This window comes from Periplaneta americana, chromosome 7, assembly GCF_040183065.1.
Source record: "Periplaneta americana isolate PAMFEO1 chromosome 7, P.americana_PAMFEO1_priV1, whole genome shotgun sequence".
Taxonomy (NCBI): Eukaryota; Metazoa; Arthropoda; class Insecta; order Blattodea; family Blattidae; genus Periplaneta; species Periplaneta americana.
The window spans coordinates 129,545,089-129,617,177 of record NC_091123.1 but is presented as its reverse complement, the minus strand read 5'-3'; positions in this window follow the sequence as shown (position 1 = coordinate 129,617,177).

The window sequence follows — 72,089 nt, the reverse complement described above, 5'->3', positions numbered from 1 at the left end:
TAATAATAATAATAATAATAATAATAATAATAATAATAACGTTGGTACATGAAAATAGGCTATATTAGAGAAAACAGCTTCTCTGTCACTTCGGCATGTTCTGGGTAGCAGAGCCTATAATGTAGTTTTATGTTGCTCAGTAGTATTCCTGACAGTACCTTACAATATAGTAATCACTTTCCATTTTCACCGAACGTACAACAAAAATAGTCTTCCTCCCACACTGTACGGAATGATCGTTTGCCTACAGAAGGTTTTGACTGTATCATTGTCCCGCACTGTTCGTACGTTTACTAAGTACTTTAACTGCCTTCTGCAGCCATCCATCGAGCTTCGAACGGGGAACAGCACGCTCTACATTGGAAGGTTGTGATTACAGAACGTAATCGGGAGTGAGAGAATGAGCATACCTGCAATACATTAAGCCCTGATCCCACGGCGCGTGGCTTGTCGAACCTGGTCTGAAGTTTGTCAATCCTCGCGCCGTGTTAACGTAAAGACTCGTTATTGCGCGAGGTGGCTCGACCTTTCCTGAAATGCCGGGTAAATGTTCGGACATCAAAGGCTTGTGGATCGACGGACGACAAGCCTGAGTGCGGCTCGTGCACCCGTTCCGACGACCTGTTGTGGATTGTTAAGCGAATATGGAATCCATAAAATCAACACCATAAAGATAGGAAGCAGGTTTATGATGCTTGGAAACGAATTCAAATTTGAGCAAGCATTGAGTGTTCTTTGAAAGAACTAAAAAAAGAAGGAACATCTGATGGCGATGAAACTCAAAAACAATACAAGAAGTGGGGCTGGAACTATCGAATTATACAAGCCAGAATGGTTCGCGTACGACGAAATGGCATTATTTTTGCACACTGTTTACCAGTGGCGTAGCGTCAATGTAAGCTAAAAAGCTCAGCTTCCCCAGTTAATAATAATTTCATAATAAACCTGCAGTTTATGAACAAAATTATTTATTAATTTTAATAGAGTTTATATTTATGCGTTAAATAATGTGATGCGGCAGCTCAGGATGATTTGTGATGCAGCAGTAAACAAGAAGCTTGCACACACCAGCTTCCAAGCAGACTGGTTTCTTTCACTCATTCTTCTGTTTAACCCACCCCGCAGATTTTCCATCCCTTTCTAACTACCCTGGTCGCAAGGCACGGAAGAAGCTAGCTTTTACATTGAAAGTTTCCGAGTTATCCCTTTTCGTCAGTTGTGTTCAGTTGAAAGTTAGTGTGCATTACGGCTGATATAATAAATCATGAGTGAAATAAAAGTTCCTGACACCAATTTACTTGAATTTTTAGGACAATTCTATTATCAAGACTGACTTACGAAGAAAAATGCGATTTAAAAAATAAATGACCGTGTCTATTTGTGTAAACCATGAAATCATATTTTACCATTTGAGGTCATGCCTTATTGGTGTTACTTACGAGGTTCCAAACAATCTTCGGACTGCTGACTTGACATTGACTACTATTTATTTTAATACTATATTTTTAATACGTTTTCTCATATGTACATGAAAGACAACTTGAGTTAGCTTCCCCTGCTCAAAACTTCATGCTACGCCACTGCTGTTTACATACCTATGGGTAAGAAGCGCTTATGATCATTTCTTATTAAATACTCGTTATAGTTCTTATTCATGATGTGGAAAGACGAAACATAGGTTTTTATATATCGATGGCTATTTGTTAAAACATCTTATCCGCAAAAAATTCAAATCATTTGACTGAACTCTGGTGTAGCGAAGAATCATCTGGGAAATGTTTAGTGTGGCCAGCAAAAATTTCTGACAAAACTTTAATTTCCACATCTTTGAAGATTATTATCACATATTCAAATGACTGATCGTCTGCTATTTTGTTTTCTTGTTCTATCAAGACAAAGTGACAAGGAATTTTCCTCTACTTAGGAAAGTTAATTCTTTACTCATTTTAGTCACAAACTGTACTGATTTCAACAGCATAGTAAGCAAATTGCTGTGCTGATTTTATTCGTGCGCAGTATGTTACAACAATAGACGTTCAGTGATTACGACAAGAACACCTGCACTGAATAATTAGTTAAGAGAAAAAGTGCAAAAGAGTTTAAATAATCATTATTGTATAGTTTCTATCGCTGTTTTTAATACCATTGTGCTTGTATGTAAAATTGAACTAAATTCAGAATGATTGATAATTTCTGTACCGGTAATGAATTACTGTGAACTGTAAACAGAAAAAATGTTGATTATCTTATCGTCTATTGCTAGGAATAGGACCCGAAATAAATATCTTAACAACCATAAATTTTATTTTAAGAGCCGGAATTTCTTATCTTATGAGCAGGGAAAGGATTTATATGTAAATACATATTTACTTATAAAGCTAATATAATTTATATTTTGCATTATCTTTATGTTTCACAATGTGTAGGGTTGAAAAATCCTACTTTTATTTTCCATATTTTTCCATATTTTAGAGTTTAGTACATATTTTCGTTAATTTCCATATATTTTCCATATTTCATATAAAACAGTCCATATTATATTAGGTTTAACAATAAAACAAAACAAAATTCCATTAACTTTTAAAAATACATTTCAACAATAGAGATTTAAACACATTTTCAGTAATCCCTTTAACATCAGAGTTATTTGAAAATTAGCAGTCCTATCAACAATGGGAAAGTAAGTTACAAAACTGTATTAATTTAATTTAAAATTTTTAACAGACTTCAGTTGTGCAGCTCAACAGTTAAATGCCAGTCAGAGTACACATAGGTTCAGTTTTGTAAATCATACTATAAAGACGGTAAATATGCCAAAAGTACGTCATTCAGTCAATTTAAAATCAAAACTAACAAGTTACATTTCAGAATTTAAAGAAGATGGTTTATCAACTGACAATAAAATATTATTTTGTAATTTGTGTCAGTGTGCAGTATCATCTACACAAAAGTTCCTGGTGCAACAACACATTACAACTAGTAAACATCAGGCCAACAAACAACTAAATTCCAAGCAGAGACAATTGTTTTTAACACAACCAACAACATCGAATGTAAGATCTGAGTTTAACATCGACCTGTGCCGTTCTCTCATCTCTGCTGATATTCCTCTCTACAAACTAAAGAATAAGGTCTTCAGGGAATTCCTTGAAAAATATACTCAACATACAATCCCGGATGAGTCAACACTTAGGAAGACGTATGCTCCATCCATCTACGATGAGACAATACAGAAGATAAGAGATGAAATTAAAGATAGTTCAATTTGGGTTTCCATTGATGAGACTCCCGACAAAGAAGGTAGACTTGTTGGTAATGTAGTTATCGGTTTGTTAAGTGAACAATATTCTGAACGAATTCTTTTACATTGTGATGTTCTAGAAAAGTGCAATAACAAAACTATAGTTAAACTGTTCAACGAAGCTATGGGTATCCTGTGGCCAAAGGGTATTATGTACGATAATGTGTTATTCTTTATTAGCGATGCTGCCCCTTATATGGTCAAAGCTGGACAAGCATTATCTGTTGTATATCCTAAATTGACTCATTTTACTTGTGTGGCGCATGCATTTCATCGTGTGGCAGAAGTGGTCAGAGACAATTTCCCTAAAGTAGATTTGTTGATTTCATCAGTGAAAAAAGTATTTCTCAAAGCTCCCAGTAGAGTTAACGTGTTGAAAGAAATGTACCCTGAAATTCCATTGCCACCAAAGCCAAGTTTAACTAGATGGGGTACATGGCTAGAAGCAGTTGAATATTATGCCGAACATATAGACTCTATTAACAATGTTCTTGCATTGGACTCTGAAGATGCAGTCTCAATTGATACTGCGAAAACAGTTACCTGTGACATAAGTGTGAAGAATGACTTAGCTCACATTCAGCATACATTTTCATGCATCATAAAAACGCTCAAAAGTCTCCAAAATAGGCACCTTTCACTATCTGAAAGTTTTGAAATTATAAATAGTACTGTGGAACAACTGAATCGTGGTAGAGGTAAAGTTGCAGATGCAGTAAGAGCTAAGGTGGACACTGTACTTTCAAAAAACCCTGGATATGAAGAACTACAAAAGGTTGTTGCTGTGATGAGTGGTGAATCAACAGTGAAGATTAACTTGGACTTATCCCCAGCAGACATTGTGAAATTGAATTATGTACCAGTTACTTCTTGTGACGTCGAACGCTCTTTTAGTCAGTATAAATCTATCCTCAGAGACAATAGAAGAAGATTCACTTTTCAGCACTTGAAAGAAATGTTTGTAACCTATTGTTATGGTAACAGACAATAAAAATTGTGTTTTGTTGAAACTACATTGGAAGATAAGGTACGTCCATTATATTTTTTGTTTAGTTTGATTAAAATGTACCAATATTTAACGTACATAGTCATTTTTTTATAATTTTAAGTCCATATTTAATTCCATATTTTGGTAAAAATCCATATTTAATTCCATATTTTGGTAAAAATAACTACATATATATTTACATATTTCATATATTTTTAGTCCATATAAATCCGTTCCCTGCTTATGAGCCACTTGGTAACAAAAGATACAAGGATTATTTGGGAACTGGGCATGTCTTAAGACGATTTGTTGGTCACTAAAATAATTCTTAAACATTTAAGATAAACTGTACTTCTTGTTTTCTCATTCGATATTAAAGACTCGCTTACGCCGTTTTGTCAGGCTGTGCATTATGGTTTTCCCTCTTCCTTACGTAAAAAAACGGATTGTTTGAAAAAGTGGCGCTTAAGATGTTCTGCCGATCACCCATCGATATATTATTTCACTTTTCATTTATTTACATTTTTATTCTTGAAGTAGTTATTCGTAGATACTGTAACAACATTTGCATAAATTAATGTCTACTTCCTCGTCAGTGTCCGATTCATAAACTTTATTCATTTTTACTGAAAATTATTTCCATTAACCAAAAAAGAATTAAAATTAAAGAAGAACGAAACAAATGAAACTGAAGAACGTCTGGCAACGGAGAAGTGGTCCACTCGAGATTTGCCAAGCCACGCGTCTTGACGCGCCGTGGGAATGGTGCGTGGTCGGAATTCGACAGACCACAAGCGACCTCGAGCGGCTCGAAGTTTGCCAAGACACACGCCGCGACGCGCCATGGGAACAAGGGTTTACATTACTTTAACACTAAGAGGAGCTCAAACCGAGTAGCTTGAATTTAGTGAAAATGCATATTTAAGCTAATTTTCTTTCGTTAAGAAACTGGTCATAATCATCCGTTTCGCTTTTTTCTCGTTTACGAAATGTAATGACTTGAAGATCATTGCTACTTATACCGCTTCTTGCGTACAGATGCCTCAAACTAGGAAGCTGCCTGGAGAGGGGTAGTAGTAGAGCTAACGGAGGGGGCCCACCTAGGCTCCAATACCCAGGTATAGTCATATTATCCGAAAAGTTGATCTCTTGACAATGTGTTCAAGATGTACCCTCCCTATGCAGCCTTCTCAACTGTTATTAGAACTGAGCTGTACCGTTCTAGTCCACAGTGCACAGCAGTAGGCGGACAGTAATAGGGGAGAAGTGCTCTATGCGCCTGCGCGAACGAGACAGCTTGCTAGTTTGAGGCATCTATACACTTGGATCCTCATAGCTCCGCGACACCGTATCACAGCTCTCGCACATGCTGTAGTCAATTAGATTTCCCTCAACTCACATTAATAAAGTAGCAGTACGATCTATGGCATCTTCAGCTCATTTGTATCCCGTCCGAATTCATAGGTATGCAGCTGGAAGTCTGGGAACACGACTGTACTGTACACACTATGCTTTCAAGAACCGAAAGCGGAATTTGGACCGAAAGTAAAACAACGTGTAGACAATGATAAGCCATTTAATGTCGTGGTTGATGCTAGTAGTTGCGGTAAACTGAAAAAAAAAATCACGTCTGAAAATGGTTAAGAGATGTATTTCTTCCGGATGTTAAGAAAGACACACTACTTCTGGATTCCTGGAGTGTTCAGATAGATAACACGCTATTTCTTTTTGAAGGAGTAAATAATACTTTAAGTAAGATAATTAAAACACAAATTATCCATCCAAAAACTACAAGATTTTTGCAATCCTTAGTTGTGTATTTATTTTTAGATAATAGAAAATTGTAATTCGAAGGCTAGAAGAATATTTCATACATAAAATTATCTGTGAAAACATTCTAATAGGGACTTCTTAAATTACATTACATTCTGTTGTGTATCAACAGTTTCATTCATCTGTTCTCAAATGCATCTCGATATAGGTGTGGCACATGTGTGGATATGTGACGGAGAAATATGCGAGAAAGTTTGATAACGTTCTTGTACGTTGAAAACGGTGTGTGTGTTACAGAAGACTGTGAAAATGAGACAATATAAAATGTTAATACACATTTTAAATTCAAATTGAATTTGTATTTCAGCAAGAATACTCTATAATGTGAGTTAAGAGAAAAAGAAAATAGACTAGAGCAGTGATGCGAGAGTTGTGGTACGATTTCGCGGAACTATGAGGATCCGAGTGTAAGCAAGAAGCGGCATAAGTAGCATTGATTTTCAAGTTATTATACAGTGGAACTCAAAAATAGACACAGCAATGGTCCGTGTGCGAGACGAGGTACGAACTCTGTCTTTCTACGGAGTACTGCGGACATTGGTAAACATAAGGGCTGTACAATGTTTTTTATGGCGTACGGACCGAAACATAAATAATTAACGTACCTATATAATTTTAAATAATATATTGTAGTATATGCAAAATATATAACAAAACAAATCCGTGATCAAGTATAATATATACGTGATACATCTGAAACATAAAGCAAACTTCTAGAGGAAAAATTCTCTAAATATATTTACATACGGGGCTTTCTTTCCAAACTTCCTACTCTAAATAACTAGTTAATTAAATTGAATTCAATTTAAACCAAAAAAACACGTAAATTTAGATATCAAGGGGGAAGTCTTAAACATGGCTTAATTACATTTTAGATTTCACCTCCCACCCCCAGCCACTCCTACTTTGAAATTTCAAATGGCACCCCTATATTTTTATACTTGAATATGAAAGCGCATTCAATTGTTTATACACCGCATTAATTTGTTTTCGCATCTTTTCTGTCATCGCCTGGTAACCTGCATTTTTGTTATTGTTGATTAGAGCCGAAGAGAATAAAGCTACAAAAACTTATTGAGCATTTCATGTAATAGTTGTGTTTGTGTATTAAATTATTTTAAAATGGTGTATTCCCTTCAAGAGAGAACATAAACAATCCTTATTGATTAAATTTAGGAATTACACAAAATAAGCTGTGTTTTCATCCTACAATCAACTGATAATAACAAAGCTTCTTGTAATCACTAGAGAATGCCTTATAATTAGATGAATTTTGTTTTATCCTATGCACTGTTCTGATCGAAATTTCAAATTCTTGAGGGTTGGCTCTGATTGATTCACTTTTTTTTTTTTTTAAACCGTTCCAATAGTTGTGACTTCTGCTTCAACATAAGTACACATTTTTTGTTCCCTGCCTTGCTACCAAGGTGTACGAGTATCTGCACACTTCTGCACTGGTTCAACTGGTTAGCCCTGTGCAGCACGGGACAGGGTGCGTTGACTTACCTTGTATCGTGAAGTATACGAGAGTGAGCGTCTATTTGTGGAGTGCCTATTTGTGGAGTTCCACTGTATTTCGTAAACGAGGAAAACGCGAAACGAACGACTATCACCACGTTTTTTTTAAAGAACGAAAATTAGCTTAAATATGCATTTTTATTAAATTCTAGCTACACGACCTAAACGGTTCCCTCGTCAGTAATCTGCACCAAGACTCGTCCGCGTTCTGTTCCTTGGGAAGACCCTGTATTTAATTTTATAAAAAATTTGAATGTATTCCGAAGTAGTTTTGTAAACTACCACAAGATGATAACCTCACCTTCTAGAAATTACTTCGTCCCTCTTTGCTCTCCCGACAGCTACAACTCTACCCACCTTTGTGATACAGTCAGTGTATTTATCTACTAGACTGTGTTAATGCTTCTGGAGAGGCGTAGTGAAAGCCCAGAGCTATAAGACCCTGCCCTCCATGGTCCTCCATGACCTGCACGCGGAACATCTTCAGCTTTGCATAGTGAGGATGAACAAGCAGCCTCAATGGGCGCAATAATTATTTACCGAGAGTACAAGTACGAATACCGCTTTGGAATTGGAGCAGACATAAAAGCTCTTGTGCAAAGGGGACTAAAAGCGATGTTTGTGTTGATGGGCAGCCCATGTTGACACACTTACGCTGAGAACACTGCACTCCAATCTCTCGTAATGGTTAAACAATCAGTCCACTCAATTGAAACATGTTTTTGCTCTGTATCGTTGATGGCACTTCAGCTCTGTCATTGGTCTGTAGTTTACACCTGCTGCCGTTGTAGAATAATAGAAGAACATGTGGCTATAAAGCTAGTTCTCCAAACTTCCACTCACGGTGGAGATAAGAGGTAATTTATTTAGATAGGTATTATGTATCAATTTTGTCCTATGGATTTCATATAAAGAGTAAATGTAAAGTCCGGGTCAGCTTACTTAATACCCTAAGGGTGAAACCTAACCGTTTTTCCCCCATTACTACATAAGCTAGTGGATTATGGTGATTTTCTAGTTTTCAGGTTGAATTGTCTTTTGCCAACTTCGTTTCGAATTTCGGTACTGAGAAATACTACAACTGGTAGTGATTTTATAACTTATTTTAGCAGCCGTGACAGATGTTGCAGATGGTTTAAATTCTGAAAATTCAAATTGTTATAGATTTCTGAGCCCATTATTGGAAGCTAGTGAAATTTCAACATACTAATAATTAATTAATATCAGTATTAATATTAATACGTAATAGTTACTGTATGTGTTACTTTGTGTTGTGGTTACAATTTAAAATTTATAGTCGGGTAGGCTAAGTGTAAATAAATATAACATATTTTGTGTGATACATGTCCTTGAGTAATCGATAGAAATACTTTTTCCCATTTTAATTAATTTCTTTCGTGTTTAGACTTTTATTACAATAATGGAGTAAATATTCTAAAGCATACATTTCAAAGTGGCATTCGTTTTCGGAATTCATACTAATCATTTCATGTGATCATACATTTTTTAGGTTAGGTCTCGTGAATTGCAAACTGTTTAATCAAAGCAATGAATTTCATGTTGTCAGACAAAATACATTTTAATATTAAATTATACACTAATCTACTAACGACTAACATAATGTGCGAGAGGTCCACAAGATAAATAGGCCTGTAATCTTTCACAAATTATTGAATCTTTTAGATAATACCTCCCCAACATAAAGATGAAATGTGATAAATAAGCAAGACATCGTTATTATTATTATTATTATTATTATTATTATTATACATGACATCTTTTTTAACCTCTTTTGGTGATATCTAGTAATAGTTGGCAACACCAAAGAGACGGCCAAATTAGTCTTTTGGGGTGCTATGCATAGACATTTCGCTAGCTCGCGCTACAAGCGTGCTAAACTAGCCCCGGCTATCGACTAATTACTTGTACAGGATTCATATCATATCTTATCGCTAACACTGGTTTATGAATACGAAAAACGTTAGTTCGCTGGTCATCCACCGGAAGCCGCGCTAAGAATGTCTATGAATATGGCCCTTAGGAATTACTCTTACGTGATCCTCAGTATACACTTAGACCAATAATTTTTGAGGTGGTAGAGTGGTCTAGACCATCCGGAAGTCAGGCAGTCAGACGGTCCAAATTCGATTCCCGGTGACGTCTAGGATTTTGATTTGAAAATAAATAGTGACACTTATGGAGGTCAAGATAGTAGTCGGTCTTTTGACGCAGAATTATGTCTTTCTCCTCACTACTGTAGACACAGGGGAGTAACTTGTATATTGTCGGTCACATAAAAATGCAACGCCCTCCTTTGTTTACCTTTCTTTTGTTAGGTAATTACAGCATTAACTCAATTTGAAAAAAAAAATGTTGACATAGCTGACTTTGATACTAGATGATTCATATCTGACTGTATGGCCAATTAACTTTATTTTTATTTCTTCTAATTTAGTTATTAATGTTCCTAAGTTTATTTACACATACAGTGAAGCATCGATTATCCGAACACCGATCAACCGAAACACCAGTTAACCGAAAGCGTTCCAGTCGGCAAATACAAATTTGCGCGCGCGCCACGTAGAAGTTTCGCTAGCGCTGTTTGCGAGATTTGGCGGCAAAAAAACGAATCTCAGCTCTGAAGCAAAAAGATAACAATAATAATTGGACTTCTTTTCCTGAACTATAGGCCTACTTTAATGGTCATTTTGAACTTGTCAATATAGGCTAGTCAGTTCTCTGTTTTATTTGTAACACGTATGATAGAAAATACATACAGTTTTGTGTTGAATATCACACCGGTACAATTTATTTTCGTAAATGATTATCAGAAAAATTAGTTATCCGAACACCCCCGTCCCCCAATTGTTTCGGATAATCGATGCTCTACTATAATTTAACATCTGAGGTCATATCGCGTGTTTACGTTCTATGGGTATTCAAATAGGCCGTTTTTACTATTGTTGACTTCCTATTTCTATTCTGTATCATATATATCCAGTCTTTATATAACTGATCATAATTTTGATTAATGGTAAAGATATTGGTGATTGAGTCGGTGATGAATCACGGCATGTAAATTTCCAATCCAGTATTTGCCTTTTTTACTGAGGGGAAACCATGAAAAACTTCAGTCAAATTGGTCTCGCCGCAGAATTTGAATGCGAGTCTCAAACGCTACCGTATTTCCTTTTATGACCCTTAACTTTCCCTTGTTCTCCTTGTCTCCGCCTTACTCACCTTGTAATCACATATTTTTTTATAATACCTACCCCTTTTCTCTTTTAAGCCATATTCTCTCCTTGTAATCCCTCTTTTCTCTTTGTAATTCTCCATTTATCTTTGATTTGATTGGTTGATTCCACGAGGGATGGGTCCGGTATGGATTCTTGTACTTAGGCCGTTTAAGCCCAAACGTCCTATATACATGACTAAGTCCGACGAAAGACCCAAGTGAAATTTGTGAATCTAACAGACGGGCCGTTATTTCTAGGCCCTGCAGGTAAGGTCCCTGCATCTATCGACGAGCTCGGAGTCCGAAGCCCTTTGAACCTAGATCAACATAAGAAACCCGTACTATCCCCAAATATCAACCCAGCCAAATTTTACCATTACAAATGATAGAGGAAATTAAGTATAAGTGGAGAGTGTTGAAAGAGTGAAAGAGACAAACGGGAGTACCCCGATGTCTGTTTTATCTATCACAATATCATCCAGACATGAGCGGTCATAAAACTCGGGCCGCCTGCATAGAAGGCCAGCTCGATAGCACTGTAGCCACAGACGTGGCCTTTTTCTCCTTGTAATTTCCCTCTTCGACTTGTCTTCCCCTTGTCCTTCCTTTCCCCCGTTTTGCCTGCCTTTCCCCTATTTTCTCTTCCTTCCTCCTATTCTACTTGCCTTTCTCCTGTTCTTCTTGCCTTCCCCCCCTTTCTCTTTGCTTTCATCCTGTTCTCTTTGCCTTCACCCCGTTCTCTTTGCTCTCATCCTGTTCTCTTTGCCTTCACCCCGTTCTCCTTGTCTTCATCCTGTTCCCTTTGCCTTCATCCTCTTCTCGTTGTCTTCCCCTGTTCTCTTTGCCCTCACCCCGTTCTCCATGTCTTCATATTGTGCTCTTTGCCTTCATCCTGTTCTCCTTGTCTTCCCCTTGTTCTCTTTGCCCTCACCCTATTCTCCTTGTCTTCATCGTGTTCTCCTTGTCTTCAACCTCTTCTCTTTGTCTTCTCCCTTCTCTTTGCCTTCCCCACGTTCTTCTTGTCTTCTCCTTTCTTTTTGCTTTCCCCACGTTCTCCTGTCTTCCCTTTGTTCTCCTGTGTTCCCCCTTATTCTCCTGTGTTCCCTTTGTTCTCGTCTTCCCTTTAATAATAATAATAATAATAATAATAATAATAATAATAATAATAATAATAATAATAATATTTTATTGCTAGAACAAAGATACATATTGATTTTTTTATATAAGAACTCTCTAGAACCCCCAGAAAGAGTAAGTTACATACTCGTGCTCAGGGTGCATTCTACGTAAGTTAAAATTAAGACATTTTATTGCATATCAGAGTAAAAAGTAATAAAAGAAAAGAAGAAGAAGAAGAAGAAGAAAATACATATCACAATAACTGAACTTTAAATTTTCTCTGTTAACAGCAATTTTTAATAGATTTTTTAAAATAAAGAGCATTAGCAAATTGTATTGTTTTCCCCTTAATCTCCTTGTCTACTTCTTTCTCCTTATCTTTTCGTTTCCTTTGCATCTTTCCCTTGTTCTCCTTGCCTTCCCCTTGTTCTGCTTGCTTCCTCTTGTTCGCCTTCTTCTCCTTGTTATCCTGTATTCCCCTTCTTCTCCTTGTCTTCTCATTCTTTCCCTTGTTATCGTTATCATTTTTCCTCTTTATCTTCCTCTTTCCTTCGTATCTTCCTCTTGTTCCTATGCCTTACCCGCTTCTCCTTGCATGACCCTTGTTTGAATCAACCTCGTTTAAGACTGCGTCACAGACAAACATCCTTACTTCGACCCCTTTGCTAGGTATTATATTCAGACACTCGAGGCAGGGCTGTTCACCTCCTCTGCGTATTAACCTCGATTGCCATCACTACTGGACCGTTTCAGCTTCCTCAACAACAGATCTGCAATCTCCACCCACCTGTTGCTCCAGCACGCGGCCTTCTCGCTGCGTAGCTCAATATCAAACAGTTATAAATTGATGATATATCGATTCCATACGTCGTCGATTTCCTTCGCGCACGACTTCCCGTGAACGCTGATCCGAACAGGTGTTTCAGTTTAGAGAGTGGGGTAGTACAGGGTGATTCAAATTATATTAAACACAAAAAATATTGTGTCTCAAAAATTAAACTGAGATTTACAAGAATTTAAAAATTATATCTTAACTAGCTTAATAGTCTAAATGCCAATTAAACTCACACACAACAAAGGTCTAATTTGACTTCACGATTTTCCTTACATTCCCTTCGAGGCCATAAGAGTGGTCTAGATGTTAGAGAGTGTGTCTCGGGGCAGAATAGCTTACTTACTTACTGGCTTTTAAGGAACCCGGAGGTTCATTGCCGCTCTCACATAAGCCCGCCATTGGTCCCTATCCTGAGCTTATTTTGAGGTTTCGTAACAAGCTGATATTTACGGTGATGGATTGTTAGCCCTTCGCCCAACCCCCAAGCTGGAGGAACACCCCTCATCGGCTGTCCGCGACTGCAGATTCAATATATTCACAGCTACCTGGAGAATAACTAACCTTTACGAATTCAAATTAGTCAATGTGAATTTCTAAATAACATTTTATTTACGTAAAGATTAATTTTTGGCCCTACAGAATATATCTGTTATGGTAACAATGATTATTACAGGAGAAAAATTCCTTCCGGCGCCGGGGATCGAATCCGGGTCCTTAGTTCTATGTACCAAATGTTATAATCATTGAGCTACGCCGAAGTTCAATCCACAGCACCGGATCGAATCCCTCTCCTCTAGTGTTTTTCCCTTTTGGCCTGATTCCAAGTTCGCCATATACATATGTTGACATGTTATATTAAGTCAACTGCCATTAGATGTCAATATATATGTCGAACTTTGCTATGTAGGCACTATGAATCAATGAATCATATAATATATCATCCCATATGTCATATCATATGAAGAGTCCACTGCAAGAATGATGGATGTCACTTTCTTGTCGAAAATGAACCAAGACATGCATAGGTTAAGATATGTAGAATGTACATAGAGAGTTATATGGCATTAACACTGATAGTCATTGTCCAGTAATGATCGGAAAATCTCAGTTAAGCTTTGAGCGCCAAGCATTTCAATTGCTTCTCCTGCAAAATGTATTCCAAATGACATCCATCATTCTTGCAGTGGGCTCTTCATATATCATACTTACTGGTTTTAAGGAACCCGCAGGTTCATTGCCGTCCTCACATAAGCCGGTCAAAGATCCCCATCCTGTGCAAGATTAATCCAATCTCTATCATCATATCTCACCTCCCTCAAATCCTTTTTCAATAGTATCCTTCCATCTACGTCTCGGCCTCCCCAAAGGTCTTTTTCCCTCCGGCCTCCCAACTAACACTCTATATGCATTTCTGGATTCGCCCATACGTGCTACATGCCCTGCCCATCTCAAACGTCTGGATTTAATGTCCCTAATTATGTCAGGTGAAGAATACAATGCGTGCGTCTCTGCGTTGTGTAACTTTCTCCATTCCCTGTAACTTCGTCCCTCTTAGCCCCAAATATTTTTCTAAGAACCTTATTCTCAAACACCCTTAATCTCTGTTCCTCTCTCAAAGTGAGAGTCCAAGTTTCACAACCATGCATAAGAACCGGTAATATAACTGTTTTATAAATTCTAATTTTCAGATTTTTTGACAGCAGACTAGATGACAAAAGCTTCTCAACCGAATAATAACAGGCACTTTCATATATCATACTATATATCATAAATCGTATCACATATCACATTATACATTTTGTCATATCATATCAATACTGTACATTATCTATGTCTTGTAATATTTACTTTGCCTGTCAACAGAGTTGAGTTACAGCGTATCGATTAAGGCACTACCGGGAAATAAAAAAATAAAAAAAATAAATAAATAATTAAATAAATAAATAAATAAATAAATAAATAAATAAATAAATAAATAAATAAATAAATAATAAAAAATAAAAAAATAAAAAATAAATAAAAAATAAATAAATAAATAAACAAATAAATAAATAAATAAATAAATAAAAGAAAGTCGACTCAGGCTGTAACAAAATTGAGTAGGTACTGAGCAAATTACTTGGATGTAGAGTCGGTAAGCGGATTTGATGGCATTTTTACTTCTATTCATGACAATTTTACAAAAAAAATAGTCAATTTCCGGCCTGTAATTTAATTATATTTATTTTCTTCTTGTTGAGACAGTACAGAACTATTAAACAAATGTGTATTGTTACATTAACTGGTATGATCGGACGACAATTGTGATTGTCAATTTGTAATTGCCTATGTTTGTTTACTTGCATATAAAGTTTCGATTGCATTATTAAGAAATTATCTGAGATAAGACATGTAATTTTTCCTCTTCTCTTTTTCATTGTTTTACTATTCATAACAGAACTAACCATATATTCATTCATAATGTTCCGCACAAGGGAAGATCTGTCATTGCAAACCCAGCTTTCTCCAGTATTTCCTATTTTCTGCATTCCTCTCAGTCTTCGCATACGAACAGTATAATAACGTATGGTATTTCTGTATGGGAAAATAGTTCTAGTGTATCTGATTTTCTCCTTAAAAGAAAGCCTTACGCGTTTTAACTGGTTCTGCTTATGATGCGCACTGTAAGCCATTATTCACAAAGGAGGCTATTCTGACTATTATTAATCTTTACATCTTCACTTTTTTGCTGAAGGTAATAGTACATTATGCAATGAGCCTATAATGGTAGTAATTAAGACGAGAGTATGTTTGTTTATGAAACGAGCGCAAGCGAGTTTCATAATTTTCATACGAGCGTCTTAATTACCATTATAGGCAAGTTTCATGCGACTTTTTATGCTCGACCATATTTCTAACTTAAAATTATTCATAAGTATTCATGTTATAATTTTCTAAGTGAGGAGCGGAAGTGACCTTCTAAATTGTGAGATGTGCGCAGACGCGAAAGTATTGATTTTTTCTGAAGAACGAATGTCATTGACCCTGATATAATCTAGAGAATAACATGGACATTAATATTGATATAACCTGGAAATTGATTTAGAATTGAAAAACGAGATGACAAATTGAATTTATTTGAATATTATTTACAATTAACGCTAATTATTATAGTAACAGAACATAACCTTCTGCGACAGTATTTGATTTCCAGCCTCCGTGACGTTTCGCTAGTTGTCTTTCGATTGCATATCCGAGAATAATTGATACTTGCAGTTTTATAATGCTACAATGGTGATTTCTCATTGGCTGAACAACTGAACTATAATGAATAGGTATACTTTAAAGAGGTGCATTAAAGGGCTGCTATCAGGTGTATAATTACTACATTTCGACACGGTCGAGCATAAAGAAAAATTTAGCATATTATTATCACAAATCTGATTATCATAATTACAATACAAGATACGATTTTCACTTCACTGAATCTAATGTTACACTGGAAACAACTAAAAAACAATTTATGTCCATGGCAGTATCTATGTTTAATAAATTACATATGTCTGTACACACTGTTAACTGTAACACATTTAAGAATGTTTTAAAACGCTGGATGATTAATCATCCCTTTTATAGTATCAGTGAATGCTTTGAGTCCTCTGTTAATAACTTATGTTTCTAATATATCGTATTCAGTCTGTTTTGTTTTCATTATGACTATGTCCATAGCATTTGTATAATACTCATGTCTTTAATAAAATCTAATCCAATCTGATTCATAAATCTTAATGTAATCTATCATCTGATATCATCTTCTGCCCCAAACTCTTCTCCCGTTCACCATTCCTTCCAGTGCATCCTTGAGTAGGCAGTTTCTTCTCAGACAGTGACCCAACCAATCCATATAAAATGTAGTATTCAAATTTTCTTTTGTAAATAGTATACTTTGTCTTCTTCTATGCAATCCCTGTTTATGGAAAGTATTTAATAATAATAATAATAATAATAATAATAATAATAATAATAATAATAATAATAACATTGTTCAAAACCATAAATGGCTTAACAGACAACTCTGATCTTCTACAGCTAATTAGTTTCAATATTGGTAAATGAAATTTGAGAAAGCGATCTCTCTTTTATTTACAGACAACAAAAACACTATCTCATAAAATGTCTCCACTTTTATTAATGCTTCGAACTTACAATCATCTATCAAACAAACAGGATTTAGATTTCTCGTTCTCGTACAATATGTACAAGAAAAAGTTATGTAAAGCATTACTTGAAACACATGTTATGTGTTGGTGAGTTTTTTTAATAAATTAATTGAGCCTATTGGGCCTGCTGTGTAGTGCTGTATATTGAATTTATTAACATGGTGTTATATTTGCTCTGCAATTTGCCAATTATAGCTACGCCTACATTTTGCATTTTTGGCTGTGATGTCTGTACTTGGCTCTTTTTGATTTGTTTTTATTTGGTGTTTTTCATTTATATCTGTATCTGTATCTTTTATTTAGGTGGTACCTATTTGTTTTTTTTTTCCTTCTCTTTTCCATTTTTAATTTTTAATTACACTTGTATCTGTTTCACCTCTTTTTCCGTGTTGTATGCAATTCTATTTTTTTTATCTGTACTGTCTATTGTAATTGGGGCTTTGCCCTGTTATGAACATAAATTAATAATAATAATAACAACAACAACAAGAAGTAGAAAAAGAAGAAGAAGAAGAAATAAAAACTGTAAGGAAATCCATCTGTATTCCACACTTAAACATTATTTTTAAGAATAAAATCAATTTGTGGACTTATGTCCTTCTTCCACCAATACTAAGCATTATTCTAACCCGTACACCTATTTTTTACCTCTTGCAGATGCTCGTGGAGGGAGGTGAGGGAAGCTTGATGTCTTAGTTCACTTCCTACTATTGAAGCTGACAGCGTGGGCTGTTTTCAGCAACATTGGCTATCCACGACAAAAGTAATTAAAAAACTGATTGTCATGCTTGTTAATGGATCTGTAGATTATATGTACGGCTCTCGATTTGGACTAGAAAACTCTATAGGAAATAACAGTACAGCAACAAACAAAAACTAATGCAACCTCTTCTCTGAGGAAGATAATGCTCCAGTAGTACAGTAGTGGCAAAAAAAAACCGGACCGACTCTTGTAGCTGATTTCAGAGCCTTGTTCACTCCAGAGCACGATAGACTGGTAACTAAGACTTTCGTGGTTCGAATCCTGCCTGGGAAGGAAACTTTTTTTTTTTCCTTATTCAAATTTATTCTCAATACTTTTCGATTGTAGCGTTATTTTACTACTTAATTAACTTATTCTCAGAACATAAATTTTACCAGCACTTTACTTCGTGTCGATGATGGTAAGCGCTTAGATTTGCTCCTTCAAATAATATTTTACGAGACGTAAAGGCTAGTGTGAGACGGAAATCGAAGAAGCGATTCTAGCAAAATTACATCTTACGAATAAAAGGTTTATTTTCGCATAACGGTAACGCTATTATAATGACAACGATGATATACTGCAGCAATTTGAAAAGTTTTATACGTGGACGCAGTTATTTTCAAATTATTTGGTACTGAAAATTACAAGTAACTTTTATTTGTTTATTCAAAATCGCATACGGTATATAACATCTTCTGTTGCGAAATAATTGTATTGCATTTATTAAAATGACAGCAACGAAGTGGACCTGTGGAGGACAAGACAAGATGGACCCATGCAGTCACGATGTGGGACCATTACGTCGGAAAGAGAGGACAGGGAAGACCACGGCTCAGATGGTCTGACATGTTTGACAAAGAGGAGGGGAAACAATGGTCGAGGACAGCAAATAACAGAGTTTTGTGGAAAGAACTAGGAAAGGACATGGTAAATAGATAACATAATCAGTATTAAGATAGTGTAAATAGTAAAATCAGTATTTGTGAAAGTGTGAGATAAATTTTGTAAATAGTAAAGTCAGTGTTGAGAAGTGCTAGTTAAATAGTGTAAATAGCAGAGGTCTGCATCGGACGTTTTCGCTCCAGCGCCAAGTAGTTCATAGCATAATCCGATAGGTAGCGCACATGCATGATGGGTAAAATTGTCACGAGCGATAAATCCTCGAACCGTATAAGCCGAGCGTTAAACATTCGTTCTTGTTACAGTGATGAACTGCGTAGTGACATCATAGATGTTAATCATTTCAAAACTTTGCAGTGTTTAACTAACCTCTCCCTAGTACAACTACAAAACTTACTTTAAAATGTAATATAAATGTTGTAAGTAATTTTTTTTCCCCCCACACAGGAGTGATTTTGTTTCTGCCACATCTGATAGATTTTATTGGATGTAAATGTAATTATTATAAACGGAGAACACAATCACGATAATGCAAGAACTGTACCAAGTTTTCTAGTAATAATAATAATAATAATAATAATAATAATAATAATAATAATAATAGGCCTAATAATAATAATAATAATAATAATAATAATCTCTCATAATTAGTGTATCAATCTTTGTGTCTGTAACAGTTGTGCAGCATGATTATTCGTTTTATTAGGCCTATATTTTCTGTGACGTTATCTCTGTACTAATATTGTTATTAATCTATTGCTATATCAATAATATTTTGTAAAACGTTTCTACATTGTCGCAGTATATTGGCGGAACACTATGTATGGACCTACCATATTATATATATATATATATATATATATATATATATATATATTACCATATTATATATATATATATTACCATATTATATATATATATATATTACCATATTATATATATATATATATGGTAAATCAAATATATTGAATAATTATTAATTAGCAATAGTAACTGTATACCGAAGTTTTTCGTACTATTTTATTTATAACTTCATGTTCCTGTTTTGGTACGTTCCATTGACTGTTCCATTAAACGTTTGTCATAAACGCAGAAAATAAAGCTTTATTTTTACCGTGTGAGCAAAACATATGTGTATCTTATCTGTCTCCTTCCATACAAGATAAGACATGTCGGTGAGATGACCTTGTACTGTGCTTCTATTTATTACGAGCGTATCACGACCGATCGTATCTAACTCGAGGGTGCGACACTCGACCGAGTTCAAGCGAGCGATTTAACTCCAATGCAGCACTCTGATAAATAGCAATAAGTGTTTGTCAAAGTGCTGGTGTTAGTATTATGTGGACAGTACATAAAATGAACAAATAACAAAGTGCTGAGACTCAGTAAAGTTTAACAGGGTTAGTAACCATGTCACGGCAGTAGCTATACACGACAAGCTCGCCTGGATTGGCTCACCAAGCGAGTACACTTGAGCCATCCCTGTCGAGGGGGTTCTAACCCCATCACAGGAGGCCTGTGCCCAACATGGGACATCATGGCTAGCCTTCATTCATTCATTCATTCATTCATTAAAATGGTAAAGTTAAGTGTAAAAAATTATTGTAACTCTAATTTATTTGAAGTTCATTTTGTTCACCCTTCTCCTTTAGTCACTGCTACCTGTACAGCAACATACACTGTACCAGAAGCACGCGGAATAGTTTAAGATTGTTCACGTGCTGTTTCTTATGCATCCCTGATGTAAGCGGTAGCAGAGTAAGTTTTATAATGAAAATGGTACAGGAAATTTAAGGAGCTCTCATTATCGCTACTGGCTAAAACAATCGCCTTGCAACGTATGCTGCTAGCGTCTGGACAAACCGTATACAGAAATGTCTTAAGACTCTACGTGATGGAACTTTAAATTAAGTCTAATTAACAGTAAAATACTAGCAAAGGTACAAGTTTTGCGTCGGTGGAGAAAGTTGTAGGAGTCTTTATCTATATTTGTTCTTAATTAAGAAGCATTATTAATATCACAGAAATATGTAATTCTGAGTCAACATAACACAATGTTAATTTCTTATACAACAAACTGATAGGAACAATGTTGTATAAATACGAGTAGTGTGGTAGGTATCCTTTTCGTGAAACTGCTTCGAATTATTCGGCCCACTAATGATCCTTTCAACTTGTTAGTTATTTGACAAGCCATAGGAAAGAAACGACAGAATTTTGCGATTACAAAGGAGAACTCTTTACCTTATAAGGATTGTGCCCAGCTAGAAGTCACTTTACAAGATCTGTCCACTTTTATCGCCAATTAAAAGTGGATCCGAATTTTGCAGTAACATAAATCTGTATTCCTTAGTTCCTGGAAAAAAATTAAATAAAAAATCGGAAACAATGTACAGCATTTCAGAGCAACAAGCAACAGCTTTTTAAGGGAACACACACATAAAATATGTAACAGAAAAAGCAAAGATATTCACATACATCCAATTTCAGGATAGATAACTGATGAGTGGACTAGAGGTGTGCTTATAGATGTGAAAACATATATAATATCGATAATTACCTATATTTTTCATAAGTAAAACATCGGTATATCAATATGATATCAATATGCGATTTGATATTTTGTTTGTCCACGCATGACCATTTATAATCTCCAGGGGAAAGTCACTTATTTTATTTTTCATTCCAGTAAAAGGAGAGAAAAGATCTTGTTAGTGTTAAAAATAATGTTTAGACAGAACTAGAATGTTACTTAATTGAGCCAGTAATTTCAAAGCAAAATTAAACACGTGAAATCAATCATTTCCCAATACTAGTAAGCATACTCTCAGCCCTAAAGTCTCTTGCAATTCCTGGAACTTAGGTTTCTAGAAAACGTCTTCCTGCACGTCATTCCTACCTAAAGGCGAAATATATCAATACAAGCAAGCGTAACAATTGTCATATAATATGAACATTACCTAATAAAAGTTTAGTTCAGCTAAAATTTTAATAAATTTATCAGCATATCTTACGTTAAGTCATAAATAGTTACTTTTGTTCCGCAAATGTGTCTTATTGGTATCGGTATGTATCAATATATCACTATTTTTATCACTAAATTGCTGGGTTCCTGGTTCAAAGAAAGTGCACTGATACAATAATTAACATGGAGGCATGAGATAATTACTCTCGCATTATAATTTCACTTTAAATCATATGTCCCCATTAAAAAACTAAATTAACTATATATCTATAATATATAGATATGATATTGCCATATCGATAAGAACATCTTTATCAAGAACCAAGGTAATATAATTTATAACAATTGATCTGTGACTTTATTCACAATTCTACATTATTTAATTACAGATCCATACAAATTCTCTAAAAATCGTCACGGTTTGTCCATTGCGACGAGTTGTGCAGGGACATCATTTTATTTTTACTTCAATTTTTATTGTACCTGAGTTTTTTTAATGTACTTCCCTCCCATCCCCTCTACTAGTAAACTTCCAATCCTTCTCCACACAGAACCGAGGCCGCGTGTGCAGTACTGAGTTAGTGAGTATAGTACGTTCCAGAAATATGTTCGCGTTTTCCAGTAACGAAAGAGCTTTCAATATTGAATCATATTTTCGCACAGGTACTGTCGTCCGTTTGCCTACGTCGCATCCCGGTTTCCCCCACCTGCTTTTGTTGGCCCCTCTGTAAAGTCTAGTAGCTGGGCTATCTTAGCTCTTTTCTGAAAACATTAATTTCTGTTAGGAATTGGACGCCTCCGTAATATTATACAATTGTTTAAATTAACTTAAATAGAAGGCCTCGTTAAGTAATTAACTGTCACGTGATTCCCCCCCCCCTTTCTACGACCCTGCGACAAAACCTCTTGAACGGATAGTAGATAGCATTTCTAAGTAATTTTATCTTTTCGGATCGGGTAGAAGTGAAGATTGAATTTACAGTACGTAAGGTACTCTTTTATAGAGTAGGTACAGAATTATTTAAACATGAGTTACTCGTACGAAGGACGAAACTGGTAATTAGAATTAGGTACAATAGTCTATAGTGCGATAATATGCACAAAAGAACTGAAACCTCTATCGAAATGAAAGGCCACCATCTTAAAAATGTGTTTAAATATCCATATTATGATCTTTTTTCAATTTAACTTCATTCTCTATACTGTACGCTAATGTTCTGTAACACTACAATATACACTGCATAATAAATACGTCCGAATGGATAGACTCAGTTCGTGAGTAAAAACCCTAAGTGTTAATACTGTACTGTATTTTGATTAAACGAAAACCTAATGAAAATGATCAAACTCAAAATTGAGATATTTCCTAGTTTACATAAATGGATGAACTACTTTTCTTCCCTCCTATACCTAGTAAAGTGATTTGTATTTTACGCCAGTATCATCGAACTCCAGTCTAGGAAGGAGGAGCAAGCGGTGTTTTCCGGTTCTAGACCTTTAATCCAAAGATATAGCCAGGTTAATATTAAAAATGTTAGTAAAAATAAAGTGATGTCCCTGTATATCTCCAGAAAATTAAGGTGGAAGCTGTACCTGTCTCACGGAGTTAAAAACTCCAGCATTTAAATAACCAATTTATATATTCTTTAATCTTCGGTCATATTTACCAGTTAATATTTTACGTCTCATTTATTTAGTATGGAATTTTAGGATGGGGAAATACTTGTAATTCTAATCTCACTCCACTAATACTTATTCAGAACAGAATAATTAAAATATGCCTTAATAAACCAATTGATTACTCATCCGAGCTTTTGTTCACTGATTTTAATGTTTTTAAAATTGAACAAATTTTTTATAATGCCATATTAAACTTCATACATAAAAATCGTAATAAATTCAAATTGTATCATCATAAATATGGAACTAAAATATCCGATTTTATACGACTAGAGGAACCAAAGTGTTTCACAAGCACAGCTCTTAGCCATGGTACCTACTTTGGTCCAAGGTTATATAAAATAATTGAAAAATACCGAAATTTGGAAAATACATAAGAAATTTCAAAAATAGCGTTAGGAATTTAATTTTTAGAGAATACATATTCTTTTAAATGTATATATATTATTCGTATGATTTAAATTTTTAAAATTGAAGTTGTATTTTTAAAGTTAATTTAATCCTATAATTTTTTGACCCACTTTGTGTCAAATAATTATCTTTGTTTGTGTTAAGTACAATAAACAACAAAAATAAAATACAAAATGGAATAATGCTGGAAGATAAACAAGTGGATAAAAAAATATTGCATTATTTTGAGATGCACTGATTACCCACATAAAGCGGAAAAAACTGATTATGGTATGAAATGGATTAATATACTTAATTAAAACAAAACTTTTATATTTAGCTAATTTAATAGAAAATAAATTATCACAGCAAAGGAATTCAAGACTTGTGTTGTTCAGAAGAGGAAAGACAATTCTGTGTGTAATCGGGAAACTTTGGGTAAATGTAAATGACAAAGAAAAAGAAACTGGAAGAAATACAGCTACAAGGCAAGCTAAGAACTTCTAAATAGTATTACAGTTTCGATTTCATTTTATAATAAAAAAAATAAATTGAAGTAGGTATGATAAGGCAGTCAAAATTCTTGTGCTAAGCTGGCAAATAGATATTTTTTGTTAAAATATAATAGGTTATATTGTTATTTATAATATTGGAAACGGTTTTCATTTGCAAGCTGCATAAAAAGGCTGTAAGTGTCAAAGTGAAGAACTATAGAAAACAGGGCTTTCTTGTGCGAGTATTAATGTAACTAGTTTTCAATTCTGCGTCTGAATGAAATGAAGGTGATAATATCAGGCGAAATGAGTCCAGGATTCAGCTCCGAAAGTTACGCAACATTTGCTCTTAATGGGTTGAGGAAATCCCCGGAAAAGAACCTCAACCAGGTAACTTGTCCTTGAATCTGGGGCCACTCATTACATATCATACATTTTCCACACTTTTGGGAAAAGCTACGTTCTAAATAAAATTTTCTTACTAGATTGAACCAAGGACATTCTCTCTCTCTCTCTCTCTTGGAAAAACTAATTTTTAAATATATCAGCACTTACAGACTTTAAGTCCAGTCTTCATTTCCTGGATAAGTTAAAACGTTTTGAATAAAATTCAATAAAACCGTTTCGCGAACAAAATAACCAATAATAGTACATTATGCAACGAGCCTATAATGATAGTAATTAAGACGCAAGTATGTTTGTTTATGAAACGAGCGCAAGCTCGTTTCATAATTTTCATACGAACGTCTTAATTACCATTATAGGCAAGTTTCATACGACTTTTTATGTTCGACCATATTTCTAACTTGAAATTATTCAGAAGCATACATTTTATTTGTATCTGACAGAAGATCGGAAGTGACCTTGTTCATAGCTCACCGTGAATTGTGAGATGTGCGCAGACGCGAAAGTATTGATTTTTTCCGAGGAACAATAATGTCATTGACCTTGATGTAATGCAAAGAATGTATAACCTGGAAATTGATTTAGAATTGAAAAACGAGATGACAAATAGAATTTATTTGAATATTATTTACATTTAACGCTAATTATTATAGTAAAAGAACATAACCTTCTGCGACAGTATTGGATTTCCAGCCTCCGTGACGTTTCCCTCGTTGTCTTTCGATTGCATATCCGAGAATAATCGAAAACCTGAACTTTAATGAATAGGTGTACTTTAATGACATGCATTAAAGGACTGCTACCAGGTGTATAATTACTACATTTCGGCATGGTCGAGCATAAAAAAAGTATGATGGATAGCAAGATATTTGATTTACTTACATTACATCATTTAATTCCTTATGGCAGCTTCTTGCATTCGTACGGAAATAGTGAAAATTTTCACTTGAAATACGACTAGACCCAGCTAGTGTTAACTATTGTAACAACATATGAATAACAGAAATAACGTAAAAGGAAAAACAATTGAACACGTGTGTAGTTTCTTAAAAATTGAAATATATGACAAAGCTCTTTTTCCTTCCTCATGCAGTGCAGATATTCTTATCAGTGAGCTAGGATTTGTTAACATGAATGTTGCATTTAATGTAAAAACAATTATGACAACATATATAAAATATTGGGGATAATTAAAAAAAAAACAGTTTGCTACAAATCACAAAATGAAAATTTTGAAAATATGCAATTCCAAAACACTTTTTATGCAGGCACATAGTTTTTCTTTAGATTGAAGATAAATTTTTAGATATTAAATATATAAAATTCCATCAAAATGTGGCTTAAAGACATAGGAGAATATAATTATTTATAAAACATAATATAAACTTGTAATGGTGAAAGATGTATTAGTCCCTTAATGGTCATAGAATATACTCAAAACAAAAAGAAGTATCGTATTTTAATTATATTCCATTGTTTTTCAAGTTGTCTTCTTATCCTGGAATTGAATTTAGTTTTGAACTTCGAAAGATAGAAAACTATTTATTTTAAGAAATTCACGAACAACCACGAGGTATTTACGGCTCCCAGTGTTATCGTTTCTCACAATCTGAGAAGCCAAGTGCTAAATTAGTAGCTCTTCTAAACAACTAACAGGCCATAACGCACGTCACCCAAGAGGAAAGTTAAACCATATATCTCCCTGCAGCTGTATTCTTACCTAGTGGATAATTTGAAATGTATGGCCAGAAACCTGGCGACGCATGAAGTCATCTTTAACACAAACGCGAGTAGAGCAACGCACGAGACCTGCCCAGAGCGGGATTTATTCCTCCGTGTTACAACGTGTTTATGACAGAACACGAGTCCAGGAAAGGACCCTGTGATGAAAGGCAGTTCCAGACAGATGCACATGTCCACGAATAACAGAATCACAGTTATACAGACCGTTATATGTTTACGTCACTCGTAAAATAATTTTGACCTATATAAAGCAGTGGCTTATCTACTCAGCTATCAGAGATATCGTCCATGACGGGAAGGTTTCATATATTAAATGGTCTAGACAGTAATTAAATGGATTCGAAATCTAGGGCTGCAGTCGGGAGTGGGTTCGAGTTATACTGAAACAGAATACGTGGTTGGATTTTTCCGAGGTTTTTCCCAAATATAGAGCGAAGTCAGGTAATGTTAAAGTTTGAGTTTAAGTGTAGTGTTATAAAATAACCTGTACAAAATTACAAACAGATTTCTTTCCTGACGGAGTAAAATAGAAAAATATGGGATTCATCTCTCCAAATCCCATCTCACTATCATTCATACCACCGACGTCAAATAACTTGAGACGCTTAATAATGGGTTAAGAAATTAAATGGACCAATCGTACATTGCATAGAAGCAATCAATACGCTAGTAGTTTTAAGAAATACACAGACATTAAAATATATAGCTACCGCATATACGGGACACTTTTCGAAAGTCCCTAGTAAATAAAAATAATTGAATCTGAAGATGCTTTTTGTTGAAATGAAAACAGTAGCTCAACCATAGATATGTATAATAAGGTGTAATACTAATGTATTGACTAATGTGATAAGTATCCACCAGAGTGCTGCATTGGAGTAAAATCGCTCGCTTGAACACTGTCGAGTGTCGCACCCTCGAGTGAGATAAAATCGGTCGTGATACGCTCGTAATAAATAGAAGCACAGTACAAGGTCTCTCACCGACATGTCTTATCTTGTCTGGAAGGCGACAGATGAGATACACATATGTTTTGCTCACACGCTAAAAATAAGGCTTTCTTTTCTGCGTTTATGACAAACGTTTAATGGAACAGTCAATGGAACGTACCAAAACAATAACTTGAAGTTATAAATAAAATAGTATGAAAAACTTCGATATAGAATTATGATTGCTAACTAATAATTATTCAATATTTGATTTACCACATTATACAGGGTGTTTAAAAAATACGGGGCATAATTTCAGGTATGTATTTCCCACATGTAGACAATCAAAATAGTTCATTACAACATGTGTCCGGAAATGCTTCATTTCCGAGTTATGGCCTTCAAAACATTGAAATTCACCGGAACGTTTTTCTTTCCCCAGGTTGTTGTCATTACAGAAGATGTTCAAAATGTCCACCTCCTGCTTGAATACAGACCTCACATCGCTACCCTTCGTGTGCTGATACAAGGAGTCATGTTCACAACCTCCAGAATCTCCTCCTGTACTTCTGGAGTTGTAGATCTTGGTCGTCCCCTTCCCAAACCAGGAGAGTTAAATTTTCCATACTCGCACAGACGGTAATGGAGACGTACAAATGTCTTCCGATCTGGACATTGTCGCTGTGGGTACCTCTCCTGGTACAAACGACGAGCCAGCGCAGCATTGCCGTCCGCCTTACCGTACATGAAGTGTATCTCTGCCAGCTCTTGATTTGAATACATGTCGCACAATCTAACGCCTACACAACACTGAATGTAACCTTCGCCTCGGAATGAACTGTCAGAGTGCCCTCTTAATGTCTCCTTTGACGGCAACGACCTGCGGAAAGAAAAACGTTCCGGTGAATTTCAATGTTGTGAAGGCCATAACTCGGAAATAAAGCATTTCCGGACACATGTTGTAATGAACTATTTTGATTGTCTACATGTGGGAAATACATACCTGAAATTATGCCCCGTATTTTTGAAACATCCTGTATAATATGATAGGACCATACATAGTGTTCCGCCTATATACTGCGACAATGTAGAAACGTTTTACAAAATATTATTGATAGAGCAGTAGATTAATAACAATATCAGTACAGAGATAACGTCACAGAAAATATAATAAAACGAATAATCATGCTGCACAACTGTTACAGACGCAAAGATTGATTTACTAATTATTATTATTATTATTATTATTATTATTATTATTATTATTATTATTATTAACTAGAAAACTTGGCATGGTTCTTGCATTATCGTGATTGTGTTCTCCGTTTATAATAATTACATTTACATGCAATAACATCTGTCAGATGTGGCAAAAACAAAATCAATCCTGTGTGGGGAAAAAAAAAAAAAAAAAAAAAAAAAAAACATTTACCTACAATATTTATATTGCATATTAAAGCAAGTTTTGTATTTGTATTATGGAGAGGTTAGTTAAACAGTGCAAAGTTTTGAAATGATAAACATCTATGGTGTTACTACACAGTTCATCACTGTAACAAGAACGAATGTCTAACGCTCGGCTTATACCGTTCGAGGATTTGTCGCTCGCGACAATTTTACCCATCATGCATGTGCGCTACCTATCGGATTATGCTATGAACTACTTGGCGCTCGAGCGAAAACGTCCGATGCAGACTTCTGGTATACACTGAAAAATTGTAAAGAAATTTGTTATTGTTAAAAAGATTAAAATATTTGGAATTTCTTTGCTCATAACTGCTTATTAAATTTCGTGATAACATTGGATAATATAGGCTAGATTAAAAAAATTGCTCACAGAATCATTTCCAAGTTAAATTAACTATTGTAACAGTGCGTGCGTGCATCTATGAAAAGATACCAACAAAAAACATATTGTGCCCGGAATCAAATTAAAATGCTACAGTTGACCTGAATACAGAAATTCGTGTAGGAAGGAAGCAGTTGAGAAATTTGTGATGTGTTCAAGTCATTAATTTACGCGGTAGGTCTAGTGAATATTTCGTGCCCACACACTTAAGATATGGGAAGACTCATATATAATAAAAATGTACACATTTACTAACTCCCAACAGGAGGGGAACCGGTTTCAGTAGCGCTACAAATGATACTAAACCCAGTCTTGTGTAAAATGACTAAACAGTACATGCATTTTCAAGCCTTTCTTTCCGTACTTCTACGGAGTAAGTCTCTAGTTTTATTGTAATTTCAGAATTTATGGAAATTTATAAGTTGTTACATTTGTATATATTTCTTAGATAGTCACATATCTTCAATTTTTTTTTCCTTAATGTTTGGAATTTAGTTATATAGTGTGTAGTTTTTACATATAATTGGTAAACAATTGACCCTCACTACTTTTCCCGCCAAGCGAGCCCCTTCTTCTTCTAGCTATGCCTCCTTCTGTCATTTGCTGACTAGCAGTCGTGACAGCAGGTTGCAACTTGCAGGCTTAGTCAAGTATTATAAGATATATTTGGAAGTGTACATCATATTTGCATACCAATAGTATTAATAGAAAATTTTCTGTTAGTTTAGTTTATTTGCTTTGTTATAAGTGCGTTTTATCTAACAAAGTAACACCAGCGAATGGGGATTACAAAGAAGGAACACTGAGCGAATTTTCCTGTGTTTTGTTTCTCTGTGCGCCGGCGTTTAGTTCCACTTTCGAGCGCTAGAGTTTAGTGTAATCGAGCACACGCTAAGATAATTGAGTATAGAGTTGAGACACAGGATGCAAACATCGCCTACCTTATTGCATAATCCAGTAACGCTTTGCTTCAAATAAATTCAATTTAACAGTTTTTCCTTACTTCTCTGTAACAAACCAGTTGTAATATTCTTTTTATATTTTATATACGCTAAATTAAATTATTAAATAATATAATACATTATAAAATTATGTGTCAACTTCGTTTAATATTTGTATACAATATAATAGAGGTAATGGTTTTACTTTTCATAGGAGTTTTGTTTTTCCATTTTCAGCGCTATCAAATTATTACATATTTTAATTGTTGTTGGGGTCAACGTCTCAACTCTCATTATAAAGGAACTCTAGAGTCTACACGTTATAGTTAATGACGGATTTATTATTTCATCGGTCCAATTTATTTTATTTCAGTACATAATGTACTGAAATGTATTAATTGTGTGTGTTCTATTTCCGCTGTGTCGACTGCTAGCTGGTGTGACGACAGTGCCAACTCCTGGGAGAAAGCAGAATCTCACGCTCAAACTGGTTTGAAGGTAATTGAAATCAGTCCTGCTACATCAAAGGTACGGATGCGAGGAGTCCATACTATGTAATTATCTATACGCTGGTACCACTGGATGAAAACTTATGTCATGATCCTTGACACTATTATGGAAATCATGTGTGAAATTTCAGATGATGGTGATGAAGATAATGTAAAGATTGAAGATCAAGTTTGTGACACTGATAAGAATCCAGAATAGATACCGGGATGAACTTGGAGTTCAAGGAGAAAAAATTAATGGAAAATACAACAGGTAAGATAGAGAATAATTGTAGGAAACAAGCGAATGGAGAAAGAAGAAAAAGAAGCACGAAAACAGGAAACTCACCACGTATTCAGCTACCGAAGAAATAAAAGAAAGAAATTAGGTGATAGTAGCGATCCTAGTGGTTAGCAACTATCTATGGATGCATATTTACTACATATTGAGCTTCGTGACTGTATATACTAGACTATGGCAATTTGTTATGTCAAACATGTTTGTAGATATAAGGTGGGTGCATTCTAGGTCTGCCGCTAGTACCAAGATTCAGAAAGATCCGATGATTTTCATGTAAATAAAAATTACTACGATAAAAAACAAACAAAAGAAATAGAACTAAATATAGCAATAAAATTATGTTCTAAAAAATTTTCTTACAGCTAGTTTTATATGCTTTTTGTTTCCTGTAAATTTATTTTGATATATATCTAGAAATCAGATCATGAAAAGCAAAGGACACTAAAGAAAATGAATATTTATATCAAGAAATATTTTCTTGTAGTTAAATCTATATGATTTTACATTTCATGTAAGTTTATGCTCATGAAAATAAAAATTAGGATCAGAAAAGAGATCTAAACAAATAAAACTGCAAGTGAAGAAATAAATATTGTATTCCGAAACGAATATAGAGCTAAAAAGTCTTCTTTTTTGCCTATTACGTCATTTTTACGTATCAATAGCAATACAGTACTGCTCAATGAAGATAGCGTTCTAGGATTAAATTCTATATGGGTAGGACTATATAAATTGAAAATAAGATATGAAAATGCACCTTACATAGATGTGTTTTTATCTTCTCTAACGAAACCATAAGCACTTTCCTCTTCAGATTATAAACGAATAATCAACTTGTACGAATAAAATGTCAGTACAAATCGATATCTTATTCATATATCCATATTGTACTAACCATGAAAATATCGACAGTCAATGATATTGTGTCGGTTTACATATCGATAAACACATCATTAATAAGAACAATAAACCGGCTATGTTGCAGTAATAGGATTTATGTAAGGGAAGGCTCGAACAGTATCCGCTGCCCCTCGGGTATGTTTCGGAATGGTCCTTCCGCCCCTACCTAGTTAGTATCAGCCTCATATCTCAATTAGGGCATCCGGATTGGAGCAACAACCTACAAATCAAATCTCCATCACATGATGGCAATTTGGAAGCAACGTGAGAAAAGGAAAGAAGTTGTAGCCAATAGGATCCTTCAGAAACGAGAAGAGAAATTGCAGCCAAAAGAGGATGTAAATCAAAATGAACGAAATATTGAAGAAGCGGAGAATATATACATGGTTATGAGTAAATTAATACAGGACTCCTATGAAACAACTTTCCGGTTTTGAGAACATGTAATTTACGTTCTATGAAGCTGAGAAAATAGCACCAATGGAAAGAGAGACCCGAAAAGTATAGTTGTGGCAACATTGTTTTCCTACTTTGTAACACTGCCTCATAGTAGCGCATGTAAACAAATCTGTCCAATTTTGAAGCGAAATGGCTGCTGTAGAAGACATAAAAACTTTATTCTCATGTGATCCAGTCGGATATTAATGTGAATGGTATTACCAACAAAGTTTGGTGCAGATCCACCCAGTAGACCTACAATCCGTAAATGGTACACTGATTTTAAGGGGTTAGGTATAGCTTACAGCAGTAAAATTTTTGGAAATATTCAACATGTTTTTCCTCTATTATTGTGCCGTGTGCAATAATGAAAATTGGTATGTGTAAAACACTGATAAAAATACTTCTACGATTTAGAAACAATTATATATATATATATATATATATATATATATATATATATATATATATATATATATATATACATATATACACAGGGTATTTAAAAAATACGGGGCATAATTTCAGGTATGTATTTCCCACATGTAGACAATCAAAATAGTTCATTTCAACATGTGTCCGGAAATGCTTCATTTCAGAGTTATTGCCTTCACAACATTGAAATTCACCGGAACGTTTTTCTTTCCGCAGGTCTTTGCCGTCAAAGGAGACATTAAGAGGGCACTCTGACAGTTCATTCCGAGGCAAAGGTTACATTCAGTGTTGTGTAGGCGTTAGACTGTGCGACGTATATTCAAATCAAGAGCTGGCAGAGATACACTTCATGTACGGTAAGGCGGACGGCAATGCTGCGCTGGCTCGTCGTTTGTACCAGGAGACGTACCCACAGCGACAATGTCCAGATCGGAAGACATTTGTACGTATCCATTACCGTCTGTGCGAGTATGGAAAATTTAACTTGGACCGAACGTTTCCTGATCGATGGATAGGTAGAGGTGGCCCAACTGCTTGGCCTCCACGCTCACCTGATCTGAACCCTCTCGATTTCTACTTGTGGAGCCATTTAAAATCATTGGTTTATTCGTCTCCGGTGACTGATTTGGAATCCCTTCGGAATCGAATTGTGGTATGTTCTGAGGACATACGCAATACTCCTGGAGTTTGGGATCGTGTTCGCAGGTCAATGAGACATCGATGTGAGGTCTGTATTCAAGCAGGAGGTGGACATTTTGAACATCTTCTGTAATGACAACGACCTGCGGAAAGAAAAACGTTCCGGTGAATTTCAATGTTGTGAAGGCCATAACTCGGAAATGAAGCATTTCCGGACACATGTTGTAATGAACTATTTTGATTGTCTACATGTGGAAAATACATACCTGAAAATATGCCCCGTATTTTTGAAACACTCTGTATATATATATATATATATATATATATATATATATTTTTTTTTTTCAAAATTTGAAAATGTGCAGTTCACTGTGCAGTGATGAAGCGTTTCCCTCATAACTCATATACTTGTTAACTTTTTCATGTTCTCTCTCTTTTCTTTTATTGCTGAAACTCATGTTTACAATATCGTGCTCTTTAAGCTACATTCCTTAATAAATAATATTTTTTTTATTTTGTGTTAGAAGAAAATACTGATATTTGACCATTTTGTAAAATGAATTTATTTTTATCATACAATCTATCAAAGAGAGTAAAGTGATCTTGCATCATATTGTAGATATGACGTGCATTAATACACAAAAGAAATTTCATCACAGACTGTTAGATAGTTTTTGAGTTATGTGGGAAACGCTTCATCACTGCACAATGAACTGAATTTTGAAAAAAAAAAAAAAAATGTGTTTTACACATACTAAATTTCATTGTTGTACAAGATACATTAATGGAGGAAAAACATGTTGAATATTTCCAAAATTTTACCACTGTAAGCTGTACCTTACTCCTCAAGGCAAGATTTTTCGCGATTTCGTCCTTCCGACTACAGTTGCTGCAAGCCCTAAAACCAGAGGACAAAGTGTTACGAAAACATTTTTGCATAAGTACTTTAATTGAAATCTATGATGAATTTATTTGTTCCGTGGTGTTTTCTGACGAAGACAATTTTCATATTTCTGATAAGGTGAACAGACATAACCTCAGAATCTGGTGGCGGAAAATCCGCGTACCTACGTGGAACTTGACTACAGCTTGATGTATGCCATGTTATCTAGGAGGGACACATTGAACATCTTTAATGTAAAGAACTAAATTTTGTAGTTTCTCTTTCTATTGGTACTATTTTCAAGCCCCTCGCATTTATAGAACGTAAATTACATGTGTTCGAAACCGGAAATGTGTTTTGTAGGAGCCCTGCATAACACACAGGAACACAATAATGACTAGGCTCCGTATTCCAGCTACGTAAAGACTGAAGTTAAAGATACATTGGGTATACAGTAAGCCGAATACTGGTAATGCAACGGATAAGAATATAAACAAACTCGTCGTTGCTGCGTGTTCGTGGAGTACAGTCAACTCCTGACATTCTGAAGATACACTAGTAAACACATGCTTTAGCCGTGATGTTCATTTTCATCGTGATCTTTGCAGTGAATAATAACGTGAATTCGTAAGTTACGGAATTTGACCGTATGCGGAAGTCACTAGAAATGATTTTATATTGCTAGAAATTCTTTCAATAGCACATAACGTTATTGGTGCTTGATGTAGTACAAGATATTCCTATTGTCTGATATTTTTTTGTGTTTCATTAGGATATTGCATGTCGCTTATCACACAAAACTCACTAGTTTTCTATATTTATTTTTCTAGAAATTCACTGAATTATAGATTATTTAATTTATTAATTGGGATGTTGGCACTGAACATCATGGTGGACTAAACAAATCCATACTAAACATCGAGTTAATATCTTCATGATTTTCACATTTTGGTGATAATGGTTTTTTGGATAACGCTCAACACACTTTCTGTGTCTTTTGGTATTGCAGTGTCTTACAGTGCACTGTTTTTGTCACATTAACGTTTCTTTTTACACAATTTATATGTAATGTTGTCTAGAATTACAATGAAAATATTAGTACAAATATCCTCAACAATGACCTGCATTACTACACGCTTGAGCATCTTACCTAAGGCATTTTACCTCTGCAATGAACATTGAATCAGCCACAAAGATGTAGTTATTTAAATAATACGACTAGTAAGAACAGTGATCGATAAGACTACTCACTATGACTGCGTCCCGGTTTTAACTTTCTAGAGGAAGAGGGCACAGGATGTGTAACTATTTTGTATACGAACGTACCTGTACCTGCGCTGTGACGTCACATATGCTTCGAATCAAACAACCTCATTGCAGTTTATAGGTAGCTGGAATACGGAACCTGATAATGACAAACTCACTAACATAAAAAAATAAACTTTCTCCCCTCGAAATGTGCTATTATATTAAGTAACCTAAATGCAAATTTGACAGGAGGACGCAGAATGACCTGGTGCATCACCAGATCTTAACGTGGCCGAACATTTTGGGGCAATAATAAAGGACGCAGTAGAGACTCTGATAATGTGGGATCGTTCCCATATTCTCGGAACACCCAGACCACATACCTCACAGCGATTCTAAATGACATGAAATGGGACACAAATATTTTTGTCACACTATTGCACTCCTGTTCTGAAAGATTACATGTTATATGGGATGCAAAAGGTGGGCCCAAAGAATTAATGTTGTGGAATATGTGAAAAAAAAGAACAATTGAAGAAGTTATAATAATCATGTCCACATGGGTTTGATTTTACGGTGGACCCCTAGACAAATGTTATGATTAATTCTGTGAACCTTACATGATCACATATGAGTGTTTAGACACTTTACAACATAAAATATGAAAGGAAACTTAATAACTTCACGTCGAAACTTCCCCTCAAAGTACTAACACAGTTAATAGACAATTCCAAAAATTAACTGCCCGTACTGGGTCTTAATACTTACTTGGAATTTTGAGTCTTAACATAATACATTAATATCTCGCGTAACATGCGAGATGACCTTGACGATTCAACTCGCTGCCACAGCTCAGTACGCATTATCTACTCACAGAATCCAAATTATTCAAGCTTAAATTTTGCAATCTTATAGTCAGCATGAGCTGCTAATTCTTTCATACTTTTCTACTGTTGAAATGTAACAATGGACGTAGTTTGAGGGAAGGCATTGATATTAACTCTTAGGGTACTATTCATAGACATTTCGCTGGCCCGCGCTACGAGCGTGCTAAACTAGCCCTGGCTATCGACTAGTTACTTGTACAGGATTCATATCATATCATATCATATCATATCATATCATATCATATCATATCATATCATATCATATCATATCATATCATATCATATATCATATATCATATATCATATATCATATATCATATCATATATCATATATATCATATCATATATCATATCATATCATATCATATATAATATCATATCATATCATATCATATCATATATCATATCATATCATATCATATCATATCATATCATATCATATCATATCATATCATATCATATCATAACACTGCTAACACTGGTTTATGAATACGAAAAACGTTAGTTCTCTGATCATCTACCGGAACCCCAAGCTAAGAATGTCTATGAATATGGCCCTTATTTATTATAATTCCCTACTCAGTAGAATTTGATGATATATGTAAAGTTTTGTGTAATATAAACTACGACAATTTCAATTTCAATTTTATTTATTTCAAATATACAGAATAAATAAATATAATTACAAAAAAAAACAAAGAGAAATACAAATAAAATAATACAAGCAATATAAAAAGAAGATACGACAATATTCTGGCTGTAATTCTCTTACATGCTAAGGAATTTCTACCATTCACCGTCGATCGGATTCCAACCAGAGATCGCCAGATTCAATAGAAAATACGGTAATCGTATAACTGAAGATATTTTACGTTTACAAAATAAAATACAATAAATTTATGTCCAACATAATCATCATCAGTCTGAATTTTAGTCCATGTTATTAGTGTTTGAGGTGCCATCAAATCATCTTGTATCTGTCTTACAAGTAGTTACTAGGGATGAGTGGGAGAGGATGGGGAACCTGTATATCAGCTCAGTTGCCATATCCAGTAGGAGCCACTTTCTCCACACAGGAACACTCGCTGCACATAGCGAGACAAAAAGAAGCTTCTAACACAATGTTGTACAAATTGGATTGGTATGTTAATCCTATCAGATAGCGCACTAGTTAATTGAAAATGCAGTTTCTAACACCATCAATCATAACAATGTCTTAAAAGGTTATGTGCACTCAAACGATTATGTTTTTATAACTAGTAGGAAGTTATTTTGAACAATATTTACAATGTTTAATAAAAAATTACCATCATCATCATCATCAAACTATCATGACCAGTTCCGGCCTGTCATCAAGAACTAAGAAATCTCTCCAGAGGACGTTCTTGATATCTTCTACCATGTGGTTTATTTTTCAAAATTAATGTGATACACGTTGAGTTTTTAGTTTTTCGTCATTCTGTTTGTGATATGTAACGGTATTCAGTTTTTTTCCTTACAAATTTATTTTATGTTTCTGTGTTTCTTCATTTATCTAACTTTTTAATAGTCTAGATCTTGCATTCATCTTGAATAATAGGTATTGCTAATATAATATTTAATTTATACGTATTTGTTGTAAATAGTAAGCGGTTTGAAACTTACGTTTATAGTGCAACTGAAATTTCAACATTTTCTATTAATGAAGGATGAGTGGAACGGAGAGAATTTTTTTTCTCTTCCACTGATCCTTCTTCATATGATGACGCAGAATTTCTGCATGGAAATATCATATGTACTTCAGTACATCGTAATAATAATATATTTTCTATTAAGTTGAATAACAAACATCTGCTTATAAATATACTTAAATTGATTCTATGTATAAAGTTTATGTCCTCAATTGAAACTGTTTCTACATTTGTGTGTGTGTTTTTAGTAGGTTATTTTACGACGCTTTATCAACAGCTTAGGCTATGTAGCGTCTGAATGAGATGAAGGTGATAATGCCGGTGAAATGAGCCCGGGGTCCAGCACCGAAAGTTACCCAGCATTTGCTCATATTGGGTTGAGGGAAAACCCCGGAAAAAACTCAACCAGGTAACTTACCCCGACCGGGAATCGAACCCGGGCCACCTGGTTTCGCGGCCAGACGCGCTAACCGTATCTCCACAGGTGTGGACTTTGTGTGTTTAATAAAGATTTAAAACACTAACCATTCTTTCGTTTAATAGCTCTGGCGGCAAGGCGAGGGGGTGTTTGTTTCCAAACCGAAGTGTTCTTTCTCGTGAAGATGAACATCATTTCAAAAAATTATCCGAAATAGTTTATTTTTTTAGACTCGTTACTCATGAAAGGCCCTGTATATGTCAATTCCTCCATAATAATTCTTTTGTAACTTAGTATTAAATGGTGGCTAGGTTTGTACAGGTCAACTTTCGTTCAGAGTATTTACTCGTGAGCAATTTTTCAGGGACACTGACCACCCGAAGTTGAGGAAGGTTACCTTGTGAAAGTAATCAAAGTTCAACCCATTAGAACAACAGTTGGTTTTTCTTAAACGTCTCTTGGAATTGTCTGGACCTACTTTCCTAATTTGTACACTTCCAACGCCAGTGACCCCTAGAGGGAAGTTAAAGAAACAAACAGCAATGACCCACACGTGAAGAAGTGCTAAGTGCTCGTGCGCATCGTAAAGACTGCGGCACAGTTCCCGGCGCCTTATATGGAGCCTCGTTTTGTTTAGTGCAGCAATTAAACGGTGGACCCGAAATCGTACCTGGAAACAAGAAACAACTGCACGTCTACCGCCTAACATCTTTAACTCATAATTTTTGTGTTTTAATTTTCTATAGTAAAAACATAAAGAACCAATATTCTGGAATTACACTCTCCAGATAGAAATTTATGCCTGCACGGACATATCGTGACGGGTTCGAGTCCCGACTTGAGCATGAATGTATGCAACACCGAGATGATCTCACGTCATTGATGTTCCACCGTGTGAGAGTCTGGTATGAATCGGAAGATTTAAAGAGGTACAGATTCAAAAACAAAATTTGGGCCACATTATTTTACTAAATTCCAAATACAAAGTATTGCGCATGTGCAGTAATCAAGAGTGCCTAAATGTATGCTACTTGTGGACAGTCTTGAGGAGCATGTGGCCTACATAGAGGAGGACTGCTACCAAGACTCGGCCCATTTTTTAATTCCGTATCTGTTCATACACCCTCTATAGCCAAAAAAAATATATATTCATATACGCCTATGTATTTATACACGGTATATACAATATAAACCGACAACAAAGATACTGGTGATAGAGAATGAATTACTGAACAAAAAAGTCCAATAAAATTTTTCTGTAACTTTTGTGGTTTCCCTAGAAAAAAACATTATATTTGTGAGTCTTATGTTTTTGAAAATGATAATAGACCGTCATTACTTACTTCGGTCCGCCACGTACATTGCAACTATGGTGAGATCCGTGTTTATAAATCAGCGTACTATGTGATCTCTCTATTGTGGTTGTTAAAATTTTGTTTTATTTAACGACACTCGCAACTGCAGAGGTTATATCAGCGTCGCCGGATGTGCCGGAATTTTGTCCCGCAGGAGTTCTTTTACATGCCAGTAAATCTACTGACATAAGCCTGTCGCATTTAAGCACAGTTAAATGCCATCGACCTGGCCAGGGATCGAACCCGCAACCTTGGGCATAGAAGGCCAGCGCTATACCAACTTGCCAACCAGGTCGACTCTATTGTGGTTGTGTTAGCGTGTGTTGGACGGAAGTTCATTGGCAATATTACCGTTCACACTTATTCCAACAGTAAATATTAGACTACTATCAACTATAAAAACATGATATTTTATGAATTAAAAACAAAAATAAAAGGAAAAGATTCACTACACATCATGTTTATTTGACAGAGTTGATGTACAGTCTATATAATTTGGCAGTTTATACAGTTATACGGTGTCTCACAGCAGCAATACCCAAGAAAATCGAGCTTTTTCAGGAGGGCTACATTACGACCCTTTCCTATGCCAAGTACAGTTACGTGAAAATCATAGGAGCGTGCAACAGAACGTGGTTTCATTATTTCCAAGAAAGGCATCTTCTGGGTACTTAATACGACTGGCAAAACTCGAATGACATCAATTCCAGAGGGGGAAAAGCTAGCATATCAACCCCTCGTCACAAGCCGCACCACCCCACAAGATGATACAAATTAACCCCATCCGAGCTTTACCAGTACACAGAAGTTATCTTTCTAGGAAATAACGAAACCACGTTTCTTCACTCTTCTATTATTTTCACTTAACTATAGGCCTACTTGGCATCGGAAAGGGCTTTAATGTACCCCTCCCAAAAAGGCTATATTTTCTTGGCATTGCTGCTGTGAGACACCGTGCACTCTAACTAAGAAATCACTCACTACTGGTTTGTCACCTCTCACCACAGTTCAACTGTCGTATGACTCCTGACGCACATGATGTCTGCCATTCAAAAATCGTTTCCAAAAATCGGAAACAACTTTGTAATTCCTGATAACTGCCAATTTGTGTTAGGAAGAATCGAAGTACTATAGCAACAGAGCATTCTAACATGTATTTTATGTTTATACATGGGTTGTAAATAAAGTATTGGCAACACTGCCGGGAAAGGGTCATGCGCATTCGCATACGATACGAGACAACTGGTGATCGTAGTTGGAGATATTGTCGATGTATTAAATGATAAAACTGGTTGCTATGACAGCAGATGTTGTTACAGTACGTGGTTAAATGTGAAGTACTATTTTAACTGCTCTAAATCATGTTTACTAAAATTGAGCAACGATCGTGGATAAAAATCGATGTAGCCTTTGGTAGAAATGTACACCAATGTCATGAAGGATTACTTGAAGCTTGTGGCAACGATGCACTACTTGTTCTTGTATCTTTTATTTTATATCGTCGCCCGGCAATTTGGATTGTCGTTAGTGTTGAATAGAGTTCAAGAGAACAAAACTACAAATACCATTGTTAATTACAGATTTCACAAAATTTGAAGGACTATTGCGTGTTATAAACCTATTCTTTAAACATTTAAAACAGTATAGAGGACAATAAATGTCGAAGTTTTGGTTTACGGTTTTGATACTGTGGCAATGCTAATTAAGGGAGTTTCTAAATAGGCTCTATTATTGTCTATCCAACAATGGAGACATTTTCATTCATTCAAAAGTTCTGCCCAAGGGCAGGTCTTTCACTACAAACCCAGCATTCTCCAATCTTTCCTATTTTCTTCCTTCCTCTTAGTCTCCACATATGATCTATATATCTTAATGTCGTCTATCGTCTGATTTCTTCTTCTGCCTCGAACTCTACTCTCGTTCACCATTCCTTTCAGTGCATCTTTCAGTCGGTAGTTTCTTCTCAGTCCATGACCCAACCAATTCCTTTTCCTCTCCGTAATCATTTCAGTATCATTCTTTCTTCACCCACTCTTTCCAACACAGCTTCATTTCTTATTCTTCTGTCCACTTCACATGTTCCAGTCTTTTCCATACACGCATTTCAAATGCTTTTATTCGCTTCTCTTCACTTCGTCGTATTATCCATGTTTCTGCTCCATACAATGCCACACTTCATACAAAGCACTCCACTAGTTTCTTCCTCAGTTCTTTTTCCATAAGTCTGCAGAAGATACTCCTTTTTCTATTAAAAACTACCTTGGCTATTGCTAACTTCCTTTACTTTACGTTATTTGTATGATATGGTTTTGATACTATGGCAATGTTATGTAGAGGAGTTTCAAAATAGGCTGTATTACTGTCTATCCAAAAATGGTGCACATTTTGAACATATAACCCTAGATCATATATGTAACTGATATGTCAGGGTTATAGGCTTTGAGGTTAACAACTTTTGTCAGGTTTACTACGCTGCCATCTAGTTGTTACATAAGGAGTCACGTCATATAACCCATTCGAATTGAATTAGCGACTGCGCTGCCATCTCGTGTTCGTTTACGGCGGACGGGTGGCGATCCTGGCGGTTGTTCTCTTCAAAGTGCTGCCGATTTTAACGTAGCGAGGAATTATGTGTTACATGTATGATCTAGGATATAACTTAGAAGTTTAATTATTGAAAATTAGGAAATTATTCAAAGCAAACTATGTTCTTATCCTACAACCCACTGACAATAACAATAATCCAGGTTGCCAGGCGACGATATAAAACAAAAGATATGAGAATGAATTAGATTTTATGAACAAATTCTTTCAAATTTAAGTATCAAAATATAAGGATATAATTTTAATTTTCAAAGAGGGGGTGGAAGTGAAACCTAAAATGCAACTAAAACTGGTTATAAACTTTTCCTTCAGTATCTAAATTCAGGTGTTTTTCTTTAAATTTTATTTTATTTTAGTAGATTATTTTGTAACGCTTTATCAACATCTTAGGTTATTCAGCGTCTGAATGAAATGAAGGTGATAATGCCGGTGAAATGAGTCCGGGGTCTAACACTGAAAGTTACCCAGCATTTGCCCGGAAAAAATCTCGACCAGGTAACTTTCCCCGACCGGGATCGAACCCGGGCTACCTGGTTTCGCGGCCAGACACACTGACCGTTACTCCACAGGTGTGGACTTCTTTAAATTAAATTTAATAGAAACAAATTGTTATTTAGACTGGGAAGTTTTGAAATGAAAGCCCGATATAATAAATAACTCGTTGGTAACCATCACCTAGGATACTGCAGTCTTCTGACGAGCCACGTTTTTTATCTGAAAATTCAGTGAAATCTATAGAAGCTTTTGGTAACTCTACTTTCTAAAGAATAAAGCTGTATCAGGCAGGTCAGGTACAATATTATGATAATGAGAGAGGTCTGACGTAAGTGTGAATACCGGACTGGACTGCTCCACAAAGAGGTGCAATGTTCTTGCGGATTTGAAGGACTAATTCACGCAGAGCACCTATACCTTGATAATTACCGACTACTGGAATTCATACTTAAGAATTACTTTCTAAACTGTACTTCTCTTTTATTTTCCGGTTTTTATGTGACTAAATTGTCAGTACAGCAATCTTAATTATGCACTGCACACAATTATTCTGCAAGTTAGTGTGTAATTATGCGGAAAAGGTTCACAAAACCGGTAAAAATTCATAGTCCTATTACGCGTAATACCCACAGTAGCTGAAGTTAGTCGCTCATGTTGCATGAATCATAAAAAGTTTCCTCTTTAAAGTTACTGAATATGAAGTACTTCTACACTTAACTTTCTACAACTTCGTCCGCCCTTCCAAGTAAATAATCATAAGCAATAAAGCAAGAGGTTTTGATTTTGATTCGTAAATTCATGTGCACGAATAGCGTACCTCGTTGGAAATTAAAGGAATTTTAGATTTTATATTGATGACATAAAATGAAACAAATTATTTGCGAGATAAAAGCACAGAAAATAAAATGGAACCAAAGAAAAAACAAATGAAACGAAATAAGAAAAAAATGAGGAAGGAAATATGAACATCATAAATAGAGAATACACAAGTCTTACAAAGTGTGGAAAAGTTTAAGAAATCAGATGCAAACCGACAGTTGTTACTATTATTACCATTATTATTATTATTATTATTATTATTATTATTATTATTATTATTATTACACATTGGCACGACCGATGCTCAGCTATGGCAGCGAAGCATGGACACTGAGGAAAGCAGATAAAAGCAGAATAATGGCTTGTGAAATGCGATTCATGCAAAGAACAGCGGGCTGTACTAAATGGGATCTGAAAATAAATGTGAAATTTTTAAAGGAACTGCACCAGTTTTAGATTACATTGTTCAATATCAGTCTAATTGGAAATATCATTTGGAAAGAATGAGTAATAGTAGACTCCCAAAGGCAATTTATGTTTATGTCCCACATGGCCAAAGATCTGTGGGTCGTTCTGCTAAGAGTTGGCGTGAAAATTTTATGTGAAACCGTAACAGTCCTCGTGGCCTAACACTTCTCAGGCAGATGAAGAAGAAGAAGATTATTATTATTATTATTATTATTATTATTATTATTATTATTATTATTATTATCGTCCTTCGAAGAGGTGTAAAAATTCACACATCTTGGAGCAACAGTAACAAATATAAATGACACTCGGGAGGAAATTGAAAGCAGAATAAATATGGGAAATGCCTGTTATTATTCGGTTGAGAAGCTTTTGTCATCTAGTCTGCTGTCAAAAAATCTGAAAGTTAGAATTTACAAAACAGTTATATTACCGGTTCTTCTGTATGGTTGTGAAACTTTGACTCTCACTTTGAGAGAGGAACAGAGATTAAGGGTGTTTGAGAATAAGGTGCTTAGGAAAATATTTGGGTCTAAGAGGTATGAAGTTACAGGAAAATGGAGAAAGTTACACAATACAGAACTGCACGCATTGTATTCTTCACCTGACATAATTAGCAATATTAAATCCAGACGTTTGAGTTGGACAGGGCATGTAGCACGTATGGGCGAATCCAGAAATGCATATAGAGTGTTAGTTGGGAGACCGGAAGAAAAAGGCCTTTGGGTAGGCCGAGACGTAGATGGGAGGATAATATTAATATGGATTTGAGGGAGGTGGGATATGATGGTAGAGACAGGATTAATCTCGCTCAGGATAGGGACCAATGGCGGGCTTATGTGAGGGAGGCAATAAACCTGCGAGTTCCTTAATAGCCATTTGTAAGTAATTAGATTAATAATAAATCATGATTCATGATATTAATAATAATAATAAAATAATAATATCTATTACAATAATATTAACAAGGAGCATCCTAAATTAAATGAAGTATAATCACTTAATATAACATAATTAATTATAGTAAATCTAATTTATATCGTAACCCTAAGTTCGAACTTAAACCTACTTGTATTATTATTAGTCCTATTACTATACTATTATTTTCTCGAACGCCAAAGTTGGAGAACATACTTTGTTAGGAGGTATACCAAGTAGGCTGAGACTTTATTATTAGTAATATTACATACACAGTGATCCAGAAATATTTCTGCAGACTTTGGGGCGTGAGTTTTACATAGCTAGACAAACAAAATGTCATATAGGCCTATAAATACGTACGAATGTGTGTGATTTATGAGTTACAATAATCGAAAGATTATATTCAACGCTTGGGAACAATCCAACCATTTATTAGCATAATCAATTATTGATGTTATCAAGACAACTGTACCTGACGATGTAATACATCGAAGATGACAATGGTCCGACATGTCCAAGAAGCAGGAGGACATATTCAACAAAAATTGTTGATAATTGTAAGTAGAGAAACTATTAAAATATAGATTGACTACATGGTTCATGTATACTATCAGTTTGAAATAAAATATGACATTGGGAAATATTTAAATTATAACCCACAAACCAAGCATTTCCAGGGATGTGCATGTGACGATTTTCCGTTTTCATTTGTCAACCATTCGCTTCAAATATTTGTACAAGTATTTCTGAACCACTCTGTATAGCTAAGATGCTCATAGACTTATCTGAACATAATTAAAGACCAAGTGTTAAACATCTAAACCCCATTTTGTTAGAGGTCCTTGATTTATGATCGCTGTACTCAGTAACATAGTTTCCCCATTTCTTTTCATAAACGACGAAGATCGTCACAATTTGTAAATATTACAAGTCTAATTTGTTGCTGATTAATTTTTTCTGAACCAGTATTGTATATTTGTGTGTTTATATATGTATTTATCATTCATTTATTCACATATTTGCCTATTCATTTAGCCTACTTATTCACTCATTTATTTATTTATTCATTCATTTACTTGCTTATTTCCTTACTCACCCACTTATTTCGTTAGTCATTCAATCATTTATTGACTCATTCATTCATTGACTGACTAATTCATTCATAGACTAATTTATTCATTAATTTACTAACTCATTCATTCACTGACTAATTCATTCATCCACTGACTCATTAATTCATCCACTGACTCATTAATTCATCCACTGACTGACTAATTCATTCATTGACCGACTAATTCATTCGTTGACTAATTCATTCGTTGACTGATTCATTCGTTGACTAATTCATTCGTTGACTAATTCATTCGTTGACTAATTCATTCATTGACTGACTAATTCATTCGTTGACTCACTCATTCAATCATCCACTCATTCATTCATCCACTGACTCATTCATTCATTCATCACTGACTCATTCATTCATGACTGACTCATTCATTCATCACTGACTCATTCATTCATCACTGACTCATTCATTCATTCATTCATCACTGACTCATTCATTCATTCATTCATCACTGACTCATTCATTCATTCATTCATCACTGACTCATTCATTCATTCATTCATCACTGACTCATTCATTCATTCATTCATCACTGACTCATTCATTCATTCATTCATCACTGACTCATTCATTCATTCATTCATCACTGACTCATTCATTCATTCATCACTGACTCATTCATTCATTCATCACTGACTCATTCATTCATTCATCACTGACTCATTCATTCATTCATCACTGACTCATTCATTCATTCATCACTGACTCATTCATTCATTCATCACTGACTCATTCATTCATTCATCACTGACTCATTCATTCATTCATCACTGACTCATTCATTCATTCATCACTGACTCATTCATTCATTCATCACTGACTCATTCATTCATTCATCACTGACTCATTCATTCATTCATCACTGACTCATTCATTCATTCATCACTGACTCATTCATTCATTCATCACTGACTCATTCATTCATTCATCACTGACTCATTCATTCATTCACCGACTAATTCATTCATTCACCGACTAATTCGTTCATTCACTGACTCATTCATTCATTCACTGAATCATTCATTCATTCATTCATTCACTGAATCATTCATTCATTCACTGACTTATTCATTCATTGACTGACTCGTTGGTTGGTTGGTTGGTTGGTTGGTTGGTTGGTTTATGCATTTATTTATGTCATAAGAGCTATGTCTGAATTACAGTACCACTGCACAAAATATGTTTTCTAGCGCAGGTGTACTGTAATACAACAAATACAAAAAAAAGAAAGAAAAATTATTACCTACAATAACATAGGCTACATACTTCAGTGTTATCATATAAATATGAAACAAAGTGAAAAAACAAACTAAAGCAAACGAAAAGTTTGCAAAAATGCATGGCTACACTTTTCCTAAGTCAGGTGTTATTCTCTGAATCATTTCATTTTCATTTTTTCATTCCATTTATTGTTTTCCATAGATGCTAAATTAGCGCTAAGACTTTAGATGTGAAACATGTCAAAATTTAAAAATATTACAATTTTTTTTTGGCGAGATGAAATGAGGTAAGCCCGAGGACTCGCCGTGAATCACCGGCATCCGCCCCACGGCCGGAGAAAACTCGGAAAATAACCAACCAGGCAATCAGACTAAACGGGAATCCAGCCCAAACCCGAGCGCAGCTCCGAATCACCAGGCTAAGCGAGTCTGCCGACTGAGCTACGTTGGTGGCTCATTCATATCGAGGCAAGTTTAAGGCGGTAATCATGAATGAGAAAATATGTACAATTAAATGTTACATTATTTGGGGAAATGTTGTTTAATCCATTTTTATATTTTGTGAAAGGCTGTGCTAAATTCAAATCGTATTGTAAACTGATTTCATTATAAATTAGACACACTAACAGATTATTCCCTGTAGTATTAAAATAAATTTTTAGAATAAACTGAAGAAACTGCTATTATTTATTATCCAATTACCAATTTGATGTATACAAATTAATTGTGCTTTTTCCTACGATTAATGAATGATATTGTGATAAAACTAGTTTAATATGAACATCCAACTTAGATTGTTTGCTAAATGTGATATTACATAGGGACCGGTACATACGTCTCATGAACTTTTTCTGAATATTTATGTGACTTAAACGGAGGCTAATTTATCGTCACTTTCATTTCTCAGAACATCCACTTGGTCTGAAATGCAAGACAAATATATCGACATGTAAAAGAAAGCCGAAAAACCTGAAATGTTTCCCGACTTAAAACAGAACGTAAATCTAATTAAATGAAGGAGTAGGCGATAAAGAAATAATCATCACACAATAATACATATATAAGAAGAACCACTTAACAAAATTACTATAAACTATGGAACATTACACAAAGAATTTCTGTGTCACATACAGTTAATGTGTAAAAAAAATGTTATGTTTTATTTAACGACGCTCGCAAATGCAGAGGTTATATCAGCGTCGCCGGATGTGCCGGAATTTTGTCCCGCAGGAGTTCTTTTACATGCCAGTAAATCTACTGACATGAGCCTGTCACATTTAAGCACACTTAAATGCCATCGACCTGGTCCGGGATCGAACCCGCAACCTTGGGCATAGAAAGCCAGCGCTATACCAACTCGCCAACCAGGTCGACGTTAATGTGTAACATTCCATTTCGAGATGTTCAAAACGCGTTTACAACTACCCGTACTTTTAGTAAGATATTTTAATATCTCTTATCAACCACATTTCTAAGTATAGGTTAGTAACATGGTTATCAAGCCAAGATAACCTTTTATGCATTATAAATGAGCAAGAGTTCTGATGACAGGATGCTTTCATAAACGATATCGAAGTTTGTAAATCGATTGCGAAGGCCATTTATCATTCTCACTATTTTTTTTTTTTTTATTTTCAACTAGAGGAATTCTTTCTTACATTCGCATTAATTTGTATTTTGAATGTGAGAATACTCGTATCGTGTCGATGAACTTTGTAATCTGCATTGGTATAACGAAATAAATAAATCAATAACTGTGACTATAGGGCGGAGACGTATCGAAATAAATCTAAGATCTGATAGTTTTAAATTGAGAACGTTTCAATTCTAATTTCATTTTCATTTAAATTTTAATACATCCGCAGTTTCTATAAGTGTTGAATATTTTTCATTAATTCACTAAAGTTACGCTTTAAAGGAAGTTTTGTAAAGACAACTGTTTCAATACTTACATTGTTTTCTCTTACGTTTTATTACTCATTACAGAGGTGATATTGCACTTTAACGTTCAACGTCCATATTCGACCTTCGACTTACACTAGCAGAAAGAAATTAAAAGGATTTTGTGGAAAGAAAATTTTTACTGATGTAGCCATGGAAATACTTACGTCATATCCGAATATCAATATGAAGGATCGTATTACTCTATAAAAGGGGAGTTTGTATGTATGTGTATGTGTATGTGTATATGTATATATATATATATATATATATATATATATATATATATAAACTTACTTGGAAGAGTTCATTATAATCCATGGAGGATGTTGTAACATATCCTATTAGAGGATAATATTATGTACGTTTCACGCCTTTAAAAGAAAAGCAATATAGGTGTAATCGGTTTACTGAATTTTCTCTGAAAACAAACTTTTTTAACAGTTCTCTTTATTTTACATAAAGCTGTTTAAACAAACAAAGAGATACTTTTTCTCCCCCTTCTTACAGATATTTTCCAGTGCTTCTTTAAGATAACATGATGTAATACAAAAGGTTTTGTGCGAGATCGTGCGTATTTGCTTGGTTTCCGCAAAAATCCAATCCGCGGTAAGTCTAAAATTCCACATTCAGTATTCCCAACCTAACACACATAACAATTTCCCTCTTCTTACCGCTTAAGTGACATATTGATTTTACTGCTTTAGGCTTTTAACATATTATTTTTAGAGGCGTTCAATATAGTAATAATTATAAATTGGAAACTTACCACTGCAATTTCACCTAAATTGCACTGTTAATTATTGTTTTTAAATATTTGCAAAAAATAAGTAAACTCTACAGCTCCACTAAAGTTATTGTATTTGTGATACAAGTAACATTAAGGAAGCCGTGAAAAAATCAACAAGATTCCAGATGCCGATGTTATTACTACAATATCTTATATAAATAATATTGTTAAAATATTAAAATGAAAAATAAACCATTACATAACCTTACCGTTTGTTTTAAGTTCGCATTTATAGACTGGGGGGAAAAAAAAGACAGACGTATATCACGGCCTGCTGGAGTATAGTAAACACAGAAAACATTTTATAGCAACAATGTTGAAGATAGATATTTTTGTTTTGCAAATTTGCCATTATTGAACAGAAACCAAGATGGAGATTTAATTGCAACTAATTAGAAATTCCTCTTTCAGGTATGTAATAAACGATCTTCGCACAAAATAATGTACGATACACGAGCGGTATGTTTTCTTTCAATTCCCGGAAATTAAAAAAGCTCAACTACGTTTCGATGTTTCAAACTTTTCCTCGAACATGAAAACTTCAACATACCGCTCTTGTAACGCATATTACTATTTTGAACTTGGACTCTCAATATTGAACTGACGAATAGACGAATGAAAAATATGCAATTTTGATAGATGTGGACAGTTAAGGGACAAGTAATTTAATGTGTTTTCGTAATATTGATAGACGAAAATCACAAATACACATACACTACGAAATGGTATATCTTCGTATTTTAAATTTATTATACTGTAGGATTAATAAAATAAACAGACTTCAAAGTTACTTCCTTATTACATTTCGAACAATTGAAGAGCTCCCTACAAAGAGGAGGTACCTCCACTTTTACAGAGTTGTGGAAAACAACAAAAACTTTCTAAAAATCCAAATTATAACTGAAATTCTTTCCCTTTTCAGAGTATGTACTAGATACTTAGAAGTTTCATTTTATCACTCACTCATTTATTACAATCAGCAATTTGGGGGATTTAATTATAAACATATAATGGACCTAATCTCCTTTTGCAATAAAATTGAATACAATTAGCCACATTTTGCACAGTTAGGTAAGTATTTTAAACTAAATAGTTTATCTCGAAAAGGAAGCAAAACGAGCAAAATTGTATTAAAGTTTGTTTTATATTAAACATTTCATAGGGCATTTTGGTGTACCAATTGATTTAAATGTGCAGAAGTTTGATCTGAACAAATATAGCATTGTAAAATTTCTTTGCAGAACGAAAAATTACATTTGTTCGTCTCAAATTTCTGCACATTCAAAGGACAAAACTAGAATTCTTTCAATCACTTATTGTAATAATATTTTTCTCTTTTAAATTGACTGAGCATATTGGGAATTAAATCAATGGCTGTCCCAAAACACGCAATGAAATATTTCGTAAAAAAAAAAAAAAAAATTTGTATCTCGAAAAGGAAACAAAACGAAAAAAATTTCATTCAACTTTTTTGTTTCAAATATCTCAATGAATAACCCTCAGAAATTAATAACATTATACTTACGATTCTCTCTGTATGCCACCAATAGAATTGTCAGTACAGTACGATTATTTAGTCCTGACAGTTGCCGGCAATGTGCGCCTGAGTCAGGCAAGTCCATTTAGTTACGCGAAGGGGTATTTGGGTTATTCACTCGTTTACTTTCGGAGCGATAGAATGTCATGCGTGCGGTAGAACGGTATGTTTTCAGTACAATTAAGCTGTACTGCATTCCTTTACCGACCGTTCGCCCTTATCTCTACTCCTAAACACTCCTCACTACTCCTACCATTTCCCCTCTTTCGCGTCGCTGAGCTGTCAGGACTAAATAATAGGTCTACAATGGCATCATATGAAAACGGCTTTTAAATATTTTAAAACATCTTTTCTCCACACTTCAGCTCTTGGAATGTTTGTACATATTCAAGCCTAAAGGATTCTACAATTTTTTTAAAGCCATCGAGCTAACTTTTTCTGCGTGCTCTACAAAATATGGTTAACTAAACGGAGTACCATATTATGAACTGTTATTAACTTTTTGAAATAAAAAAACTCTATGCAATAGGAACAAAAACTGAAAAATAATATTATCTTCAGGAAATATATTTTTTCTTTCTTTTATAGTAGGACACATTTCTAAGAGATGGATGCTCAATGTTTTCTGAATATATCAGGAGTATTATACACAATTTTTTTTAATCAGGTAGTTAATATATTTTCCAGAATTTTGAGTATATACTTGCTTACTTACAAATGACATTTGAGGAACCCGCAGGTTCATTGCCGCACTCACATAAGCCCGCCATCGGTCCCTATCCTGTGCAAGATTAATCCAGTCTCTATCACAATATCCCACCTCCCTCAAATCCATTTTAATATTACCCTCCCATCTACGTCTCCGCCTTCCCAAAGGTTTTTTTCCCTCTGGCGCGGCCTCCCAACTAACACTCTATATGCAGTTCTGGTTTCACCAATACGTGCTACATGTCCTGCCCATCTCAAACGTCTGGATTTAATGTTCCTAATTATGTCAGGTGAAGAATACAATGCGTGTAGTTCTGCGTTGTGTAACTTTCTCCATTCTCCTGTAACTTCATCCCTCTTAGCTACAGAATATTATATTTTCCTAAGAACCTTATAGAATAGAAGAAGATACTCCGCCATTCGCCAAGTTAAATTTGTTATTAATGTTTTGTTTTCAAATAACCATGACCTTTACAGCAATGATTTTTGTAATAGATTTACATCCCTTGCCAACAATATGACACAATTTTCAGAGAAATAGCTTAAAGAATATAATATTAACAATTTTTTTAGTTTTACCATAATTTCAATTTTTTTCTTGCCTCATATTTGTTTTGCCTGAAACTACTCATCCCAGAACAACGAAATTTATACTGTATTTGTTTCATATTTACGTATGATTTGACACTTTTTCAACTTTCTAGAATTATCATCAAGGCTAACGACGATGTTTCTTCTTTTATAAATATGCCACAATGGGGGCATTACTAAGAAAATTGTTACCATTACACTTTTCAAGGTATTTCTCTAATAAAGAAGTATTTATGTTGTAAAGGATGTAAACGTATGTGGGAAAAATATTTGTCTAAAGTTTATAGTTCTTTAAAAAAGGGAACATAAGAAGTGACAAATCTAATATGGCGGAGGTAGGAGGTACCTTCTTCCCTCAAAGGAAAACTTCTTTGTAATCTGACGATTTTGGAGGAACTCAAGCATACAATCAATTTTAGCAACAATTTCGTACTGAGCTAATTTATTGAGAATCTTTACACGGTGCAGAAAAAGAGAAAGAGTTCTGTTGCTTCTTGAAAATGCCTTAGTGCATTATTAACCATTATTGCAATTAAAATTAAATGTGTTGTTCTACATGGTCAATGCAAATAGTTACGTTGATTTCAAAACGTAAATTTCCCTACAATAACTTTCTGTATTACAGAGTTTACGACACATTCTTTGTTTTATTTTCAATTAATGCCACATTTTTCATATGAAATAAGTTTCCATAATTGAATCTTAGCTCAATCACATAAGCCTATACAAGTTATAACCAATCTCTAGCGCTTGTAAACCATTTCAAAACAAGTTTTTATCAGATTAATCTCTTTTATTTTCAATCACAAAATAATGTAATTATATGGCGCTTTTGATCAAGGTGATAATGCGATGCAAATTGTTACTTCCCAGTCGAGCAGCGCGTAAGCTGTTGCTAACCACAGTTAGCACGCAATATGTAAGCTGATGGTCCGTTTCTTCTTTCAAGAAAAATCACGTCATAAATACGTAATAATACTGGCATGGTCTATGACTTAAGTGACTATATTTATAGCTACAAATCTAACGAATACGTGTTCGATTCCTGGTACTGAATTCGAAATTTATATCCCTTCATAGCAACTGGTTCCCTCTGTCTCGTATTGTTTTAGTTTCTCTTGTGGTCTAAAGAAGTGACATTGTATCAAGACGTAGATGACAGGATAATATAAAAATAGATTTGAGGGAAATGGCATATGATGATAGAGACTGGCTTAATCTTGCTCCGAATAGGAACAGATGGTGGGTTTATGTGAGGACGGCAATGAACCTCCGAGTTCCTTAAAAAGCTGTAAGTAAGTAAGTAAGTAAGTAAATGTAATTTCGAAGGCCACCCTAACATTTGGATACAGAACTTGGATTTTATCCAAACAAAAATATAGAAAGCGACACAAAATGTCCTTTCTAAGAGATCTTCGAGGATTCAATCATTTAAGGGGAGAGGAGGGTATTTCTTTTTGGTGAAAAATGAGTAAATTTTCAAAAAAAATTGTTAAAAATACTCTGTGATATATATGTTGAAAGCATAGCTTAACATTTTGTGGGTATTTGTGCCCTTATCGGATGTTGAGTCGCCATTTTTAAACTTCCTGCTTTATGGATTTTTAAAACACCAGCCCACTTTTATTGTTGTTTCCGGTAAATTAAATTTAAAAAAAAAGTTTGTGCGAGATCGTGCGTATTTGCTTGGTTTCCGCACAAAATCAATCCGCGGAAAGTCTAAAATTCCACATTCAGTATTCCAACCTAACACACATAACAATTTCCCTCTTCTTACCGCTTAAGTGACATATTGATTTTACTGCTTTAGGCTTTTAACATATTATTTTTAGAGACGTTCAATATAGTAATAATTATAAATTGGAAACTTACCACTGCAATTTCACCTCAATTGCACTATTAATTATTGTTTTTAAATATTTGCAAAAATTAAGTAAACTCTACAACTCCACTAAAGTTACTGCATTCGTGATGCAAATAACATTAAGGAAGCTGTGAAAAAATCAACAAGATTCCAGACTCATCATAGACTGGGGGAAAAAAAAAGACAGACGTATATCACGACCTGCTGGAGTATAGTAAATACAGAAAACATTTAATAGCAACAATGTTGAAGATAGATATTTTTGTTTTGCAAGTTTGCCGTCATTGAACAGAAACCAAGATGGAGATTTCATTGCAACTAATTAGAAATTCCTCTTTCAGGTATGTAATAAACGATCTTCGCACAAAATAATGTACGATACACGAGCGGTATGTTTTCTTTCAATTCTCGGAAATTAAAAAAGTTCAACTACGTTTCGCTTTTTCAAACTTTTCCTCGAACATGAAAACTTCAACATACCGCTCTTGTAACGCATATTACTATTTTCTTTAAAATACTCTTTGATATGTGTGGAATACATTGCATAACATTTTCTGCATATTTGTGCCCTTATCGGATGTTGAGACGTCATTTTTGAACTTCCTGCGCTATGGATTTTTAAATCACACGCCCACTTTTATCGGTTTCCAGTAACTTCATTTTTTTGTTACATTGCCAGACAAAAATGGATATAATTTCTGAACTATTAAAGATACATGCATGAAATTTAGAACACACATTCTTTAGACTATTAGAAAACGTTTCTCTGTAACAGAATTTTGTTAATTAATTTCATTTTAAAAATACGTTCGTTTGTTTGCAAGAAAGGAAATCGGAAGATTGTTATTAAATTTTAATTGTTTATTTTACGAACGTAGGGACTAATATAAAAACTCTGTTACAGACAGTTTGTACAACATGCTTTTGCAAATACATTGCAAAAAAAAGTATGAATCTATCTTTCAAAACGGTTTAGATATATCGGTTTTAGTACAATCCTGCATTGGTTTTTTTTTTCAAATTTGGGCCCCCAAATATTTTTTTTTCAAAATTTTTATATTTGGTTGATTTCCTACAGCTATGAGCCCTCTACATACAAAAAATTAATATTTTACACCAAATAGGAAAAAAGTTTTAAGAAATACCATCCTCTTCCTTTAAATAGAAAAAAGAAATTATGACATTCGAAATACATCGAGAGGATGGACTACAGTACACTTCAAAAAGAGAAAACGGGACTTGGGATATCCAAAGTTGAGATGTATAGTTCAGGAACACTTGCATTATCGAGTTTTCCAGGACAGGATATTCAGGCTTCTAAACCTGTTGTGTTTAAGATTATGACATGGTGATATCTCTATTCTTGTACATATATATGGTCCAACTTTCGTTGTCCTATATCTTATTTCTTGTGACTGTCTACGCTTCACTTCAGTATACTTGTAACAGTACACCCTTTGGCACGAAAAATGGTCGCTATTCAGAGACTAATTCTCACCTCGGAATAGTTCGGGAATCCTCGTGTGCACTATGTTCATATTCGAGTATCTTGCATAGAGATACTCAAAACCTGCATAAGGACATTTAGGTTTGCGTAATTCCTCACATACGTACTGATACTTCCTTTGAAGAACTGTCGCCAGTTCCGCTGCTAACTCTTCCACCTGTAGGCAAAAGAGTAAGAATCGGACGTAATACGTCTGAAAACTATAGGAAACAGCTGAAGAAAATTAAACAGCAAAAAGAAGTTAGGCTTTTCCACAGAAGGAAGCCATCTATTGCTCTGCCGAAGGGAACTAGTTTATCAAACAATTTGGATAATCCAAAATATCTATTCTGCCGTGTGAAGTGGGTATTATTACGATGGCAATGCTAAAGAACTTCGTGCTCATGTGTTGGAGAATGCTAAGAGTGGTTTCACTAGGCATGTGTGGAAACTGGCACCGATGAAAAATTCACATGTCATCAACGCGAGTAAGCATATTATAAAATATACAGGCGGTTTCCGAATTGGTGTTACGAACTTTCAGGGATGATGGCGAAGGGTATATGTATCAATTTGAGATAAGGAACCATGGTCCGGAAATGACTGAGTCGAAAGTTATAAGCAGAAATAGTTGTGTGGAAATGGAATTGTAATTTGGCACCACGCGCCCTCTTTCCCCTAACCTTTGGAACAGTTGTGAAAAAATGGTATGGGCCGGATGTATCCTACGTGGGTACACAATTTGTGAGCTTGTCTACTGTTCCCATTGGCTAATCCGTATTCGAAAATCAGGTCTGCTTATTCCGCTCTCGTGTACTCTTCCATTTCACTAGGACTGACCGAATGTACGAGTTGCAACTTTCCGGACCATGGTTCCTTATCTCAAAGTGATACATGTACCATTCGCCATCATCCCTGAAAGTTTGTAACACCAATTCAGAAACACCCTGTATACAGGCATGAGGAAAATTTGTGTTGTGAAGTGTTAAAGTGTTTCCTATGTTTCTCATATTAGGTCGAAATCTCCCCCAATATGGGAGAAAACATTTCGGCATCAATTTGTACTTTTTTAATACAGTGATATAAACATTATTACGTTGACACAAGATATGTGAAATATACGGAAAACATGGTCGTACGTATTAGGAGAAAAAAGTTACAATAAAATTTGCATAAAATCGTGCCAAATTAACATTTTTCCTTAGCGTGTCGAGATGTTCTTAATCGACCTTATTTTATGAAAATATTATGCCTTAAAACTGTATTGTGTTTCAAAATTAGATGTTTAACGTTCACATACTGCAGAAATTTATCACAAGATTCTATTAATAATCATCTGAACCCCTGACTTATCTGAGTTTCATGTCCCGGTTGAGTCAAGCTTCATAGATTAACAAGCTTGGCGTTCTTCGCTTTCAGGTGGAGCAACGTATATTGCCAATTTACGTAATCATTAGCACCATCAGACAGTCAGAAAAAAATGTATTTTATTGAAGGAGAAATCTGTAAGCATACGCCTATATAGTAATTACACATATAATTAAATTAGAGTGGAGCGCTGTGCCAAGCCGAGGGTGGGAGGTCGTAACTGCAGGTGTTAATGAGAGAAACCAATTGGTTGTGACATTACGCAACCCTGGCGATGTGAGTGACCTCCGCAGGGCCTGCCCGCGTCTGATTGGCGCGTTACTAAAGTATCACTTTTGTGGCAGAGCAACCTGTTCACTCAACAATGCAAGTGTTATTGAACCAGTACAATAGTTTTAGGCTATGCAGAGTCGGAGAAACAAACTACTTGCACTGTTACGACGTTTCGGCAACCGTTGCAATAGATCCAGTACATCCAGTATTACAACATTTAGAAAACAACTAAGGAACTCAGTGACAGACTGGAATAGCCTAAATAATAATAATAATAATAATAATAATAATAATAATAATAATAATAATAATAATAATAATAATAATAATATCTTTTGGTACCAGAATCTTCTGATAAAATGAAAAACTCAAGCTAAGTGAAACCTGACAACGAAATATGGACTCCGCAACATTAGTGAAAAAGGAAGCTGAAGTCCATGCAGAAAAATGCGACTTGTGTGTCCACAATTTCGTACTGTTTGGAGACTATCATCTCACCTTGTCCCTTTGTCAATATCTGCATGAAGGTCCATTAAACACTGGCTTTATTCGTTACGTTTCCCTTGTTGTCATAAGAGAATATTTTGTGATTTTAAAATAACATGATAATAATTTAGAAATCTTCTCACCATTCGTGAACTGCCACAGGGACATAGAGTACTTAACTATATAAATGTTTACATGTTCATTAAACCTTGATTTTGTTCTGACAATTAAACTCCTACAAGTACAAGTACATAGCTACAAATACATGTTTACATTATTGGAAATTACCTAGTTTTAGAGAGAAAGGTAAGCGTTACAAAAAAAGTAAAGAATGCTAATGAATTTAGTCTCATTTCGAATATAGGAGAGCAATTGATCTTTTCAATGCAGCTAAGGTTATAATCGGAATAATAGATGTAGGTATTCCAAGCCTCTTAAACATATCTTTCATGAAGAGAGTAGCGGTACCTCTTGCTCCAACCAGAAGTCCTATTACTTCAAGCTCTTTTAGGCGGTACTTTTGGAAGTAATAGCGAATGATGTCCTAACTAGAAGAATATTTGCTAGAAATTTTAATCTGTTTGTATGCTATGTGTAGTTATTTTTTGTTACCTTTCATGTTCTTAATTTCATTTTTCTGTTCGTTTACTATGTTACCCTTTTGAAATCTATCCCGTTCTTTTCTGTCAATTCTTTCTTTTGTCTCTGTATTATGCTTTGTCCAATAAGGCACTCCTATGGTTGGGAAAGTTGAAATTGTTTTCTTTTTTAATAAAGAAATAGAAATAAAAGTAAACAGCGTAACAAATTGTAACTATTTTTACGATGGGCATGTGATACATGTTTTCTATGTAATTTGAACCTCCTGAATACGAATATGAAAAAAAAAACAGTTGTTGGTTACGGGTTTTTGAGAAATTTTTGAGTTTATAAACAGGGTGTTTAAAAAATACGGGGTATAATTTCAGGTATGTATTTCCCACATGTAGACAATCAAAATAGTTCATTACAACATGTGTCCGGAAATGCTTTATTTCCGAGTTATGGCCTTCACAACATTGAAATTCACCGGAACGTTTTTCTTTCCGCAGGTCGTTGCCGTCAAAGGAGACATTAAGAGGGCACTCTGACAGTTCATTCCGAGGCGAAGGTTACATTCAATGTTGTGCGACATGTATTCAAATCAAGAGCTGGCAGAGATACACTTCATGTACGGTAAGGCGGACGGCAATGCTGCGCTGGCTCGTCGTTTGTACCAGGAGAGGTATCCACAGCGACAATGTCCAGATCTGAAGACATTTGTACGTCTCCATTACCGTCTGTGCGAGTATGGAAAATTTGACTCTCCTGGTTTGGGAAGGGGACGACCAAGATCTACAACTCCAGAAGTATAGGAGGAGATTCTGGAGGCTGTGAACATGACTCCTATCAGCACACGAAGTGTAGCGTTGCAAGTCAATATTCCTCATACGTCTGTCTGGAGACTGTTGAAAGAGTATCAATTGTATCCTTATCATTTGCAACGTGTACAGGCCCTGTCACCAGCAGTTACCCTGCACGAGTTAGGTGATTCTTGCAGTAGTTTGGTGTAAATCCGAACTTTCCTGCCTTAGTATTATTTACAGATGAAGCACAGTTCACACGAGATGGCATAACAAATTTTACACAATCAGCATGTATGGGCGTATGAAAACCCACGTGCAACTGTTCCATCTCATCACCAGGTGCGGTTCTCCCTCAACAAGTGGGTCGGTATCATTGGTGATCGATTAGTTGGACCCCATGTACTTGTAAACAGACTTACGGGGCAGGCGTACACAAACTTCCTGGAAAACACCATAGGCCTACCTCATGTTTTAGAAGACACTCCACCACTCCACTGATCAATCGTCAACACATTCACTTCTTGCATGATGGCGCTCCTGCACACTTCAGTCGTACGGCTCGCCGGTACTTGGATCGAAGGTTTCCTGATCGATGGATGGATAGGTAGAGGTGGCCCAATTGCTTGGCCTCCACGCTCACCTGATCTGAACCCTCTCGATTTCTACTTGTGGGGCCATTTAAAATCATTGGTTTATTCGTCTCCGGTGCCTGATTTGGAATCCCTTCGGAATCGAATTGTGGCATGTTCTGAGGACATACGCAAACCTCCTGGAGTTTGGGATCGTGTTCGCAGGTCAATGAGACATCGATGTGAGGTCTGTATTCAAGCAGGAGGTGGACATTTTGAAAATCTTCTGTAATGACAACGACCTGCGGAAAGAAAAACGTTCCGGCGAATTTCAATGTTGTGAAGGCCATAACTCGGAAATGAAGCATTTCCGGACACATGTTGTAATGAACTATTTTGATTGTCTACATGTGGGAAATACACACCTGAAATTATGCCCCGTATTTTTTAAACACCCTGTATATTCAAAATACTGCTTTATATAATGACAATAGGGTTAAATATTCACTGTTAAGAAGATTAAAGATTTCTTTTTCTGCATTTTCTTTCATACTGGGCGTCAGATAAAATCACGACTTGAAGTTCAACAATACTCTGCTAGCATATTAGTACTCCATTCTCCTTGGTATCTTTTTTTCCATAGTTGAAATTTCTGGATAAAAGCGCTCACCATGCTCATCACTGAAATCGCCACAATTTTCGGGAAAGAAGTCAAGATGGAAGTGAAGGAAGTGAATTTTCAGGCACATGTTACAACCTATAGTTTCATACGCCAACAGTAAATTTTGCACTAGTTATTCATAGTTCTTACTTCTACCACAGTCTAGTATATACAGTTACGAAGCTTGAGTTTTGAGGGTGCTAGGTAGAATTGACTGTGCCGGTACTATTTCGCATTATCTGTAATAAAGCGATATTAGCGATCCTAGTGGTTAGCAACTATCTATGGATGCATATTTACTACAAATTGAGCTTCGAGACTGTATATACTAGACTGTGCTTCTACGGTTACCCAGAAAATTTAATACAACCTCCTTGAGCGCAATCCAGGCGGCTTTCTCTTTTCCTTCCAACAAAGATTCGGAGGATTGTCTTTCATTATTTGTCTAATTTTTGGTCCATTGAAAACTCCCTTTTGTATTTTCGAGTCATTAATAGGAGGAAATTTTTCCTGTATATGTTTAAATGCTTCAGTTTTATGATTCATCCCTTTAACAAAATTCTTTATTAACCTTAACTTAATGTGTGAAGAGAATAAAATTACATTATTTTGAGGTACAAGGGGTTGATGTATAATATTTTTCTTTCCTGGCTCCAGTGATTGTCGTTTTATTTTATAATGCTTATCTCGAGCGGAACTGTCCCATTCGCACAGAAAGCAGCAAAATTTTGTGTAGCCTAATTGCATTCCAAGTAGCAATGCTACAACCTTCAAATTCGCACATATAAACCATTCGTACTTTGAATATTATCATTAAAGCACACTTTAAAGAAATACACGTCTTACACAGAATATTAACACTACGGAAATTTTCTGGTAAACTGAAGCGATTTCATATTGCGAATCTGTTTCTCCCCCTGGAACCGAAAAGAGCAATAAAACAATTTCCGCTTCTACAAGTCATTTTGACGAGGTGATCTATTTCAAAATATAAACTGCAGTAATGTCATTAAAGCTCACAGTGAAAGAAATGCACATCAAGTAAAATCAGGTAAACTCAAGCGAATTCATATCGAGAACCTGTTTCTCCCCCCCCCTCCAAATAGACTCGTAAAAGGACAATAAAATAATTTTCGTTTCTACAAGTGCTTCTAACATGGTCACCTACTTATATTAATATTGCTTTCACATAATGAATCGTCAGATTTGTAAAACAAAGTAGTTACACACGAAATACGGTGATTTTTCAAATAGAATGCATATAAAAAGAATTATATTATGCATCTCTAAAATCTAAACTGATGGAACATTTTGATTGTTATTTTTGAATTCAGGACGTCTAAATTAGTAAGAATTTGTTAGATAATATTACAAATTGTCTTCTATATTCATAGATTTTTTTACCTGTAAGTGTTCTTAAACGCCTTCAATTTATGATGTTCTTTTAAAGGCGATACTTAACATTAAAATGACTATCACTGGATCATGTTCTTCAAATACCTTGAAATCGAATTAAATAGTGACATAAATCTATACATCGAGGTCAGCCAATAGATGATTTAAGGTTTTGAAACTTCATGCTACCTCAGGGATACAATCTAAAACAATAAGTATCTGATCATTGAGAGCAAGGTCATAATTCAGAAAATCGCGGTAAACGCAATTATAACTTACGGAGTCAAGTCTCTGGTGGAAATAATATTCAAAACTACAGTTATTAAGGACAACAGAAATGAGGTTTTCAAGAATAATTCAAGGTTATATTATGGGAATAAATCTGTATGCAGAGCGCAGAGAAGGCAGGCGAGATACAGATTTCGGAAAATGCGTCAAAATTAACAGAAAAAAATGAAATAAACTAATTTCAAACCAAAAAAAAAAGTTAAATTCTGATATCCAGGCTATCGATCAGATAGAAGACCACTCATGAGAAAAACCGCGACAGAAAAGTCGGTGGCAACTAGTTGTCTTCTATGAAAAACTAGATACGAAAAGAAGAAAGGGGCTTTTATCATTGCAAATAATGATAAGAAAAGTACCTTGAGTTAACTATTAAGAAATAATAGCCCTGAGCAAGAATTCGATTAACGAATAAATAAATAAATAAGAATAAGTCGTAGTTCTTACTCGATAATTGAATTAATAGAAACTCCCTCTCATATAAAACGGGCTGTAGTTAAGTTACTTACTAGCTGATTAAATTTCCTTTATTTTTGCATGTTCAATTGGTCTGGCGACGTTTCAGCTAAATGAAGTCATTGCACGAAATGTATTCCATAAATGGATTTTTAATGATAACTTTCAAAAATAATTGTAAAGAAATGTCCTACCTGAGGCGAAGGTAAGTTAATCTGTAATTTTGTTCTGCAGCAATTACTGCAAACATTACATATCTCTTGCGAGTATCCATTATTTCTGTCAAACACTGTTCAGCTCTGAACAAACAATGTTTAAGCATTGCCTTCCATTTAACAAGCATTTTAATATAACGTTAGTAGTTCTAAATTTTGTTTCAGACTTTCGTGAAAGAATATGTTTGCAATTAATTACCTTGTTTTAAGATGTGAAACCTGTATTAAACGACCACGGATAATTTTATTATATGAAATTAAGAATTGTGGTCGCTTAAAAGGGGAAAGACTTTTTGCACAAGTAATAAGTTGAACTACTGTACGTTTATCAAATGAAAAATCTAGAATTGTATTGGTTATGTTTTTATAATAATTTGTGTACACAACTTTATTAGAATTGTATTATTATTTTCGCTTTTGAAAATCATAAATTGAACTCTGTCTCATTTTATTACATCTTTTTACATTATTCCATTCTCTTAAGTATACCTCAGCATAATTAAGAAGTCCATTTATATGTTCTTCAGTCGCATAGCATTTCAATGGAATTTCACTCGCTTTTAAAACTGAATTAATCTGAGATTTGGCACATTTAAATGCTTCCTTTATTTTTTATCTGATGAATCAATTTTAATTTCGCAAATCATTTTGACTCGATCATCCAAAGATAACATAATTCTTATTTCACTGATCTAGTTTTTACTCGTAATACACAATGCCAGAAAAAAATTAAACTTTGAAACAAGGGAGCAAATACTGTACAGGTAATCCTTAGTCAGTCCTTGAAGCCCTGTGCTGCGGTCACAATCCTTACCAAAAACCTCATTTTCTCTAGAAATTACCATATTCCTTAGAAGATTAAAAGATGGGATAGTTAAGAACGTTGCCAAATTTCATTTTAACCTTGGAAGATACAGTAAAGTAATTCTATGAAGTTCATAGAACTCATGTAATATATTAAACTACTGCATTTTAAAATTGTATGAGTATTCTATAATTTAAATTTTGAAATCTAATCTCTTAAGAGACAATAGGACTGAGCTTTTCCAAAAAATGGCCAAAATATTATTTTCCAGATTTTGTAAGAAAATAATCCTTCGGAGCTTAGGAAGTTAACAGTAAGCGGTCTTGTGCCGTACGTCTTCTTTTAGCTGTAGGAGCGATTTTTATTTTGGACTGCTCCATGTAGCCTATCAGTATTTTATCTCTTTTAACAAATTTGCCTTTTTCTCGAAACTATGTTCTTGATCTTCAAAATGTTCCATGCGTATGCTGTTTTCACAAAACTCAATGAAAACATTCGTACGTGTCCATAAATATATTTTCTTAGATCTAACATTGAGACATTTTAAGAATAATTAAAACTGGGAACTAAAAATTAATATATAAACAAAATCTATGAATAAATAAATATCTGATTTTCAATAATTTATTGTGACCAAACCTAGCTAGATACAATATTTTTCAATGTTAAAATATTGGCCGTCAATCTGGGTCCATATAAAAAAATACGAGATTGCATGAGGAGGTCAGAGAACAGATATTTCCTCCTATATTATATTTGTATATTTTAGTGACATTTTGTACCCCCAATTGATGAATATTAAGTAAAGTAAAGGCAATCTCATGACAGGCCAAGACGGCCCAGAGGATGGGGCGAAAAGTTAAGGCTCCCACCTTTACAGACAATCGGCATGTAATGGCAGTAGGGGCGTCAATCCTACGTGCCTGTCGTCTTTACCCCAAGGGAAGCGTCCCTGGTACTCATTTCTGTTAGAGGCTGAGCAGACCCCAGGGTCATAGTGCGGCTGGAAGGATTAGATCAATGGAAAAATTCATGACACCTTCTGGAATCGAAACTGCGACCTTCCGGCTTTGTAGCGTTACGCCTTAACCGAGACGCTACCGCGCGCCCCCTTGATGAATATTATTGTTTCTAATTTAATATATTCTAGTCACTCCTACTATTGTGTCAAACATCTCATTTGGGCAACTTCAATTCGTGTATCAATAAATCAATACAATATAATAGTACTGGTTTTCTAACTGTATTATAAAACCTTACTAGAACATCTACATGGGCCTAACTTCATGAGCAAGCATATGGTGCGTTGCTCCACAAGATCATCTGTGATGATGTTTTGCCTCCCACTGCGCTCCTCGTCATGCACATTTTGGCGTTCTGCTGAAAATTGTCTACAGCAGCGACGCACCATCTGCTTGCCCATAGACCTGGCACAGCTGACGATCAATTTCAATCGGCGCTATGCCCTGTGCATTCAAGAACTTTATCACTGACCGCACTTCACGCGGCGGGAGCTGGAATAGGAACGTCCATCTTCAAGCAACGCAACGAAGCTACTGAGAGCACTCGGGAAGTTCCGCTAGCGAATGCGCTATGCCAGGATATTACTCTATCACGTACACGCAGTCGCTTCGCGCAACATATGGTTTGCTAGGTGTGGGATGAGTGGGAATGTTACTTTATGAACGGGCCTCGTATTCTCATTTGTTTTCTGAAATTCCTTTTTAAGACTCCATTAATATAATTGTATCTTTGAACTGGTTTTTATATTTCCTCTTTCCTTACATTACCTACTACACACCCCAGATAATTGAAAGGAATTCGCTTGTTCAATAAATAATTATTTCCCGTATAGGCCTAACTACAGTATTTTTTCTCTTATCAAATAATTTCTTTCAAAGGCTACTATTTTTGTTTTACCAAGAGATATGCACATATTGTACACCGAATCAGTGCGAATGAAATGAAGTTTTCTAGAAGAACTGCAAGTTACAATGGATTAGTCAGTAAGAAAATATTAATATCTTAGAAGAATTAAAAAACGATCCAATTTTAGAGAACATTCAACATTATAGAACCAAATGAAGATTTTATGCTCTTCGGATAAATTCTGAGGGATTATTTTCCCAAATACTGAGCTATCATCCACGAGAAGAAAGATCCTCAAGGCGCCGTTAAAACGGTGGAATGAGACCTTAACGGCTCATTAGGCCTATTACATGAGAGGAAGAAGAAATGTTTATTCAAAACAGGACAATTAAGAACGAATTTGTTAGTTTTTATATTACAACATATTTACAGTTTAATGTCCCAAAGCTTATTTGATGTCACCAATATTACGTGATACAATGTCACGAATTAGATTAAAATGATTGCAAGGAACTGATACAGTCACTTCCGTGTTACACTCTGTAGGTATGCCATCGTCCTAAATGTAGTCAGCGGCTTCTTTTAGGCAATTTCACGGACTTTCAAAGTGTAAAAAGTTTTCTCGTTACCAGCCAAGTATTTCAACCACGCTTATCTAAAACCCGTTTGTAAATTACGGCACTATGACGGTTTTTGGGGATCTCACAATCCAGCTTCTTTTTGTGGCCATCATTTCGCCACACGAATTTTCTAGCCGTCGTATAATTCGCTTGATAACTCTGCTTAAAGCAGTGTTATAATCTTTAAATTATCTCCTGAGAGCTGCGCATTCCTTGAGAGGATCAAGTGTTTAGAATCAGTTTTCCAACGTTGTCACTCAACCACCACAACGCACGTATGAGAAGGCTGTATTATTCCTTAAGGTAGTTAATTTCCCCTTCCCTCTTAGCGGGAGAGGACACCCATTTAACAAAATTGAAGCACGCGTATTAAATTTTATATTCCCGCTGCCTGCAGTAGGGCCTAGCTTTGTAATGTGAACCAAATATTACCTACGGTTACGAACCAATGAAACAGAACTTAGCTCCCAGAAAAATTACAGAAAATAGGAAAATCTATTTAGCTAATTGCTTCTATTTTCTTATTTCCCTTGTATTTCATTTCTTGTATTTGGCTATTTATTTCATATTAAATGTTAGAAGATTTGATTTTATACATCGGTAGAGATGGCCAAGGAGGTGAGACGGCCAACCGCTCTCATTTTTATTTTAATCATCTGATTCCAATGAAAATCGGTTTGCCGCCGAATGTTAATTAAACGAAGTGATTGTTGCACCTGAGAAAATATAAGGTTATTATTTCTGCAATTTGTAGCCGTTTGTGATTTTGTAAGCAAGCAATAATTTTACACCTCCTAAAATAATAGAAAAGTACTGCATTTTGTGAGAAAATTTGCTGGAAACATTATTAAGTGAACGACTACAAATATTATTAGAAAATGCAGGCTCTAAATTTCTAAGATTTTATAAGAAAATGAACTCACGATTGGACAAAAATTACAAGGTACCACAACAAGACTTATTAGAACTTAAATATCTGATAAAAGTATAAAAAAGGTTACTAATATTTTTCAAACCAGTTTTATTAACGTATGAAAAAAAAAGACAAAAAAATTCCGCAGTTACATCATTTGGTAACCATAACATTATGATCTCTCCGACATCTTTAATAATTTTCCTGCATGTAATAAACACTTACGTCTGAAAACTAGACTACTCTCAGACATGTAGAGTTGTTTATTTTAATACAATTAATTTTTTTTGTCTGTATAAAATATATTAAAATTTACATAATGGTTTGTGACCTATTTTTTCTATTTTCAAAGAAATGGGAATTATTGTAGTCTACCGTTTGCATAAATGTATGTTAAATCAGTGTACAAAATTTCAGAATTCTTTCTCTAATGGTTGTGGAGTTATGAAATAATATGAGTGAAAATGTTCAAATATTAGAAAATTTAATTTAAAATAAAAAGTGAATTCTAAAAAATATTATTAGTAACCTTTTTTATACTTTTATCAGATATTTAAGTTCTAATAAGTCTTGTTGTGGTACCTTGTAATTTTTGTCCAATTGTGAGTTCATTTCCTTATAAAATATTAGAAATTTAGAGCCTGCATTTTCTGATAATATTTGTGGTCGTTCACGTACTGTACATATACCTTTAAAAGTATCGATTTTTTATCATTATTGCTAGATGCCGCCAAGATATAGAGCAAAGCTAGGCTGCAACCACGTCTTTGGGATGAAGATGACTTAAACCGTGCTTCTGAAGCCGTTAAATATGATACTTCTGTACGTCACTCTTCATTACATTTAATATTAGAAGAAAAGCCATGTAAAAAGAGTCAAAACAGGAAATTCTACAAACGGTGAAATGGGCCAAGTGATTGTTTCCGTAATGAGATAACTGACCAAAGCAATGAATGTGTAGGATAACTTATGATGAGACTTATAAATGAGACAAATGAAAAAGTTGATTGATGAAGTTGTACGTTACCAAAGATGGCTGCACATGACATATTCTGTGGCAAATGAAATTACAAAGAAGAATAATGGAAAATATTGTTACTTTGGCCTTTTCGAATTTAGTTTCATTAACATGTTCATAAGCGTTTCAATTTCTTTCTGTGTTATTTTAAGGAAAATTCACTAAAAGAGGAGAAAAGAATCAAGCTGTTGAAAAATTCCAAACAACTATAATTATGTACTTAAACACTATATTTGTGTGTCAATTACATCAAACCCCATTGTTTTGCAAAATACTGTTATGCATTTACTTAAAAATGATGGTGGTCATCTATCCCTATATCCTATGGTCATCTCACCCATCCATGTTGGAAGAGATGGTCAGTAGCTTATTATATTTCAAACGCGTTTTTTTATTGCATTAGTGAATTCTATGCGCCCTGAGGCACTATAGTGGTGAGATATAACCTTGCAGGAACATATTTACTTTTTTTCGTATTTCTTTACCAAACGGTTATTCTGTTCTATGTGATTTAGAAAACTGTGGCCATCTAACCCGGAATTACCCTATTCGGTTACATTATAACCTTCAGAACTATCATATCGTACCAATGTGACAAATTGTCGTAGACTTCGTGAAAATTCATTACGCGAATTATTGGATCTAACAGTCCTTAGCGTCTCAATGAAATCTTGCTAACATACTAAGAGCCCGTTGTATAAAGCGTTTGAACCGAGATTAAGGGTTAAAAATGGCCGCCAGTCAAGTTGAATCTAGATTTTCTCTTGTATATACTTTAATCTAAGTTCTCGAAATTTCTCCGATTAATATCCTTGAACCTGGGTCCAAAGCATCCATATTTAATATTTAGGCGGTTCAGAAGTATAAAGCAAGAGTTTTCGTGTACCCTAACTGTGTACAACAACTTTATTGAGGTGAATTTAGTCTATTTTGAATGATAGTTATTTAAATAATATTGTTTAAAGGTTGTGGAGTTTATTATTTAGCAGAAGTGAGATTGTGGACATCAGTAATAAAGAATGTTAGCCTACATTCGAAATACAAACGTCTATTTTTGTTTATCACTTAAAAATAAACATGCATGAAATTTTTTATAATCTAATGAATTTCGAGTTTCTGAAAAAATAAATAAATGTGTAAGTAATAAGAAATTTGTATCTTACAGAATAATTAATATCGTCGTTGTTTCCGCAATAACTCCTATTTACAAAATATATAATTTTTCAGTAGGAGGAAAAAACACATTTATTCATCCTATGGCAGCCGTACATAGGGGATTGTGAATTCTTACATTTTCGAAAGATAGAAATATAATTACATATAGGAGATTTTATTATTTGCTGTATCACTATTTAAGCTATTTAACAGAGCATAAATCTGAAAATCGATAAATATGTCACATAGGAGTTATTGCAGGAACAACGACCTCGATATGTAACGTGTGTCGCTTATATATTTGTAAAGTTATTTCATCTCTCACTCTCATTTAGTCATCAAGTAACGCAAAGAAAATAAGACATCTCAAATTGCAGAACACCTTTTTCTTTATTTTTATCTTGTTTTAGAGGAAAGCAATAGTATACAATAGTGAAATAGACGACGCATAATGGACCTAGTTCTTGGCAGTGGAATTATCTAGTAGAATGTCACTCGACCTAATTACCTTCTGTAATTGAAGTTCACTTTTAAACTCATGTTTGTTGTCGTTAAATAATTACATCTTGACATGCGGTCTCGAAATAATAATCATGACAACAAAAATTTGTTAAACACAATTAAATTACAGGAAAGCTATCAACACTTATGATATTACCGTACAGTTGATAATTAGTATAGGTCACATACAGTTGGATATCATACAAACATTAGTAGTGGTTCCAGTAACAGCAGTGACATCGAAGAAAACAAAACTATAATTCTTGTGGAGTTTCATGATATAACATGCAATGATTTTGGAGGTATATTACTAAAGTACAGGTTTCTTCTGCCACATTTACAACAGTCGTCTTGGGAAAATAAAACAACTAGGCCTACGAGATTCGGGTCAACAAATGATCTGTCGTAACAAAATCTTAGGAGGAAATGAAAAAACGATCATTAACAACGCCAGTAACCCGTTTTAAATGTTACGCAATCTAGTCAGTGACTTCATGAATTTATTCACATTATTGTAACCATTAAGAAAAGGAAATGTATAAACTTTATAATTACCGAGTGTATTTATCGCTGTCAGCTCAAGTCTACATCCTGTCATTGAGAACAAAGGATTTTTCTACATAGATATCTATTAGTATAAATAGTAATATGCGTTACAAGAGCGGTATGTTGAAGTTTTCATGTTCGAGGAAAAGTTTGAAAAAGCGAAACGTAGTCGAGCTTTTTTCATTTCCGAGAGTTGAAAGAAAACATACCGCTCGTGTATCGTACATCATTTTGTGCAAGATCGTTTATTACATACCTGAAAGAGGAATTTCTAATTAGTTGCAATGAAATCTCCATCTTGGTTTCTGTTCAATGACGACAATTTTGGAAAACAAAAATATCTATCTTCAACATCGTTGCTTTAAAATGTTTTCTGTGTTTACTATATTCCAGCAGGCCGTGATATACGTCTGTCTTTTTTCCCCCCAGTCTATAAATACGAACTTAAAACAAACGGCTTCCTTAATGTTACGTGCATCACGAAATGCAGTAACTTTAGTGGAGTTGTAGAGTTTACTTAATTTTTGCAAATATTTAAAAACTATAATTAACAGTGCAATTTAGGTGAAATTGCAGTGGTAAGTTTCCAATTTATAATTATTACTATATTGAACGTCTCTAAAAATAATATGTTAAAAGCCTAAAGCAGTAAAATGAATATGTCACTTAAGCGGTAAGAAGAGGGAAATTGTTATGTGTGTTCGGTTGAGAAAACTGAATGTGGAATTTTAGACTTACCGCGGGTTGGTTTTGTGCGGAAACCAAGCAAATACGCACGATCTCGCACAAACATATTTTGCAATTTCATTGTGTAAGTAGGCCTAGACTATAGCTATTAAACTAGACTTATTATATGTAATGCTGTGTTATACATTAAAAGCTAGAAATTACAGACGAAACAAGAAAATCATATCTTTCCTCCGTTTTTGTTTCACGTTGCAAATTTTTGTCGTTTGTAGTTCATTTTCCTTATCAAACTCTCCATACGTGAACGAAAACACTTAAGGGGGTTGTGAATAGCTAAAAATTGGTAAATTGTTAATTTTCTGATTTTTCTTTTTGCAGATGAATCTTCAGAATTATAGCTTTAAATTGGTATATAATATGTTATGGTTTAAAATTCTCTATTAATTATTTTCTTTAATTTTAGCAGATGATGTATATGAGAAAATCATTTATTTTTATTCGAAATTTGTAAAAGTTTCGTAATTAATAACTTTTGCTAGGAAAAAGATAATTGAGTGGGAATTTTTGTTGGAGAGAAT